The sequence below is a fragment of the Plecotus auritus genome (genome assembly GCF_963455305.1).
Source record: "Plecotus auritus genome assembly, chromosome: 1".
NCBI lineage: Eukaryota > Metazoa > Chordata > Mammalia > Chiroptera > Vespertilionidae > Plecotus > Plecotus auritus.
Genome location: NC_137770.1, coordinates 89360544 through 89432632, shown reverse-complemented (window position 1 = coordinate 89432632; position 72089 = coordinate 89360544). Strand labels below are relative to the sequence as shown.

The 72089-nt window shown below is 41.9% G+C and overlaps 1 pseudogene across 1 annotated transcript; it reads right to left on the bottom strand.

Moving 5' to 3' along the window:
• Window positions 1–17875: 17875 nt before the first annotated feature.
• On the bottom strand, window positions 17876–62465 carry LOC308239244 (protein Shroom3-like; annotated as a pseudogene). The gene is made up of 2 exons: window positions 62344–62465; window positions 17876–20545 (listed from the first exon to the last, which is right to left on the bottom strand). The product of its transcript is annotated as a protein Shroom3-like (transcript).
• Window positions 62466–72089: the final 9624 nt, after the last annotated feature.

The window sequence follows — 72089 nt, the reverse complement described above, 5'->3', positions numbered from 1 at the left end:
CCACACCTTCGCGGGAGGAGGGCCTGGAGAGGTTTGGAAACGGTGGGTTGAGGCGGAGGAAGGGGGCTGGCGCGAGGGGCAAATCCGGGGTTACTTACTTGTTTCCTGCGGCCTGGGCGGCGGCGAGCTCGGGGCTGGGGTCGGGCGCCGCCGGAAAGCCGGGCCTGGGGCTCGCGGCGCGGTGGCGGCGGGCGGGGGCGGCTCAGTGGTGGGCGCCTAGGACGGCCTTCCGAAATGAGGGATGTTCAGAGAGAAAACAATACCAATCTCGAAATAAACCAGGTAACACATGCCGTATCTGTGTGTCTCTTCCTTCCCCTTCCGTCCTGCTCCAGACCGTCGCTCACGCGCTGGGTGACTCGCCGTTTTCTCCTCGCCGCTCCTGCGTCTCCTCCGCTTCTAATCCGAATTGGAAGCGAGTAGGCGCTTGCGATCACCCTGGAAATGTTTTCATTTTGCTTGTTGACATTGGAGGGAAAATAAGGATGAGCGTCTATTTCTTTCCTTTTTTTAAAAAAGCCTTCCTATTTTCACTCCTTTCTTTCCGTTTCTGAAGTGCGTTTAATTTGGGCGAGCCTTAATCCTGAAATGACCGCATACTAAAGCAGCCCTTTCCCCCTCAGTGCTGCTGGAAGGCACCTAGGAGCTTCGGGAATGTGCATCCCACAATCCCAGCTTCTTGGGCATTGGGACTGGGAAGGTGCGGTTGAGGGCTGAAGTGAGAGAGGAGATTGTGATTCGGGGGCTTTAAAAGGATCCCGTGGCCAGGGGCAGGGCTAAGGCCCAGCATTTCCCAGGGATTGGAATTTGGTTCGGAGCACACTGATCAAAGGCTGTTTCATCCCACATGGGCACGAAACATACCACTTTTACGGAGGATCTAGGCGGAGAGAAGAGGGAGGTGGAGGAGAAGTATAAATGAAAAGCACCTTTTTTTCCTCCTCTGTAAGGTAAATAACCATAAAATGTAAACATTTCTTCATTTTGATGAACTCAAATCATCTGGCAGATGTGGTATTTAAGAAAATGAAGGAAGAATAAATAGTGTAAAATTTCAATTCTAATATAAAGAGTGCAATTAATGAATAATCAGGGAAATAGGGAGTTTCCACTCTTCGCACCCCACCCTCACCTTGAAATTCCGAGAGAATAAACTCTGAAGAGAAAAATAGACAATTACAAAATTGGTAGTGATTTTTAAATATGTTTCTATTAGGAATGCCATAAAGGAGCTTTGGACATTGGACTAACCTTCACTATTCTTCCACTGTATGTATGTATTTTTCCCCAACCCCAATTTCTACATATTTTCTTACTTTAGAACAAACTATATTTACACGTGAGGGGAAATTCAAGGGTTTCAGCTATCAACGTTGATAGTGACACGGCCCCCAACATTGACTTCTAAGCTCAGATTTCCTACAGGAGCCCGGTGAGCTAATGGGCCTTTTGGACCAGGCTGCAGAGATCTCTGGGCCTTCCTTCTCCTGCTCACTTTTCCTCCTCCCACTCTTCTCCCCTCCTCAGGCTTGTTATTCCTACTTTTCCTCAACTGGCTTTCCTTCCTCCTCCCCTCTCCCACCTCCCTCCTCACTCCCCCACCCCTTCTCCTCCATTTCTCTCTGTCTCTCCATTCCTCCACCTACTCCCCGTTTCTCTCCCCCTCCCACAGCCCCCCTTCCCTGCGCCACTTATAATGGCACACAAGGGCTCCCTCTGAGGTGGACGCCTGGTACGTTTTCGTAGTCGGTCTAGCGTGAAATGATTCGGTGTAACCGGATTCTTGGGAAAGGACAGGTTACGTAAACATTTACTGATGTGGAGTAACTATACTATTTGTACTCTGATATGCAGGAAGGAAAGTGTTGATTAACACAGAAGAAAAAAAAAGCGAAATTAGCTGATTGCATGCTCATAAGTGCAAGCTGTCATTGAACTGCTTTTAAAATAGACACAGCTGGGTGTTTGTGTTGAAAAATTTCTTGTGTTTTTGCTAATACTGAAATAAGCATGATTTTGTATACCAAACATTTTCAGATCATTAAAATTTGTAATCTGTGCTGGTTTTAAACACAAAGAAAAGAAACAGAATCATTTCGATGTAAAATTTGCTGATATTATATTAACTCAATCAGGTCTGTACAAATTGTGCATTGTGCTTCCTAAAATCTGTTTGATCAATTTAATACACAAAGTGCCAAACGTGGGTATTGTTTGTTAACATTGGGCATTTTATTCAAATCCAAGCTCAGCAGCAAAGTGGAGGAGCATTCCTTGAATACACCACCAGCCCTGACTGATGAATTTTTAATGTTTGAAGGTGTTTCTTAGGTCAAAGCTGAGTGTGCATTGTTTTTATAATCCTGCATGAAATTTTAGCAGGTGGAAATAAGTTTTTCTTCTGTTTACTTTCAAACAGCAAAAACTGGAATCTGCTAATGAGAGCTGTAATAATCTGATTTTATGTGCCAGGAGCTTATATTGACTAGAAAAAATGTTTTGCATGCATATTAAGAATGTGTTACATTATTTTAAGGATTGCATGAATGCAAGTCTTCCAAAATAGGATATTTGTGTAGGAATAAATAGATTATAGTTTACTATGATCATATTAAAGATCTGGGCTCCCTAATGAAAAAGGTCATTTGCAATTTTGGGTGAAGTGAGCTTGAATTCCTGTTAATAATTTTAATTGGACTTTGTAGTGAGATAGAGTGCCATATATAGGTGTGGGGGTAGGCTTGTTGAACAAAACATGCACTGTTTACCCAGCAGCCCACATTTGTCTCAGCAATGGATTCTTTTTAGAACTGCTACTAGATGAAATGGAGGGGGAGGGGGTTCTTGGACAGAGTATTTTGCAAGTTGAAAGTCCCTGGATGAAGCTTTGTATATCTTACTGAACAATTTGGGTGCAAACTGGATTTGAAGGACTGCCCATGTCCACTTCGGGCTTCTTTCCTAAACACATGAAGCCCTGACTTTGTATTTCCACCTCACTCAGTCTGGGTGATTGTTGTCAAAAGACAAAGGGCACCTAGTGGTCTCAGATCTGAAACAAATTCTATATCATTTTAATATTTTGTCATCAGCAGCTTAATTTTGAGCTCACACACATACATCTACAAATGCACATTGTTAACGAATCAAAGCGTAAGTCAGAGCAAATGTAATTTCCTGGTATATATAGTGGTGAACTTTTCCTTCTCTGGCTACCGCTTCCCCCACCCCACCAAAAAGGACAGACTCAGTGAGCAGTTCCAACGGAAGAATTGCTTGGGAAATGAGTTAGATTATTCCATTTCTAGTTGTAATGAATAACCAAGGCCCCACAGCCTATTGCATCCGAGTAGGGAGCAGCGCATTACTTTTTCAATTTGGCGGTGATACATTGTCTTCCTTAGGGCCTATTTTCAGCTTTCCGTGCTTCCCTTCTTTTTTCCTTGTTACCTGCTTGTTAAAGGAGGGCAAGTCATTCCTACCTGAAATCTACCCTGCACTCAGCTCCCTGGATAGGGTATCCCTGAAGGGGTGCCCAGTGTCCAGCTCTAGCTAAAGCTCTCTTCCTGCAGATGCTCAGGGAGTCCCTGACCCCGTGACGTTTGGGAGGGAGTGGAACCCATGCAGAGGCATCCAGGTATTTCAGAGATCCCGTAACAAGAAAGGTCGTCCCCATTTGAGCCAACTTCTCTGTAATCCCTTCCTAACAGCAGGTAATGGTGCTAACATTTAGTGATTATAAATTACTCTTTAGCGTGTTGTATCCTTGTTCTGTGGGTTTTGGTTACAGGTTATAAGATTAGGTTTGCGAGAACAGTAGTGAACTAAACTTCTCAGTAAGAGGTCTTCACACCAGGGAAGTGTTACTTTTCTGCAGCAGCCCTGCCTCATCACTCATTATGGAGCTGCAGGTTGTCAGGCGGCTGCTTTCTGCATGCGCGCTTTCTGCATGCGCGCGTGCACCCTCAATATCCCCGGGGGCGCGCATATATATATATATATATATATATATATATATATATATATATATATACTGTGCTCTCTCTCACACACACACACAGCACTAAAACTAAATTAAGAAGCCGATGATTAAGACAAGCGTCTACTAGGCCTGTCATTTCAGCATCCTTCCATCATAACATTGTGGCAATGGCAATTTTCCTTGAGAACCTCAAGAAAAAAAATCTAAGGGAGAGCCTCCTATTTGAGAGTCGAAATGTTTAACTTATATCAGCTAGGGAACCACTTTGGAAGCAAGTAAGTCCAAGGTTTCAAAAACAGAAAGGAAGAAGAAAGAAAGAAAGAAAAGAAAGAAAGAAAGAAAGAAAGAAAGAAAGAAAGAAAGAAAGAAAGAAAGAAAGAAGGAAGGAAAGAAGGGAGGAAGGAAGGGAGGAAGGAAGGGAGGAAGAAAAGAAAAGAAAGAAAGAAAGGAAAGAAAGAAAGAAAGAAAGAAAGAAAGAAAGAGAAAAAGAAAGAAAGAAAGAAAGAAAGAAAGAAAGAAAGAAAGAAAGAAAGAAAGAAAGAAAGAAAGAACTAGATAGAGACTAGGACTCTCCAGGCAGGTTTCCTTGACTCTGTCCAAAGCTCTCTGAAGGCAAGTACATAATCATGGAAAGGAGTGGTCCCGAGACCTGCAACAAAACACAGTGGGGAGAAGCTTCTCCCCAATATTTCTCCACAGAGAGACAGGTGCAGACAGATCCATGATGGAATATGACCACCCCAGGGCCAAAGGACTTTAGAAAAGTCTCTCAGTCAGACTACTCTGCACATTTTTTTGTAAATATAACATGCCCACTACCCTTTTACTTGTTTCCGGTTATTGGGTTATTTGCCAGTATACTCGGGACCTTCAAGGGTGGACAATTTGTGGAAAAAGTTGAGACCCTGATTACGTGAGGACAAGCCTGTTCCATCTCTTTACCCCATTCAATTTGGAGCAAGGGTTCCACACCTTTAGGACAGTCACACACTAAAAGGCCAATTCCTTTTTTCCCTCTGGTTGCCCAAGGAAAGGGCGCAGCTTCTTCACAATGGTCAGGAAACACTAAAGCGAAAGACAGAGATTTGGAGGGGTGATGGTAAAGGAGAATGAAGGTGGTTAGGGCGCAGGTCCTTAGTTTTAATCTTCCAGTGTATCTGAAAGGGAGAAAGTGAGACTTGGCAAAAGTCAGCACACAAAACAATGCTACCTTGGATTTTCCATCAGTGACACACCAAAAGAAGGGAAAAGTTACTTTTAAATATATGTCAGGTTGAAAGAAAAGCTTACAGGCTTAAGAATGCCGAGCTTCTAACTATCCCATCACTGTTCTCCACAATTAGTTGGAACTACAATTTGATTTCCCATGGGAGCCTGAATAATCTACGTTGGGAAGTGTTATTGCACTGTTCAGAGAAGGTGGGGCATTGAGTCTCCCCTATTTTTAAACACCCTTCCAAAAAGTCCCCAAACTCCTGTGTAGTGAAGGAAGATGAACCAGTGTGACTCGGTCGCCATTAGGCGGCCAGCTCTGAACCATCAACCTTTTCAATTCTTAAAAGTCCATCTGGAACACTGAACAGCCCATATAGCGGATCCATAAGCAAATTTTAGAAAATGCTCTCACTCTCGGATGGCCTGTGAAGGAATGAGAAGAAAGAAAGCTACATGGGGTGAGCAGACCAGCAGGCACGCAGAGAACCATTCATCCCAACGTCTCCCTTTGCCTGGGGAAAGTCATATGAGAGAAAGTAAACTATTTATTAACCAAACACATTTGCTTCCTTTCTAAAATCCTGGGGAAACAAACCAACTAGCCGGTTTTACTTCTGCCTATCTCACACCCACCTGCCTCCTAACTCTTGAAATGCCTTTCCTGGAGGTCTTTCCCTTTCCCCTCCAAATCGAAGCAGTAGAATATCCGTGGGAGCATCGTTTGCCAAAAGGTCGTGATCTTCTCTCTCCTCGGTTCACCCCTGGAGGCTGAAACCGCAACGGTTCCGGCAAGGAGTGTCCAGGGGTCCTCGCTCCTCCCCGCGCACACCCGTGCGCGCTAGCCCGCGCTCCTTTGTCGCCGGCGCCTGCCGAGCGCAATCAAGCTGGAGGACTTGCTCTTAGATTTCATTTCCGGATTTTTCAACGTTAAAGTTACCTTTTCAGCTGAGATGTCTCGTGTTTGCACATCACACCGGAAGCATGCACACAGATCAATAATTTGGGGCGAAGAGGTCATCTGCAACGGCGAACACGAGAAAAAAATTAGAGACCAGTTAAAGGTTTTAAGCTTATTATTTGTATAAAGCACACACCAGAGTTAATAGACTGGGGTGCGTACAGGTGAAGTCAATTCGAATATTCAATTACATATAAGGGGCTTTGAACCCAGTAGGGGAGAGCAGTTATACCCCCATTTCTCTCCTGCCCTTTGGGAAGGAATGGCAGGCAGGGAGCAGAGGAGAGGCCAGGATAAGCTCGATTGGGCATGGCGTCAGGAACCAGTTACCGTTATTATGTGAAAACAAAACAATCCGAATCCTCCATTTCAGAATCTACAACAAAAGTAGTGGTGGTGGTGGTGGGGGGGGTCACTCTTATTTAAAAAGCAATCCCAGATAGATTCTTGTTTACCAGTGTATCTCCCTTCTGGCTTTGTACTGAGGCGCGCAGGAGAGAAAGTAACCTTGGAGAAGAAAGCACGGTCGGCAAGTTGGGCTTCCGTGCCTGTGAACGATTAATCACTACAGTGAAGGGGTTTCCTTTTATTCTCACCCTTTTCTTTTCTCCTGGAGCGTGAACTTGTTAGATAAGATAGATGAGGCCACGAGGAAATGGAAACGCTGAAAAAGCCAGCTCCTTGGAGAGGGCCTGCGAGGCCGGCAGGCGGCTGCTGCGCGCCCTCTCGGAGCTGAGGGCGCCGAGCTCGCTGGGGGCTTCCCGGCTCCTGCCTCCGCGACCGCCAGCAGGCCGCCGCCGCCCCCGCCGCGCCGCTCAGACCGCTGCCCTGGCAGCCTGCCTTACCTTTAGCCGGAGCGTCAGCACCCCAGAAGACGAGAGAATGGTCCCTAATTGTAATGAGTATCTTCTCTCCGGCTGGGAACACACTAAGCGGGGCCGCAGGTTTTCCTGGAAGAAGTTCGAAACACAAAACAGAGGGCGTGAGACACTAGATTTTAAAGAAGTCTGGAATCGCACATGGGACATTATTTTCCTCATTAATTTGAAGAAATACTCTATCCTTATTTATATGTATATACGCGCTATTGATTACATACCGCGTTTTACTTGGGAAAAAAATGCTTAGCACACATTCCTCATTCTTTGTCCCCTCGAACGGAACATTTTCAGCTGATAGTGTGGTTGGTTGGGATCAATTAGTACTGGATTTTGCCCCAGGATTGCTCCCCAGGGCAGGCAAATGGAGCCAACTCATCCCCAGCGTACCCCCCCCTACCCCCACGTGCATATCCACGCCAGGGCTTTAGAAGTATTTCAAAATCCCCAGCCTTGGTTTCACTTGATTTTGTTGCTGTTGTTATTGATAAATATTGGGTCATACACAAGCCACTTGTCAGAGCCTTTGGCTTCATCTCGAAGCTGCAGCTCCCAGCGGGGCCTTTGAGCCCTGTCTTAGGAACTGGAGGGATTGATCCACTGGGAAAAGAATTGCACAATCTTGTGTCTTCAACTGTGGAGATGGTTCCTTAAAATCTTACGTCCTGTGTGTTTACTGTCATGTTTATTTCTTAATTTGCTCAGATATGTGAACACTAGGTAGATGTGTGTCTTTTTTCCCCCAGTATCTTTGTATCTTTTCATTGAAATTATCTTTTTTTTAGGGAGAAACTATTGATCCCAGTTTTCTATGTATATCTGAAACCAAGAAGAACAAGAGTAACAAATAATTGTTATTTTGGGGAGTGGGTGGTTGAGTAGGTAGGACGTTTGGGGGCTGTGTAATTGGAGTAATATATACAGTTTATCTCTTGGCTGCTCTGTGTATTCCCTTTCCCTTGATACATATTGCATAGGACCTGAACCCATGGTTGGCTTGTCTTGGCATGTTGGAAGCCCCAGACACCCAACAGTATCATTACAGGAAAGAGACAAAACCCCCAAGACTCCAGGCAGGGAGGGGGCTGTCTTTGGAGTGAATGGAGAATTTGTCTTGGCTTCGGGCTTTTCGGATGAGCTCGCCCAGTCCAGTGGCTCAGACTGCCTGGCAGCACCGAGTTCAGGTCCTCCCTGCAGAAGAACAGGGAGGGCTGAGGATAGGGGTGGGGAAAGAAACAGCTGATTTTCGACATGTCTAAGGGACTCTTTCTATTTATCAGTGTTACCGAAGTGTACGTTACTGGAGAAACAACAAAACAAGCATAGAGCTGCAATTTTCAAGAAAATAGGATACCCAAATATAAAAATAAAAAAGTAGCAGATAAGATGTATAATTCAATCAAATTACACAAAATTGCTTGAAAATCCAGAACAGTGGCGATCCATTATGCTTCTGTTTTATTAGTGACAAGTACAATTACTTTAAAATAAAGAACACTGGTGAATATATAATTGGCTGTAATCATGTTAGTGTTTGAATAAAAATGACGGGAACATTTAACACTTTGACAACAAAATGTTCAGAAATAACTTATTTATTCAAACAGTTTTTATTTTCCACCAAGTGAAGGAGAAACACAGTTTGCTTAGGAAAAATCAATGACTTTCCCCTGCAATAAATAAATATCCAAAGGGGGAAAAAAGCCCCATACCTCTATATTATTACTGTTATTATTTTTAACCAGCAAGAAGCTTAATCTTGTGTTTGGGAGTCAGCAGCCGCCTGACGGTGGTGGGACCAACGTCCGCCACCTAGAGGAAGAACTCAGCAGCTCACCCAACGCCCGCGGGGTTTCGGCGGTGATCTCAGGAATCAAAGTTAATATTCCCTTGCAAATTGCTCTCCAAGCGAACTCCCTCCTCCGCACCCCCTCACAGCCCCATACGCCCTACAACCTCGTCACAATATTTTCTTAGTAATTGCTCTACACAACTGACAGAAGCGCCGAGTCTCTGGCAACGCGGTGCTCTCCCAGCAAAGATCCAGAGCGAGTTAGGGAAGCAGGTCGGGAATCATTTGGGTCTGGGGAGAGAATCCACTTTCAGCCAAAATTCATCTAGCGAGGCTGAATTGGGGTCTTATGAAGCAATGGCTGATGCTGGAACCACCATATTCCAGTGCTTTTTAGGGCTTTCTTGCAGAAAACAAAGCCAGGGTTCCTCTGAGGCTAGTTGCTTACGGGGACTCCCCCCCCCCCCGCCCCGCCCCGACTTCCCCCCAGTCCACTCTTCCCTCCGTCTCCCCCGCCCCCTGCAACCACCCCTGAAACTCGAAGGTCTGCGATCTCAGCTCTCTCTAGTCAATTCTTCAAGCCCAGCGGGTCTCTTGATTTTCCCAAATGAACTGCTTGATGTACTGAGGTAAAGACATTAAGGGGAAGGTGAGATCTCAGGTCTCTACACTGAGTCCCCGAGTTTCGAAAAAACTAACAGTGTGCGGGGGAGGGAGGCTGGATTGGGGATCAGGCCCAAGGGACTACTGGTCTTTTAGCATTTTTGTCTGGTTTAACCCACAGGCTCCTCTGGCAGAAAGAGCCACCTTCTCTCCCAGATCCTGCCCAACCATTCTCCAGCAAACCTTGGAGACGGGAGATGCTCAGCGGGGGTGCAGGGGCCACGGGAAGAGAGGTACCAGCTACTCCGTGCGCTCAGGGTCTGGTTGATATCAGAGTCACAGAAAGACCTTCCACAGGGCGCGCCCGCCGTCCAGGCACGTCTCCACATCCCGCCTGTCCTTGCTTTAATGCACCTAGAGCACTGTTCAAGCCGGAAGTTTGCTAGAAAGCCGAGGAGGGAACAAGCAAGCTGAATGTTTTGGAAAAAAAAACAACAACTCTGATAAATAATTGGGCATCAAGTACCCAATTTTATTCCTGCTATTTTCCCTTCTTCTCTTCCTTGCCTCCCTCAGTTTCTCACTCCCTCCAGCCCTTTTCCCTTTTCTGCCTTCTTCTCTCACCCCATCCCTATCTTTATGCTTTCCCCTATCTCCGTCTCCTTCTAAGTGGAAAAGAAAGGAAGCAGGAGGAGGGCGGTGGAGGTGACCATTTTTACACTGAATTTCAGAACCTCCTTATTTGTCAGTTCTCAGTCCTGATGCAGGAGTTTAAAGAAGACGTCCCAAGATGACGCTTCCGTCCTCCCTCCCTGACGTGACCTCAGAACCACGGACTAAGAAGTTCTTTTCATGTTGTAGAAATTAATTTTTAAGATGGTCGAAATAAATGTATATACAAAAAAACCCCCCAAAACCTCTAAAACTGATGTCCAGCACATGCGTCCCTCCGCCCCCACTCAAGTGAGGGCCCGCCCCAAACTAACTCCACCCTACCCCCTAAGAACTTGAGTCCTCAGAAATGTTTCGTTTTGTTTTATGTAAAACTAGCGCTTCCACTCAACTCCCAAGTCTATCATTACTCGCCCGCATTATATTAACAGGCGATGTTAGCCTTCCCCTACGTGTTTAGGCTGCTAATGAGGGCCACTAAAACCAGCAAAAAAATGCTCATCTGCGGAGATTTTCCCAAGGCCGGCCGCGATGCAGGCTCCTTTTCCCATTCTTTTCAAGGCAGTCCATTCCCCCCAGGCCCCGTCCTTTTTTCCCTTAAGGCGGAGCTGGAAAAAAGGTCGGGCAACTTTGAGTGAGTGTGTGAGAGAGAGCTCACTCTATCTCCCGCCTGCCAACCCACCCAAGAAGTGGTGAATTTTTGGTTTTCCCTTGGGAGCAGGAATAGCTGGATGCTTCATCCGTGGCACTCGGTTGCCTCTCAGTGAAGTTGCCTTCCCATTTCCCTCAGCCACCCCTTTCCGTTCGCAGCTCAGCCTGTGGGCGCGTTCCAGGGTTGCTCTCACAGCCTCCTGGGCGTCCTTCTTAGCCGTGGCCTGCGGAAGGCAACCCTGCTGGCTTTCTTGTCTGTTGGCAGGAAAACTGTGTTGGAGATGCTTTCTGTATACGACTGAGTGTTGTGTCTGTTTGTCTAGTTTTAGTAACTTGGTGGGGGAGACTCTCCTGGACTTGCTGCCCACCCTTTGCCATGGAGGAGACTCCCTGGGAAGGAATCACCTGGGCTTAGATGACAGCCTTTTGTCATTTTCTCTTCGTCTTTAAAGTGTGGCCTGGGAAGGTCATGCTTCATATGTATCCAGTTTCCAAGAAGACCATCAGGGAGAAAGCAAAATAAAAGTAACTTACTGTGTAATAGGTACTACTACTCAGTGGGTTTGGGTATAAAAAGATAATTGCCTTCATTGCTTCCACCTGGAACACTTTTGCTTTTTAAAAGCCTAGAAAGTGTAAACATGAAACAATTTTCCAATTCTGGCTTTCTTCCTATGGATCCTTAGGCAAGTGACTTCACCTTTCTAGTTCTTTCTTCATCTTTAAATGATCTGCATTCATTAATATGTAAAATATCATTCACTCACCAAAACCCCAACAATAGAAAACAATTCCTCAGATGGTAAGAACCTTCTTTTTTTAATGGATAGGGGGGAAAAATCTCATTCAAACAGCAGCAGCGACATCTAGTGACAAAAATGCTCAATAATAGTGATGAAGGTGTGGGATCGCTTACCCAGGTTTTCAGAGTAGAGAGACATCTTGGTTTTTCTAATAAATTTTGAGTGTCTGTCTGGCAATGAGTACTCTTTTGATATCAAAGGGCATTTTATTGAATTTAGATTATGTGATATAGAGAAAGGAAATATATTTTACTAGCTCAAGTGCGCAGAGGGCAATTGAAATTTGTAAGAATATTCTTCTAATGTTTTACATTTCATGTAAAGAGACTCTTTCATTCTGTGGATTGTGCTTTTCCTAAGTAATTTTCCAAATTAAAACGAAATGTGTAACTGCACAAACACTTAACAAAATTGGAAAAGGTAGAATTTTCCAAGATTTCTTTTTGTCTACATCAACTATTTAGTTGATTTGAGATAGCTGTGTAGTCAATATTAGGGAACATAATAAAATATGTTTTAAGTCACCACATATGTGCTCTGTCTGTATCACTTTTGCTCAAAATATTTTGAAATTCAAAGAAATGGGATTCCTATTTCTGGATGAACTCCATCTCATTCATATATGGAATATCTGAACACAGGTGAAGTCTTAGCAATGGCAGAGAGACATATAGTGCAAGACTTTTCAGAATAACAATTTAGCATTTTCTTGGCATTTAGCACATTAGACAGAGGTAAGGAAGAATTCATCTCATTCTCTGTGACTATGAGCTGGCCACGTGCACGGGCATAGCTAGTTCACGCACTTACTGAGGTATAAGTGCGTATCATTTCCTATTAGCAAAGCAGCGGATGACTATTGGGATATAAGAGCCCATGTTTTGTAACTTTAAAGGAAGCTCATTTTGCCCATTCTGTTTTACTTTTGATCAATGCTTTCTCTGCTTTCTCTATGGTTTTGGCTACTGAGTGGGACACTAACTATTAGGCAGTTAGTACTCTAGATGAATAAGATAGCTGGCCTGGTTAACAGCTGGGAGAATTTGAGCAAGTCAAACCACTTCTCTTGGCCTTAGTTTCCTTATATATGAAATGAGGAGGTTGAACTCTCCACTTTCTCTTATCGCTCAAAAGATTCTATAAATCACCAATTCATTTGGGAAGACCCTGTTCTGGTGCCTCTGTTGTCATTTGTGACTCTTCAACGTCCCTTCTGAATTCTCCAGTTAGGCATCTCATCCTAAATAAGAATGGAAAGAATTAATAAATCCTTCTTTATGTCCCAACCACCTCCCCCTTTGTCTGCTTTAAAGAATGACAAAAATCTTAACTTTTCAGTCAACATTTGCTAACTCATTGGCATGCACTCAGTTCTCTCTTGCCGTTCATCCAGAAAAATCACAGTGTGGGAATGGGACTAAACTGAACACAAAGCTGAGGCAGCTGTATTTGAGGTTTTCTAACATGTTCCATCTCTTCGTGGTAATGATTGTGTATTATTATTATTATTATTATTATTATTATTAGGAACCAGAGCCAAAGTGTTCTGGCTGCAAACAGCTCACATTTCTTCTTCGCTTCTGTGGCCCTAGGAATACTTTCCTTTAGGAGATGGCAGTAAAGTGTCTTCTACTTCTGTCTGGCTTGGAACATCATTGCACACATTTAGCAAGGAGAAGACTGTTCCTAGGAGGCAAATACTACTCCATGATGTGAACATGCTCAGCATTTTATATAGGCCCCCGTAAGACTGAGGACTTATACAAGGAGAATCAGAACTATACTGACCTGGACTGATAGAAGAAGTGGGTTCATTGTAAAGAAAATTCTGAACCTGTCAAAGGTTTACTTTTTAGATGCTTTTCTTTTGTTCCCTAGATATCTTCCTGCTCTTCCTATTACTCAAACTGGTAATAAAAAACGCTGTATTTGTATAAAGTTAACAAGGCATGCTTTCTCCTGTGAATTCCTCTCTGACCCAATAGAGACAGGCATTATTTTATTTTAGAAGTGAGGAAACTGACCTGGAGAGGCTAAATGACTCACCTAAGCTCACACCACTAGGAAGATACAGGAAAGGAGCATGAATCCTGTACTTGGACAGGCTGCTTTTCGTCCTGGTTGTCGTCAGGGTTGGGCCCTCACACTGGGAGCTGAGGTTACTGACTGACCCTGCTGCTGTTCATTAGGCTTCGCACCAATATTCCATTTGAGAAATCGCAGCTTTTAGAGAATTCCAGGACCGCTTGCAACATGGTAGAGTCAGTGTTTGCTACTCTTCACTCAAATATGATTTTCTCCTCTTAATGCTAACAATTTTATATTCTTTCAGCGTTTTTGGTTGATAATATTTGCAAAAGGACTGTACTCCAAAACATATTTGTTCGTGATCTTGGGGTCCAAAATCTTGGAGTTGGAATAAATGTAAGTCTTCATCTGACTCAGCAGCTCTGACCAGTGATCTCTGTCTGAATCAATGGCTCCTGGGAGCTGTGCTGAGCCAGAGTCTGGATTATTCTGACTATTCTGGTGTTGTTTCCTGCCATCTCCCTTGCTTCTTGGCTTCATACATTAATGCATTTGGGAACTCAGTTCTTGTTGGCTACCCTGTGGACTGGTTTTCCAAATGGGCTGCGCTTCATTAGCACACTGTAGGTCTGGCTAAGGACCCTGCTCTCAGCTGGGAGCTAAATCTTCCTCTACTAGGCATTTTCTCTCAAGTGGCTCTCTGCTGCCCTCTACTGGTATCCAGTCACCAGACCTGGCTAGCCTTCTGCATCCTTGGCTACAAATGAAATATGAGAGCATTATTAAGCACACTATATATTGTTTTTATAGCACAGAAAAATAGAAATCAGATTCACTTATATCCACCTAGACCTTATGTTCTTATTTACTTCCTATGAGTTGGCTGATGGGCCATGAAGGAGTGTATCTGACTTTCACTATTTTCAAGTATTAGTGCTAGAATATTTGGAATAAATACTTCTATTTAATTATCAAGTTGAAATACACTTCAGCTGATGTGATTGATACTGGGCCACAAATTTCTAAACTTGCTGTACTTACTCAGGCTTAAGGAATATTATATGTTTTATCATTAATGTTATAAAGATATAGTGAATTATATGAGCACTTTTTCATTTATTCAACAGATATGTATCAGGCAGATGTAATATGCCAGGGACTGTTCTTGGTGCTGAGAATACAGCATTGGATAAAGGAGAGAAAACAAACAAGGAAAACCCCTCTATCTTTATTGAGTTTCCTTCCTAGTTGAGGAAAATGAACATTAAATAAACTAATAAGCAAAATGCTCTTTAAGGGAACATGGCATTACCATATCTATTTTCTACCACAAATACACCATAATGATTACATGTTTTAAATTAAAAAAATATATATTTTAAAAATATATTTTATTGATTTTTTACAGAGAGGAAGGGAGAGGGATAGAGAGTTAGAAACATCGATGAGACAGAAACATTGACCAGCTGCCTCCTGCACACCCCCTATTGGGGGTGTGCCTGCAACCAAGGTACATGCCCTTGACTGGAATCGAACCTGGGATCCTTCAGTCCGCAGGCTGATGCTCTATCCACTGAGCCAAACCAGTTAGGGCTAAAATATATTTTTATTGATTTCAGAAAGGAAGGGAGATGGAGAGAGAGATATAAACATCAATGATGAGAGAGAATCATTGATCAGCTGCCTCCTGCATGCCCCCTACTGGGAATCGAGCCTGCAACCCAGGCATGTGCCCTGACTGGGAATTGAACCATGACCTCCTGGTTCATAGGTCAGTGCTCACCTACTGAGCCACGCTGGCCGGGTGATTCCATGTTTTGAAGAATGTTAGTATTAAGATTAAGAGGGGAAAAAAAAAAAAGATTAAGAGGGGTATAACCAGAGATTAGATGGGGTGATGTATGATACAAATATTTACTGTGATTTATTTATAAATTTATTGTGAATATAGTACGGGCCTATAAAAGTTATTGATGCGGGTGAATGTATGAATCCCTCAGCTATAAAGATGTTTTATCTATTTTTTAAATCCTCACCCGAGGATATATTTTTATTGATTTTAGAGAGAGGAAGGGAGAGAGAAACATGGATCTATTGCCTCCCACACACGCCCGAATGGGGATTGAACCCACAACTTGGGTATGTGCTCTGACCGGGAATCGAACCCTCAAACTTTTGGTGCATGGGATGACATTCCAACTGAACCACCGGCAATGGCAACAATGTTTCACCTGGTGATTGCTGCCTGGTCACCCCTGTAATTGCTGTCATGGCAGCCCCGCTCCTGCTGCCCTTGTTGATGGGCTTTGTTACTGTATTTCCTTTTCTCTTTATTTTTATGTTCTCTGTCTGTGTCTCTTTTTTTTCCACAGATGATCTCTAATAGATATCACTAGCCAAATGGAACAAATTTTTCCTTTCCTATGGGACAGAACTACTAATCATAACTAAGCAGGTATAATTGCCTGCTCTTCTCTAACAGGTCTGTTTGAAATGACTGTTTGTCCCAGCTGAAGCATAATTGGTTTGGAGAAAAACAAAACAAAAACAAAATAATGAAGTAGTATTGGCATTAATTACAGATACAATTTTTAAAACAATGCTCTATTGGTTGAAGAGTTCTTTCAAGTGTGATTATCAGGGACCCAGAGGCACAGCAAGCTGGCTGTCCTTCCTCAGGAATAATGCAATAGCCCTCACCCAAATTCTGAGCCATCTGCCAGAGATGTTTAAACTACTTGTCAGGAAAGCTGTCTGTAACTCTCCCAGTAGAGTATGGAGCTTAGATGGTTTTATACCCTTATTTTTGAGTGAGCTCCCTGTCTGTCTTCAGACTCCCAGCCGGAGTTGGCCTTGTCACATATGCAATGTCTTTGGCCAGATGTGTCAATAGTTTATTTACATATCATTCATGGCAAACTGAAAAAGATCATGTAACATGTTTATACAGCTGCATGGGTACTTTTCCTTTCACAGACTTTATGCAACAACACATCTGTATATGTCCTGCCTGTCTTTTGCACCAGAAACTAATTCTTATTTGTCAAGATAAGTGGTTTGAGAGAAGAGCTCTAAACTTCAAGGACTTTCTTTCTTTCTTTTTAAATATATTTTTACTAGAGGCCCAATGCACGAAGATTCGTGCAAGAATGGGCCTTCCTTCCCCTGGCTGCCAGCACCACCTTCGCTCTAGCCGGAGCTGCCTTTCCGCCTTCTCATGCTGCCCAGAGGCCCAGAGCAGCTGGGGTGGTGCGGAACGCCTGCATCCCCGGCCACTGGATGCCTGTATATGCAAATTAACCTTCCATCTTTGTTGGGTTAATTTGCATACTCACTCCTGATTGGCTGGTGGGCATCTGAAGGTATGGTCAATTTGCATCTTTCTCTTTTATTAGTGTAGATTGATTTCAGAGAGGAAGGGAAAGAGAGAGAGTTAGAAACATCAATGATAAGAGAGAATCATTGCTCAGCTGCCTCCTGCACACCCCTGACTGGGGACCAAGCCCACAACCCAGGCATGTACCCTTGACTGGAATCAAACCTGGGATGCTTCAGTCTGAAGGCCGACGCTCTATCGATTGAGCCAAACCAGGTAGGGCTTCAAGGATTTTCTTAAGTTTTAGAATTTGGCAGTTGGTGTTTATTTATTTTTTTGTCTTTGGAATTCTGCATTTCATTAAGGTTTTCACAAAATACAAAGCTACAACAACATAATTGTCTACGTCCACCACAAAACAGAATCAAATAAGTGGTTAGCACACAAACATAATGATCCTTCTCATTTTTAAAAATATAAATAACAATGTTCAAGGCTTTACAATTTTCTGCTGTGTGTGTTTTTCTTTAAGGCTTTATGCTGCAAACCCTTCATTAATGAGTCCTTGTACCTGTCGTCAGGATGCATGGCCCACATGTAAGGCAGGTCACTATGGGTACATTCCTGAGGGTGACACACACTGGTCTCTGTTGCCTAAGCCTGTTGGAAACTAAATAATCAAACACCCTCCAATCAGTTCTCACAGTTTCATTAATTTTCTTTCTGTTACAAAGTAATAATAGAAAGGGCTAAGTTCCCAGCAGCATTGAAGCTCTCAGATCAATCATGAAGGGTGAGAAGGAAAATACAGGCTTTTTCCTGGATAGACTCTTTTCCTTTTATCCAGAACCGCCCCCCCCCCCAAAAAAAAAAACACAAAACCATAGAGTTTAAACAGTGGTTTGTACTGAAACATTTTTCAGATTAAATAGTGTTGAAAGAAAGGGTGATCTTTTGGTTGGGTGTTTGAGAAGAGGTTAGAGTGGAGAGGTTATCGGTGGGAAAACACCACTGGAAGTACATCCCCCCACAGGAGTCATTTCACTCGTGAGGTCTGGGGGCAGTGCCAGGGTGCCCGCCTTGGGGATGAAATCTGAGGGGAGACTCTCCAGCAGACACTTGACCTGCTCCTGGCCCAGTTTGATCTTGTCGTCCAGCTTTCACTGCTCAGTGAGGAGTGTTGACTTCATTTTCACAAAATGCTGTTAATCCTGGAGTTGTTCCTCTGAAAGGTAATTGGCCAGGATGTCCAGCACCACGCCTCCCTTTAGTCCCGGTTCTCCTTGAGCTCCCGGGCATCCTTGTGCTGCCCTGCCAGGACCTTCCTCTTCTCGTTGAGAGAGCTCCTTTCTTCTTTACTGGCATGTTCACCACGACCACTGAGGACATTCTCCATGCGGGCCAGGCGCCCCAAGAGAGAGAGAGCAGCAGGCTGACCACCTTGTGCAAGTCCTTGATGAACATCTTGTACTTGTCAAACTCATTGGGCTTGCAGAGCTCTCTGATCAAAGCCTCCACCTCCTCTCCCAAGGCATTATTGAGCTCGGTGTCCATTAGCAGGCTCCCCTTGGCTTCCTGCAGAGTCTCAAGCTTGTGGGTGAGGCTTCCAATGAGCTCGGCCTTCTTTTCATTGACACCCACCTGCTCCTCTTCCTCATTCATCTCTTCTGGCATATGTTTGATTTTGTTCAGAAGCTCAGCCTTGGGAGCCGGCGCGCTGTAGTAGGCAGGGCAGTTGACCAACATGCCCACTGCTTCCTTATCTTCACTCCTCTCGCCTTCATGTCCTGGGCAGCTGAAAGCTCTCTGCATGGCCTTTCTCTTGACGCTGTTTTCCTGCAGCAAGTTACCATCGCGAGGAAACAAACCCTCCATCAGGTCCATGGTGGTCTTCAGCCTGGAGTCGGGGTCCAAAATGTCTGCCAGAGATTTGTCTTGGTGGACAATTTCCTTGGCCAGCACCTCCGTTCTGATGTTTTCTGACAACTTCTGAGGACCGGGACTGGCATTGTCTTCTAAACCCCAAGTCCCACTGAGTGGGTCGTGGACGAGGCCTTGGGTCAGAGTGGGAGGCTGCTTTCCTGGGCCTGGCTGCCAGCCGAGGGGCCCAGCATGCTGGGGCCGGGTGCCCACGGTGTGTGTGTGGTGGTGGGGGGCGGCGGGCTGGGCCTGTGGGCCTCGGAATCTCTGATGGAAGTTTTGGGTCTGGAAGCTGGTATCTGATGGCCAACCAACTGGGCTGCCCCAGGCACGGGTCTTTCCTTGGCAACTGTCCTGTCAGCAGATTTGCTGGAGCTACTCACAGGGTGCTCCATGCCATCCTCGCTGTCCAGCTGTGCCTCACACAGAGCTGGGGGAGGAGGGGGAGGAAAGTCATCCCAGCTATTCACCAGGATTTCCTGGCTCGATGGAGGGGGTGAGGGTGGGGGTAGAGGGAGAGATTCGAATGTGGGGTGGGAAGTGGCATTGGGGTGCAAGTCCTTCACAAACACTTCGTCATTGTAGTCCTCCCAAGGCAGTGGGGAGGCCTGCAGGACGGACTCCAATAATTGGAGGGAGATCCTCCCTGGAGTGCTTGGGACCCCAAGAGGAAGTGCTGTTTGAACTTGGGAGATTCTGCTGTTTTTTATAATGCTTCAGGCTTGCTAACTTGGGCGAGCAAGATTCCTTCGGGAGGCTGTTCTCTCTGATGGTGTGGGCCCACTTCACACGAGGTGGGGGAGGCTGCTTCCTCTTCCCCTCTTCTGCCCCATGCTCCGGGCTGTGGGGCTCATGGCTCTAGGATGGGTAGGCTGGGCCAGGCTGTGGCCGTTGCTTCTGCGAGTCACTGCTGGGGTGGAGGGCAGAAGAGGCTGCTGGCCTGTCTGAGCGTCCCTCCCCGTGGGCTGATCACCAGCAGCCTATGGACAGTAGCTGGAGGGGGCAGGGGAAGGCAGAGCGGAGCTGAGTGGGGTCAGTGGTCCTGCCCTGGTGTCTGTGAGATGCCCTTGCAGCCCTGTGGGTAGTGGCCTGGGGCAGCGCATCCTGCTGGCCTGCCTCTGATGGTCCAGCTGTCCGGGACAGTCACCGGGAATGGAGGCACCAACTACTTTGCAGCCTGAATCACGCATCCAGGGCTGGGCTGGTGTTTGAGCACTAGCATCTCTTCTTCGCCTCTTTCTGGACAACCTAGTGACCTGGGTCCAGGGCCAGCCAAGTAACAAGGATCCTTCACAAGACCAGAGCCACTGTTTCCCCCCAAAAGCACATCCCGGAGTTTCTTGTGGGTGGTGGGAGATGACCGTGACCTCACGTGGACAGGGATCGCCAGGAAATCCGAGCGCTCCAGCAGGTCCTCAGCAGACATGGATTTCCCGGCCCTTCCGGCCGCGGCCCCCATGAGGAGGGCTCCCCAGGGATCCTGTCTCTCTTCTGGTTGCCTTTTGGCCCACCGCCGTTAGCTCCACCCAGCGGCTCCCTCTGGGCTTGGTCCCTGTGTCCTCTTTCTCCCAGGAGGCCGCCACCAACGAAGGAGCTGCTGCGATCTCGGGCCCCACGTGGGGGTTCCCCACTGCTGCCCGCCGCCGCCATCAGGAGGGCGGCCTCCCTGCGGGGCTGCAGGCTGGGCTCCCGCAGGGAACAGACTGGCGGCCGAGGTGAGACCGAAGCTGGCAGTTGGTGTTTAGATCATGACAGTTTAACATTATTGATTTGAAGTGATCAAATTAAAGAGGTGAAGGGGTCAGTATGTTTAATTGGATTGAATACATTGTCCATTGTAGGGTGTGAATCAATATTTTATAGGCCACGAAGAAAGAAAAATAAAACATGCTGGGAATTTATTTGTGACACAACAGAAATTGAGGTGCATCCACACTTCAGAGATGTTAAATGTGCATATCACACTCCCATGAAATGTAGTATTTACTTTTCTGCTTTAAGATGGATTCAGGTAAAATAGTAACACAGCTTCTTGGGAAAACACACCTAGTTATAAATGTATCTTGACTACCACCACAAAATATCTTAATAATACAACAATTACATATTTTATTTTATTTTAATTGATTTTTTAACATTTTATTTATTGTTTTAAAGTATTACAAATAGTAGTATATATGTCTCCCTTTTTTCCCCTACTGACCTTCCCCGGGGCTTCCCTACCCCCGCCCCCCCCACATGTCCTCACCACCCCCCTCTGCCCCAGTGTATTGCATCCATTGGTTATGCTTATAGGCATGCATACAAGTCCTTTGGTTGATCTCTTACCGCCCCCTCCAACCCTCTCCAGCCTTCCCGGTATAATTTGACAGTCTGTTTGGTGCTTCTCTGCCTTTGTATCTATTTTTGTTCATCATTTTATAATGTTCTTTATTACCCATAAATGAGTGAGATCATGTGGTATTTTTCTTTCACTGACTGTCATATTTCACTTAGCATAATGCTCTCCAGTTCCACCCATGCTGTTGCAAATGGTAAGAATTTCTTCTTTTTTACAGCAGCATAGTATTCCATTGTGTAGATACAGAACAGTTTTCTAATCCACTCATCTGCTGATGGGCACTTAGGCTGTTTCCAAATCTTAGCTATTGTAAATTGTGCTGCTATGAACATAGGGATGCATATATCCTTTTGATTGGTGTTTCTTTTTTTGGGGGATATATTCCTAGAAGTGGTATTTCTGGGTCAAATGGCAGTTCCGTTTTTAATTTTTTGAGGAAATGCCCTCAAAAAATTTCCACAGTGGCTGCACCAGTCTGCATTCCCACCAGCGGTGAAGGAGGGTTCCTTTTTCTCCACATTTTCTCTAGTACTTGTCGTTTGTTGATGATAGCCATTCTGACAGCTGTGAGATGGTACCTCATTGTTGTTTTGATTTGCATCTCTCTGATGATTAGTGACTTTGAGCATGTTTTCATATGTCTCTTGGCCTTCTGTATGTCCTCTTTTGAAAAGTGTCTATTTAGGTCCTTTGCCCATTTTTTGAATGGATTGCTTATCTTCCTTTTGTTAAGTTGTATGAATTCACTGTAAATGTTGGAGATTAAACCCTTATTGGAGATAGCACTGGCAAACATGTTCTCCCATGCAGTGGGCTTTCTTGTTTTGTTGATGGTTTCTTTTGCTGTGCAGAAGCTTTTTATTTTGATGTAGTCCCATTTGTTTATTTTCTCTTTAATTTCCATTGCCCTAAGAGCTGTATCGGTAAAGATATTGCTACGACAAATGTCTGCTATTTTGCTGTCTATAACTTCTAAGATTTTTATGATTTCCCATCTTATGTTTAAGTCCTTTATCCATTTTGAGTTTATTTTTGTGTATGGTGTAAGTTGGTGGTCTAGTTTCATTTTTTTTTTTGCATGTATCTGTCCAATTTTCCCAACACCATTTATTGAAGAGACTGTCTTGACTCGATTGTATGCTCTTGCCTCCTTTGTCAAATATCAATTGAGCATAATGACTTGGGTTGATTTCTGGGTTCTCTGTTCTGTTCCATTGGTCTATGTGTCTGTTCTTGTTCCAGTACCAGGCAGTTTTGAGAACAATGGCTTTGTAGTATAGCTTGATATCTGGTATTGTGATCCCTCCAACACTGTTCTTCTTTCTCAAGATTGCTGCAGCTATTCAGGGTGTCTTTTCATTCCAGATGAATTTTTGGAGAATTTGTTCTAGGTCTTTGAAGTATGCCGTTGGTATTTTAATGGGGATTGCATTGAATTTATAGATTGCTTTGGGTAGTATGGACATTTAAATGATGTTGATTCTACCAATCCATGAACATGGCATATTCTTCCATTTGTTTATGTCTTCCTCTATCTCTTTTTTTAGTGTCCTGAAATTTTCTGAGTACAGGTCCTTTGTCTCCTTGGTTAAGTTTATTCCTAGGTATCTTAATTTTTCTGTTGCTTTTTAAATTTCTTTTTCTGTGAGTTCATTATTGGTGTATAGAAAAGCCATAGACTTCTGGGTGTTAATTTTGTATCCTGCTACATTGCCAAATTCATTTATTAAGTCTAGTAGTTTTTTGATGTAGTCTTTGAGGTTTTCTATATACATTATCATGTCATCTGTGAATAACGACAGTTTTATTTCTTCTTTTCCAATTTGGATGCCTTTTATTTCTTCTTGTCTGATCGCAATGGCTAGTACTTCCAGTACTATGTCGAACAGGAGTGGTGAGAGTGAGCATCCCTGTCTTGTTCTGTTCTTAGGGGAAATGGTTTTAGTTTTTGCCCATTGAGTATGATGTTAGCTGTGGGTTTATCATATATGGATTTTATTATGTTGAGGTATGATCCTTCTATTCCCACCTTGCTGAGAGTTTTTATCAAGAAAGGGTGTTGGATTTTGTCAAATGCTTTTTCTGCATCAATGGATATGGTTTTTATCTCTCAGTTTGTTTATGTGGTGTATCACATTTATTGATTTGCAGATATTGTACCATCCGTGCATCCCCAGAATAAATCCCACTTGGTCATGGTGTATGATCTTTCTAATGTAATGCTGGATTCGATTTGCTAGAATTTTGTTGAGGATTTTGGCATCTATGTTCATGAGGGATATTGGCCTGTAATTCTCTTTCTTTGTTGTCTTTATCTGGTTTTGGGATTAAGATAGTGCTGGCTTTGTAGAAAGAGCTTGGAAGTGATCCTACCTCTTGAATTTTTTGGAATAGTCTGAGGAAGATAGGTTTTATTTCTTCTTTGAATGTTTGATAAAACTTCCCTGTGAAGCCGTCTGGTCCAGGGCTTTTGTTTGTTGGAAATTTTTGGATTATTGCTTTAATTTCCTCCATAGTTATTGGCCTATTCAGATTTTTTTATTCCTCCTGGTTGAATTTTGGAAGGTCGGATTTTTCTAGGAATATGTCCATTTCTTCTAGGTTGACCAGTTTGTTGGAGTAGAGTTGCTCATAGTATTTTTTTTACGATTCTTCATATTTCTCTGGGGTCTGTTGTTATTTCACCTCTTTCATTTCTGATTTTGTTTATTTTGGTCCTCTCTCTTTGCTTCTTGGTGAGCCTGGCTAGAGGCTCATCAATATTTTTTATCCTTTCAAAGAACCAGCTCTTGGTTTCATTGATCTTTTGTATTGTTGTTTTGGTCTCTATGTCATTTATTTCTGCTCTGATCTTTATTATTTCCTTCCTTCTGCTCACACTGGGCTTTTCTTGTTGCTCTCTTTCTAATTCTTCAAGTTGCAGAGTTTCCTTGTTTTTTGAGGTAGACCTGTAATGCTATGAACTTCCCTCTCATGATTGCTTTCACTGTGTCCCAAAGATTTTGGATTGTTGTGTTTTTATTGTCATTTGTTTCCAGGATGTTTTTTATTTCTTCTTTGATCTCTTTGGTAACCCACTCATTATTTAATAGTATGCTTTTTAGCCTCCAAGTGTTTTAATTTTTGTGATTGTTTTTATTGTAGTTGATTTCTAATTTTATACCATTGTAATCTGAGAAGATGCTTGATATTATTTCAATCCTCTTGAATTTGGAGAGACTTTACCTGTGTCCCAATATGTGGTCTATCTTTGAAAATGTCCCATGTTCACTTGAGAAGATGTATATTCTGTAGTTTTGGGGTGGAATGTTCTAACGATGTCGATTAAGTCCATCTGATCTAGTGAGTTGTTCAGGATTGATGTTTCTTTGCTAATTTTTTGTCTAGAGGATTTATCCAGTGATGTTAATAAGGCATTAAAGTCTCCTACTATGATTGTGTTGCTGTCAATCTCTCCCCTGATAGGTTCCAGAAGTTTTTTTTATGTATTTGGCTGCTCCTGCATTGGGTGCATAAATGTTTACCAGCATTATATCATCTTGTGTTGATCCCTTTAGAATTATGAAGTGGCCTTTCTTGTCTCTTGTTATGGTATTCACTTTGAGGTCTATTTTGTCAGATATAAGTATTGCTACCCCAGCTTTTTTTTTTCCATTTCTATTTGCCTGGTAGATTTTTTTTCATCCCTTCACTTTCAGTCTGTGCAAGTCCCTTGTTCTGAGGTGGGTCTCCTATAGACAGCATATATATGGGTCATGTTTTCTTATCCATTCAGTCACTCAATTTCCTTTTATTGGAGCACTTAATCCATTTACATTTAATGTTATTATTGATAGGTACTTGTTTGTAGCCATTTCTGTACTTTATGCCTGTGTTTCTTCCTCCCTTTCTATTTCTTCTTTTTACAGCATTCTCTTTAGCATTTCTTGCATTGCTGGCTTGGTAGTGATAAACTCCCTTAGGTATTTTTTTTTGTCTGTGAAACTCCTGATTTCCCCTTCAACTTTGATTGATAATCTCACTGGATAGAGTATTCTTGGACTCAGTCCTTTGCTTTGCATCCTTTGTACTTCCCTTCCATTCCCTCATAGCTTAATGTGTTTCTGTTGAGAAATCATTTGATAATCTGATGGGGGATCCTTTGTAGGTAACTCTGTCTCTCTCTTTCAGCCTTTAAGATTCTCTCTTTATCGTTAACATTTGCCATTATAATTATGACATGTCTTGGTGTGGGTCTTTTGGGATTCATCTTGCTTGGGACTCTCTGTATTTGTGTAACTTTTTTCTTCCCCATATCAGGGAAGTTTTCTGTCATTATTTCTTCATTAGAAATAGATTTTCTAATCCTTGCTGCTCTTCTTGTCCTTCTGGCAGCCCTATTATACGTATGTTGCTTCGTTTCATGTTGTCCCAAAGCTCCCTTAGGCTTTCCTCCTGCTTTTTAATTTTTTTCTCCAGTTGCTGTTCAGATTGGGCTTCTTTCTCTACCTTATCTTCCAACTCACTAATTCGGTCCTCTGCTTCTTCTAGTCTTCTGTTGAAACTTTCCATGATGTTTTTAATTGTGGCTATATCACTTTTGATTTCTTCCTGATTTTTGCATAGGTTGTTGATTTTTTCGTCCATCTGGTGTATGAACCGTATGACCATTACTCTGAATTCTTTTTCTGTCATGTTGCATGCCTTCATTTCACTTATTTCATTTATTGGCAATTCCTTTTTCTTTCCTCTGGGGATTGCTTCGTTGTCTCCCTATTCTAACTATCACCAGAAGGTTCAAATACCGAGTTGCAGGGGCCTGAGCCATGTGCAGTGGGAGCTTTGCACCAACTGAGTGTCACTGAAGAGCTCTGACACCAAGATGTGTAGCTGCTATGGGTTGGTGGGAGCCAGGCTCGTCCAAGATCAGAGTCACCAGTGCTCAGTGCAGCCTCATGCGCACACCTAAAATCAGGGACCCTGCCTGTACCATGCTGAAAAAGAGACCCTGCTGGCATGTGCTGAAAATCAGAGTACCCTAGTGCATGCCAGGAGTCAGAGTCCCCCTATGCCCACATCGAGAATCGAGTATCAGAGTCTCTGTTGCTTGATGCAGCCTTGCTCAGAGAATCAGGGCCCCTGTGTGCATGAGCTGAGAATTGGAATCACTGGATCTTAGTGTGCATGCACTGGGAGTCAGGGATCCCAGGCATGTGTGATGAGAAACAGAGTCAAGTCACTGGTGCTCAGTGCTGCCTCACACACAGAGAATCAGGGTCCCTGGTTTGTTTGGGGGACTGGATTGCACAGCCTCCCTGTGTCAGCAGGAGGTCCACTCCTGCGCTGCAGAAAACAGACTTCCATGTGCACTTGCCCAGAATCAAAGTCAGGTGGCACTGCCGCACTCTGTGGGCATGAGGTCTGGTTGCGTTGAGTGTGTGCTGTGGGAAACAGCCTCCCAGTGTCCATGTGCCCAGGCTCAAATTTAGGCAGCAGAGCCACCCTGTGTGGGCCTGAGGCCTGGTCACACAAGTGTGCTCTGCTGGAAACAGATTCCCTGCGTCCGCATGCCCAGGCTCAAATTTAGGCAGCGGAGCTGCCCTGTGTGGACAGGAGGCCTGCTTGCATGGGGTGGGTTCAGCAGTTCCTATGGTGCTGCAATGAGCCTGCAGGCAGGGGGATGGGCTCTGTAACTCACAGAAATCTGTGGCCAGGATGTCTGGAGTCTTGGTGTCTGTGGGTCTGCAGCTGTGGTCGAAAGTCTTTGTCCCTAGTGGCTGTAGGGTCCTGGTTTGCATCTGGGATCAGATTGGGTGGTGGTGAGGCTAGGATCCTAGTCTCAAGCAGTTCTGTTTTTAAAGATGGCATGGTCTCTGTGCCCATGCTCACTGCTCCCAGAGTGTGTCTGTGGTGGCTATGGGGTTTCACCATCTAAGACTGTCCAGTTTGGCAGCCCCTTGGAAGACCTGCAGGATCTAACTATCCCTAGTTCACATACACACACACCACACATGTCCACAAACTCCTCTATTGCTCCCTCATCTCTCACACACTCTCCGTCCCTACCTTCTTGCCGGTTGCCATTTTTCCAGTCTTCCAATTACATATTTTAATGTGCTCTCAGAGTTTTTAAGAATAATTGCTGGAAAATATTTAATTCTTAATAGGAATACTGAGAAATCTAAGGGTTTTTAAGTAATATGTTTGTATTAAAAGAAAAAATGGTCCATATTTTGGAAAAAACTCCATAATATGAAACTGACTCTGGGTTGTTGGATAGGAAGCTTAAACCTTTGGAGCAGGGATGGGGAACCATTTTTCTCCTATGGGCCATTTAGATATTTATAACATCATTCAGGGGCCATACAAAATTATCAACTTAAAAATTAGCCTGCTAAATTTGTCAAACATTTAATTAACTCACACCTAATGCCTTGGCAGGGCCGGACTAAATGATTTTGTGGGCCTTATGTGACCCATGGACCAGACGTTCCCTACCCCTGCTTTGGAGGTTTTTACTGAGTGGAACTTTCTAGTCTTGCTTTTATGGTGTAGTATTATGGTGTGGTCTTCTATTAGGCAGGCAGCCACTGTCTTACCACAACATGTGGGGCAGGGCAGCAGGTAAGAGTCAGAAGTGTATATTTTATTAATAAATTATAAAATATCTTAAATTTTTACTTACTTCTGATTCAGGCTAAGTGCAGATTTGCTGTAAAAATTTTTCCAGTATATTATAAAGAAGAAAATAAATTACCTATTGAACAAAAACCCAGAGGTAACATTTTGCATAATTTAAAAAAAATCAGGCCTTTTTCTATGCATGAATATACAAATATTATTAGTATATTTAAAATAATTTGGATCATTTTGTGATTATGTGTACACCTTTTCTCATTCAGTATTTTACCATGAGCATTTCTCCATAACTATTTTGTTTTTTGAAAATTACTATTACAAGTATATATATATATATATATATATATATATATATATATATATATAATTTATGAATTAACAATGAAAAATATTGTCCATTAACCATTGCTTCACATTTACATTGTTTCTAATTTTTTATCATTAAAATGACTTGATATGTGCATCTTTGCACATAGATATACACTGAGTGGCCAGATTATTAGGATCTCTGAATGCATAATAATCTGGCCACTCAGTGTATATCCTATATAATAAAAGGCTAATATGCAAATTGTCCCTTCCACCAGAAGTTCGACCAGCAGGCAGGCCGGCCAACCACCCATGTTCCCTCCCCCTGGCCAGGGTGGCCGGACCCCACCCATGCACGAATTCATGCACTGGGCTCTAATATATATATATATATATATATATATATATATATATATATATATACACACACACACACACACACACACACTGAGTGGCCAGTTTATTATGTGTTCAGAGATCATAATAATCTGGCCACTCAGTGTATTTCTCCACCTCTAATTACTTATTTTTAATAGATTATTTTTAGGGAAGGATTATTTGGGTCCTCTCATATGATTTTTTAAGTTGCCACATATTGTTGAATTCTATTTCATTAAGATTACACTAATATATGTTTACACTGGAAAGCTATAAAGTACTTGTCTTATTGAACCCTTACTAAACATTAATTTTTTTTTACCAGTGTAAGAGAAAAATAATATCTAAAACTTGCTTCAATGTATATTTCTTTATCTACCTAACATATTGAATATATTTTTCAAGTGTTAGTCACATTTTAAATTTCTTTTTCTGTAATCCATTTGTTGTGTGTTTTGTCCATTTTTTAATTAAATATTATGCCTTTCTTATTAATTTCTAAGGGCACTCTATGTAATAACATTAACCATTTATCATCTGTTCAAATGTCATTGACAGTTTTTTATTGGTCTTTTCAATTTATTTATAATCTTTGGTTATGGAGACGTACAAATGTTATATATGTTCAGATGTTCAAAACATAATGAGGTCAAAACCTCAAACTTTAAGAAATGGTGGCTATAAAACTCAAGCTCTAGAGTTACATTGCCTGACTTTGAATCTGAGTCCATTACTTTCTGACTGTGTAACCACCTTGTGTAAATTGTTAAAACTCGTGTGCTTTAGTTTTACTAAGTTTAAAATGGGGACAATAATATTTTTATAAGGATAAAATGATTTAAACTTGCAAGGAAGATACTTAGAAGAGTAATAGCAAATAGTAAGCCCCCAAAATCATGATGAGCCTGCAACCAGTGCTTGTGCCCCGACCAGGAATCAAACCATGATCTCCTAGTTCATAAGGTGACACTCAACCACTGAGCCATGCTAGCTGGGCAAGAAAAAAAAGAAAAACTTTAAATACCTAGAGATAAATGAAATACTAACATGATGTATTAACTAAACTTTAAATTTAGCTAAGGTTTTGTATACATAGTCTTATAAGTTAAATCAATGATTAATTTGGATTTTTGTTTTTTAAAATCATGTATCTAATAATTTTATTCATTCAACAAATATTTATAGGACTACTACTATGTGCTAGGAGCTGTAGTTGAACAAAGCAGATGAAAATCTTTGCTCTTGTGGAACTTATATTCCATTTGGTGAAAAACAATAAACAAAATAAATTAGTGACATGAAAAATATCATGGAGGAGAATTAAGGGGACAAGGAGTGCAAAGTAGAGTAGTTACAATTTCCAATAGGTTAGCCAGTAGAGACTACTGATTTTATGTTTTATACTGCTGTCAAAATATTACTACAAATTTAGAGGCTTAAAATAACACAAGTTTTTTTTTTTTTTTTTAGAATCAGTACCTTTTATTTTATTTTTTATTTTTTTAAAATAAATCTTTATTCAGATTATTACAATTATTTCTCCTTTTTCCCCCCATAGCTCCCCTCCACCCATTTCCCACCCCACCTTCTGCCCTTACCTCCCCCCCACTGTCCTCATCCATAGGTGTATGATTTTTGTCCAGTCTCTTCATGAACCCCCCATACCCCTTTCCCCTGAGAATTATCAGTCCACTCCCTTTCTATGCCCCTGATTCTATTATATTCACCAGATTATTCTGTCCCTCAGGTTTTTAATTCACTTGATTTTTAGGTTCACTTGTTGATAGATATGTATTTGTTGTTCATAATTTTTATCTTTACTTTTTTCTTCTTCCTCTTCTTTAAGAATACCTTTCAGCATTTCATATAATACTGGTTTGGTGGTGATGAACTCCTTTAGCTTTTTCTTGTCTGTGAAACTCTTTATCTGCCCTTCAATTCTGAATGATAGCTTTGCTGGGTAGAGTAATCTTGGTTGTAGGTTCTTGCTATTCATCACTTTGAAAATTTCTTGCCACTCCCGTCTGGCCTGCATAGTTTCTGTTGAAAAGTCAGCTGACAGTCGTATGGGTGCTCCCTTGTAGGTAACTAACTGTTTTTCTCTTGCTGCTTTTAATATTCTCTCTTTGTCTTTTGCTCTTGGCATTTTAATTATGATGTGTCTTGGTGTGGTCCTCTTTGGATTCCTTTTGTTTGGGGTTCTGTGGGCTTCCTGGACTTGTAAGTCTATTTCTTTCACCAGGTGGGGGAAGTTTTCTGTCATTATTTCTTCAAATAGGTTTTCAGTATCTTGCTCTCTCTCTTCTTCTGACACCCCCATAATTCTGATGTTGGTATGCTTGAAGTTGTCCCAGAGTCTTCTTACATTATCCTCAACTTTTTGGATTTTTTTTTTTTTTTGCTTTTTGCTTTTTCGGTTGAGTGTTTTTTGCTTCTTTGTAATTCAATTCTTTGACTTGATTTTTGTGTTCCTCTTGTCTGTTTTTGGGTCTCTGTATAATATTATTTATTTCAGTCAGTGTATGTTTAATTTCTAGTTGGTCCTTTTTCATATCTTCGAGGGTCTCGTTATATTTATCGGCCTTTTCTAGGATATTCTTGAAAAGCCTTATAACCGTGGTTTTGAATTCTATATCCTGTCGTTTGTTTTCCTCCATTTCTTTCGTTTGTGATCTGATTCTTTGACGCCGCATTTTGACTGCTTCCCTGAGTTGGTAAGGTAGATTTGTGTGCTAGGTTTCCAATATGGCCCAGTGGGTCTGCCTCCCCAGTTAACCTGAGGTGGACACTCTTGGTGCACCCCTTTGTGGACTGTGTGTACAGCCTTGTTGTAATTAAGTCTTTATTGTTGTTGGTATCACTGGGAAGAATTGACCTCCAGGCCAGTTGGCTGTAAGGATCAGCTGTGTCTATGCTGGGAGAAGTTCGGTGCTGGAGACAGCCTTATAGGATTAGACTTGCCAAATTGCAATAGCCTCTGTGCTCAGCTTGGATGGGGTGGAGTCTCAGTCTTGGCTTCCTGTCAGCCTTGCCCTTGCGTGCACGTGCGTGCCTTCAGACCTCTGCCTTCCCGGCTCCCGAGTCTCCGCCCGAGAGTCCAGACTCCCCCCACAAGAGCGTGGGTCCCCAGGGGCTCGCCTGGAACTGGGGTTCACTGCAGTCAGAACTGGGGCTCAGTGCAGTCAGGAGCCTCTGACTCCCTTCCACTAGGGAAAGCCTGTGGCAACCTCCGCAGCCTTTGTGCGCACTGGCGCGCGCGTGCTTTCAGTCCTCCGCCTTCCCCGGCTCCCTAGTCTCTGCCCAAGAGTCCAGACTCCCCCCGTAAGAGCATGGGTCCCCAGGAGCTCGCCCGGAACTGGGGTTCAGTGCAGTCAGAACTGGGGTTCAGTGCGGTCGGGGGCTTCCTTCCCCCTTCCGCCAGAGAAAGTCATCCAGGCTCTCAGCCGCCCTTCCTCTCTGCGCGCACAAAGACCCTTTGCCGTACCTCCAATTCTCTGTGAGCTTTTATCTTTCCTTCTAGTTGTAGAATTTTCACTCAGCCAGCTTTCCTGTGGTTCTGGATGGTGTCCGTTCTGTCTTTTAGTTGTAGTTTTGAAATTGTTGTGCGAGGCAGCAGTTTAGGTGTTTACCTATGCCGCCATCTTGGTTTCTCCAGAATCAGTACCGCCATCCAGGGTCCAGGGTTCTGATTCTCTGTGTATTCTAGCTTTGCAGTGGATGGCAGGAAAATAACACAAGTTTATTATTTTACTTTTCCTGTGGGTCATGTCAAGAGTCCAGGCACAGGCTACCTGGGATCTCTGTTCACAACTTCACAAGGCTGCAATAAAGGTGTTCTGGTCCTCATGGTTCTCATCTGGAGCTTAGGATCATCTTCTAAGGTCATTCAAGTTGTTGCTGGAATTCAGTTCCTTGTGGTTGTCAGAGTGAGGTCCCTGTTTCTTGCTAGCTTATGGCTGAGGTCACTGTCAGCTCCTAGAGGTCACCTGCATTTCATTGGCATGTGCCCCCACCTCCCTATAGGCATTTGTGTCTTTGAGGCAAACTAGAGTATTTCTCTGGCACTTCACCTTATTTAAAAAGCTTCTCTGTTTAGGACAACCTCCACACCCCATCCCTCCAATCATAATCTGAATAATCATCCTTTTGATTAACTGACAGTCAACTACTTAGTAATTAAACACAAGTGATATTTAAGTATATTCATAAGTCCACCCACATTCAAGGGAGTGTGTACACCATGGGTCAGAAATCTTGGGGTCTTTTTAGAATTTTGCCAATAACAAAGAAAGTAGTGTTTGAACCGACATCAAGGAATTAAGAGAAGGAGCCATGTTGGTATCTTGGGGAAGAGAATTCCAGGCAAAGGAACAGCCCTTGCAAGATTATGAAATTAAAGTATTTGGCATGTTTAAACAACAGCAAGAATTGGGAGGGGATTGTATAGCTAAACAGAAACATTAAGGATATTAGAAGACAAAATCAGAGATATAATGGAAAGCAGGGCGTTATGAAGGCTTGTAGGTTATTGTAAAGAGTTTGACTTAAATATGAGTGAGATTGGTGCATGGATGGGGCCATTGTTGATGATTTTGAGTGGATGAATAATATAATCTAACACTGTTATCCTACTGATAATAAACTATTGAAGATCAGAGTGGAAGGCCAATAGACTATTTAGAAGGCTATTGCAAAAATTCAGGTGAAAGATTATGGGGATCTTGGATTAGATCATTAACAGTGGAGGTGGTGAGAACAGGTTGTGTTTTATAGGTATTTAGAAGGTAGAGCCTATAGGTTTGCCTGATGGGCTAAACATAAGATTTTATGCGAAAAGAAAGAAAGGAGTCAACACTGATTAGAAAACCTTTGGTCTGAACAATGGGAAATCAGACTTTCAGTTTACTGAGAAGTGAGAGACTTCAGGTGGACCAGGTTTAAACAAAACATCAGAACACTGGTTTTTATTAGGTTAAGTTTAAGATATCTAGCTGAAATCCAAGTGGAAATGTTAAGTGGACAATTGGATATGTGAGTCTGGATTTCAGAAGATAAATCTGGGTTAAAGTTATAAATTTGTGAGTTATCAGTCTAAATAAAAGATATTTAAAGCTAATAAGGCTAGAAGAGGTAACAAAGAGTAAGTATGTAGAGAAGAGGACCAAGGACTAAGTCCAGTGGATTCCCATGTTAAGAAGATGGGGATTCTTTTTTTCTCTACAACCTCTCCAATACTTGTTATTGCCTATCTTATTGATAATAGCCATTCTAACAGGTGTGAGGTGGCATTTCATTGTAGTTTTGAATTGCATTTCCCTAATAGCTAGTGAAGTTGAACATCTTAATTCACTGCTGGTGGAAATGTAGACTGGTACAGCTACTACGGAACACAGTATGCTGATTCCTCAAAAAATTAAAAACAGAGTTACCATATGACCCAGCAACCCCTTTTCTCGGTATCTACCCCCAAAATTCAACAACATTTATTTGGAAAAAATATATGCACCCCTATGTTCATTGCAGCATTATTCATGATGGCCAAGACATGGAGATAACCAAAATGTCCTTCGATAGAGGTCTAGATAAAGAAGATGTGGTGCTTATATACTGTGGAATACTACTTAGCCATAAGAAATGATGAAGTACTGCCATTTGCAACACCATGGATGGACGTTGAGAATATTATGCTAAGTGAAATAAGTCAGTCAGAAAAAGCTAAGAACCATATGATTTCATTCATATGTTGGATATAAAACTGAAACTCATAGACACAGACAAAGTATGGTGGTTACCAGAAGGAAGGGAGATGGGGGGTTAATTAAGTTTAAGGGGGCCAAATACAAGGTGTTGGAAGATGATTTGGCTTTGGGAATTGGGCACACAATGCAATATACAGATCATGTATCATAGAAATGTACACTTAAATCCTACATGATCATATTAACCAATGTCACCCCAATAAATTTAATAAAATTTTTATATTAAAAAGAAATTAGAGAGAAGAGGAGGAATAAACAAGGAGCAACTGAGAGAAGAGGAAAATCAAGAGTAAGTGGTGACCTGGAAGCCAAGGAGAGGAGTGTTGGTAATCAATTATGTAAAAAGCTGCTGATGAGCCAACTAGGACCAAGACAGAATATTGATTAGATTTAGCCAAATGGAGGTCATTGGTGAACAGTTTCATTAGAATGGTGGAGATGGAAGTCTCTTGGATGATAATTAAAATTAATAGAAAAAGGAGAATTTGAGAAAGAGAGTATAGACAATTAAGCAATTTTGCTAAAAAGAAGTGGTAGAACAGGCATTAGCTAGAGGGAAGTGAAGCCAAGAGAGGTTTTTTAAAAAAATTTATCCTATCTAATAAAGAGGGAATATGCTAATTAACCATCACTCTGTCACAAAGATGGCTGCACCCACAGCTGAGGCCAAGTTCCCATAAGGAGCCTTAACGAGCAATCAGCAGGGACCTAAGGCTATGCCCTCCCTCGCCCCCATGGGGCTTGACAGCAGATCTCAGGCCATGTCCCCCACCCAGCAGGGCTTGACAGAGGACCTCAGGCTGTGCCCCACACCCAGCAGAGCTTGACAGGGGACTTCAGGCCGCTTCCCCCACCCCAACACCAGGCCAGGGGACCTCAGGCCGCAGCCCCCGCCCGAGCACTGGGCCAGGGGACCTGAGGTTGCACCCCCCTGCCTGGCGGGGCTTGACAAGGTCCTCAAGGTGCACCCCCAGTGCTAGTTCAGGGGAACTCTGGCTGCACGCCCTGCCCAGCAGGGCTTGACAGACAGGGGACCTGAGGCTGCACCCCCCCTGCCGGTGGGGCTTGACAGGGGACCTCAGGCTGTACCCCACCCAGCAGGGCTTGTCAGAGTATCTCAAGCCATATCCCACACCTGGCAGGACTTGACAGGGGACCTCAAGGCACGCCCCCCACCCCGGTCTGGGCTGGGGGACTTCCGGCTATGTCCTCCATCCTGGCGCCAGGCCAGGGGACCTGAGACTACATCCCCTGCCCAGCAGGGCTTGACAAGGGTGGGAATGGCCGGGTCTGGGTCTAGCCCAATGGGGTGGGGGCTGGCCGGATCTGGATCTCACGTGATTTTGAGGAGCATGTGGGTGGGCAGGGACTTGACTCTGGGTCCCGTGGTGTGCCCCAGACTCTGACAGGAGGAAGTTTTCATATACATTTTACTAATTTTCTTTCATCTCTGAGACTTCTTTTATAGAGAAAGGCAAATAGCAATATTAAATTATTTCCTCTAATTAATGCCCTTTTAATGTGCATGAATTTCATGCACCGGGTCACTAGTATATATATCTTTTTGTTGATTTCAAAGAGGAAGGGAAGGGGAAAGAGAGACAGAAATATCAATGATGAGGGAGAATCATTGATTGGCTGCCTCCTGCACACCCCACACTGAGGAATGAGCCCGCAACCTGAGCATGTGCCCAAAAGATAAATGTATGTAGAAAAGCTTATTAAATTTTACAGTAACAGAGAGTTACATTTGTGTTTTCTCAAATTGTTCAAAAGATTATTTTTATACATAAGAATATAGTAGGCAGCCTTCTAAATGTAGCTTATAAAATATTGAAGCTTATTAAAAATTTAGTTTATTAAAATGTTTCTTAAACTTCTTACCCAACCTATTAAAACGAACTCACTCCTAACTGCCCTATTGGGCAAATGTGGAATACTGCTGTAAGTTTTATATGAATCTTCTATCATTTCTCCCATATATTTGTGGCGAGCTCTTTCTTGGAACAGGGAAGTGGGAGAGGCTTTAAAAATTACTTAGTTTGGAAAATGGCTAATTACAGGTTTCAGTATTTTACAAAATAACTCATAAGTGTGACCTGATAGGATAGGTGTGCTTTAGTAGCTGAAAAGGGCTAGAAACTAGTCCTTAGTTAGAGAAAAGACCATTGAAATCCTAGACTCCATTCTACTTCTTAATAACTGTGATGTAGGGCTTCTCATTCTAATCTTTCGTTTTCTTTCTATTTAAAATGGAGTTCAAAACGCCTGCCAGGGCTAACTATGAAATTTATTCTTAGGAGCAAGTGAGATGTGAGGGAGATTTATAAATAGCAAATATAATATTCTGATTTCATGTCTGGATTTGGTTTATGTTGAGACTCCAAAAGTCACACAAACCCTCCAAAAGATAAGACTATTCATTGTCACCAACTACTGAAGTCTTCATATATTCTATGAGTGTGTTGAATTGTTTGAATAGTATACTGTTTCTTAAGTATTTAAAATAAATATCACCAGAAAAATCTTTGCAATTAAAACATGTATATACTTAATATGGTATCAAAAACTTTTTATGCATTTTGATAACAAATGAACCATACTCTTTTATATATGTGTTTGGTATAAATCCACACATTAACTTGGAAGGTATAGTTTTAATGTGGCTACTGTACATTTTTTTCACAGCTTATTTGTAATGTCATTAGTTATTGTTAGGTCTATTAGTCAGAAGTTTCAAATCTATAAAGTGGTTATCATTTTTAGTAATTATTTTTTAAAATGCTGACATACAATTTAGCATATTGAAATTCAGATTTATACACAGATTTCTCCTTCTGTTCTTTTGAAAATCAATGTGGATAATCTCAAAATAACAGTGCCTCTCTGCTCTCCCAGCATTTTAGATGTGTCATCATATTAATTTTTTTGCCCTTTACTACTTCCATTAATTAATTTTGCCCTTTAACTTTTGCCGATCAATGTGGACTAAATTGTAATTGCAACATTTCTATGAAATAATACCAAATTAAGGCTGATAGTGGCATGCTGTGAGAAAGTGAGGAATATTAACATTTTTGAATTTGATTTAAAACCAGATAGACTTAGAACCAACTTTTGATTTATGTTTAAGTTCTAGCTGTGAAGAATTTTGAATATTACTTTGTGGTTAAAATTTCCTTGCAGTATCTGCTAAATAATGGTGGTTTTGAAATATGTAGCTTTATATTATCTATAATCCATTCTACTGTCATAGAAGGTTAAAAAATGCAATGAGGTTATGGAGAAATTAAATATCTTATGAATGGCTATATTAATTCCCATAAATGGACTGAAATATTGACTTTAATATATATTACACAACATTATTGATGGTTTATTCATTAAGTGAACATATGACCATTATCTACTCTGCACTGGATAGTGTGCCAAGTGATGAGGGTAAGTGATAAATAAAATTTAGTTTCTGCCTGACCAGTGTGGCTCAGTGGTTGACCGTCAACCTATGAACCAGGAGGTCACAGTTTGATTCCTGGTCAGGGCACATGCTCAGGTTGTGGGCTTGATCCACAGTGGGGGATGTGCAGGAGGCAGCCAATCAATGATTATCTCTCATCATTGATGTTTCTATCTCTCCCTCTCCCTTCCTCTCTGAAATTAATGAAAATATATTTTTAAACATTTTAGTTCCCACTCCAAGAGAACCCATCTCTGGTGGAGGAGATGAATACATGGGTGTATGTGTACAATAAAATTAGTGCCACCTTGGAGGTATGCATTGGGTACTATGGTAGCACAGAGAAAAGTCACATGGGTCTTCAGGTGTAGGAAAGGCTTTCTGGAAGAGATGTCACCTAAACTCTCTCATCAAAAACTTAAAATAAATTATAAATGGGATACATGAACATGTAACAATAATAAAACAATTTAGAAAATTTTGTGGTCCGAGTAACAGCATTTCCGTTCAACAGCCCTTTTGCTTCCTAGAGGCAAGCTCTTAAATATTTTTGCTTGCAGTTTTTTTGGTGGTTTATACACAATACTAAATTATATGATTATACATGTGGGAACCCCTTTCACGTCCCGCGTGGTTCAGGGTTCCGGTTCAGGGTTCGGGTTCTGGAGAAGGCCGCACACAAATGAAAAGAGACTTGGAAAAGTATTAATTTGGAAATATTGGGGGCAAGGCGGGAGCCCAACTCTAGTGGAAGGACTACCCTTTGCTCTGGCCTTGCAATCCCTTTAATTGAGACTCTGGGATACGCCCGTAACCTTTAGGCAGGAAATTCCAATAACAGAAATTTACATAGGAGAAACAGAGGTGGAGGCTGCTTCAGCTAACAATGTTTCAACTAAACAGTGAGTGATCAAAACAATTAAGGTTGTTGACCAGCCTTCCCAGTTTCCTGGCCACATCTTTCTATTAGTGGTAGAATGATTGGTTTCCAGCATATACATTCTATGTGTGTTTTAGAGTTACTTATCATTTTATTACATCTATAGGTTACTTTTGTGATAATTACTAATACCCTGCTGCATTATTAAGAAACTAGAGGCCCAGTGCATGAAATTCGTGCACGGGGGTGTGTGTCCCTCAGCCCAGCCTGCACCCTCTCCAATCTGGGACTCCTCGAGGGCAGTCGGATATCCCTCTCACAATCCAGGACTGCTGGCTCCCAACTGCTTGCCTGCCTTCCTTCCTGATTGCCCCTAACTGCTTCTGCTTGCCAGCCTGATCACCCCCTAACCACTCCCCTGCCAGCCTGATTGATGCCTAACTGCTCCCCTGCCAGCCTGTTTTCCCCTAACTGCCCTCACCTGCAGGCCTGGTCACCCTTAACTGCCCTTCCCTGCAGACCCAGTCACCCCCAACTTCCCTCCTCTGCCGGCCAGGTCACCCCTAACTGCCCTCCCCTGCAGGCTTGATTGCCCCCAACTGCCCTCCCTTGCAGGCCTGGTTCCTCCAACTGCCCTCCCCTGCTGGCCTGATCACCCACAACTGCCCTCCCTTGCAGGCCTGGTCCCTCCCAACTGCCCTCTCCTGCTGGCCATCTTGTGGTGGCCATCTTGTGTCCACATGGGGGAAGTATCTTTGACCACATTGGGGCAGCCACCTTGTGTGTTGGAGTGATGGTCAGTTTGCATATTACTCTTTTATTAGATAGGATAGAGGCCTGGTGCATGGGTGGGGGCCAGCTGGTTTGCCCTGAAGGGTGTCCCGGATCAGGGTGGGGGTTCCCTTGGGGCGTGGGGCGGCCTGGGCGAGGGGCCTGTGGTGGTTTGCAGGCTGGCCACGCCCCCTGGCGACCCAAGCAGAGGCCCTGGTATCTGGGGTATATTTATCTTCTACATTTGAAACTTTGTAGCCTGGAGCGGAGCCAAGCCTTCTGCTTGCTCTGTGGCAGCAGCCATTTTTGGGGGATTTATGTATCTTCTATAATTGAAACTTTGTAGCCTTAAGCAGAGGCCTGGGCTGGCCAGGGTGTGTGGAAAGCTTGGCTACCTCCATCACCGGGGGCAACCCTAGCCTCCTGCTCTTTCCAGCTTCGTGACCTCCACCATTTCTGTTTGGATTTATGTATCTTCTATAATTGAAACTTTGTAGCCTTAAGCAGAGGCCTGGGCTGGCCAGGGTGTGCGGAAAGCTTGGCTTCCTCCATCGCCGGGGGCAACCCTAGCCTCCTGCTCTTTCCAGCTCTGTGGCTGCCGCCATTTCTGTTTGGGTTTATGTATCTTCTATCATTGAAACTTTGTAGCCTTGAGTGGAGGCATAGGCCTGCAAGGGCAGGCAGAAAGCTTGGCTTCCTCCATCACTGGGGAAACCCAAGCCTCCCTCCTGCTCTCTGTGGCCGTAGCCATCTTGGTTGGCTTAATTTGCATATTCGCTCCTGATTGGCTTGTGGGTGTGGCTTGTGGATGTGGCTTTCGGACGTGGCTTGTGGTGTAGCGGAGTGATGGTTAATTTGCATATTAGTCTTTTATTAGATAGGATGGTATTGTCACCTCTACTATTTCCTTCACCTTTTTACTTTCATCACTCTCCACCCTTTTATGTTTATTTTGTTAAGACTGCTATCACTTGTGCTTTCACATGAAATAGCAACCAAATATTTCATCCTTCTTCATAATTTGACTCCGAAAGTTTATATCATTCTTTATTGTCCTTCTGAATAGCCCATCTGAATGATCTTCACTACTTCTTTGGCTTCAGTTCCCATCATTTGTTAATGAATCCCAAATATTTATCTTTAGCACAAATTATTTATGAAACTTCAGATGTAAATGTTCAACTGCTTACTAAAAACTTCTACCTAAATGTCCCAAACTCATCAATTCTTCATCCTTTCCCCTCAAATTTCCCTGTTCACCATCCACTATGATGCTGAAGTAAAAACCTGGGTTTAAAGTAAAAAAATCTGACCTAAAACCACAAATCACATTGGTTATATGCTCATTAAAATAAGATCCTGTCTCTAGATGGTAATTGAGAAGCTTGAGGCCTTCATAACTGAGCTTATGCACTATGATACTGAAACATCTATGTTGTACAAAGCAGCAATGCATAAACACAGTGGAGAACATTTTATAAAGTATCTGACTTGGGGGATATGAAAATTACAATCGTTTGGCACGTCTTGGAATTGAGACCTTCCCTATCTTTTGTTTGTTTTTCCAGCTCAAGTCTACTGAAGTTTGGGACTCTTAATCCAGATTTTAATCTGAAGGACATCAAGGAGTCCTGTGGCCTTTATTTGTCTACATATGTCTTAACGCTTTGGCATCTTTAACAGCAGTAAAGACCATTACTTTTTCTAGTTGACACACTACGCTTTCTTCTTTCTGTAGCCTTGTCAAGAACAGGCATTATTCTGAAACTGGAACAATGTCCATCCTGTCCATCACTATCAGAGTCAATAAGTAGAGACAAGGTTGAATCTTTGAAGTGCTCTTATTCAGATGCCGGCAATCCCAGAGAGCGGCAGGTATAGGACCCTGAAAAACCACATTAACATCTCATCTCAAGCCAGCTGTTATAAAGGGTTAGAAGGTGGGAAAGAACCTAAAACTATGTGAGTTCCTCAGATTTGTTTTCTGTAATTGTCCTAGTAAAGATTGGTCCCCGACATTGTCTGCCTCCAGGCATGTCCTGTCCTTGATCTGCTCTCAAGACATATCTTCTTTCTGAATGATAGAGCCACCTGAACTTCAAGGTCCATTATCTTTAGGACTCTGCTTTTCTTCTTACAATACATCCTCCACAGCTCCCCAGGGTCTGTAAGAAAAAATCTCTTATCTATAGTTAGTACAGTGAGTAGTTATTAATCAACTGTGATTCTATTCTTTTTAAAAAATATATTTTTATTGATTTCAGAAAGAGAAAGTAAGAGGGAGAGAGAGATAGAAACATCAATGAGAGAGAAACATTAATGAGAGAGAAATATCAGTCAGCTGCCTACTGCCTGCCCCCTGCTGGGATCCAGCCAGAAACCAGTGCATGTGCCCTGACCAGGAATAGAAATGGCAACCTCTTGGTGCATGGGTCGATGCTCAGTCACTGAGCCACACTGGCTGGGCTGTGATTCTATTCTTATTGTGTACTCTCCCCCTATCAATTCTACACTAACCATGTGTCCAGCACTCAAAATCTTGATATCCTATCTAATAAAAGGGTAATATGCAAATTGACTGTCACTCCAACGCACAAGATGGCTGCCCCCATGTGGTCAAAGATGACTGCCCCCATGTGGACACAAGATGGCCACCACAAGATGGCCAGCAGAGGAGGGCAGTTGGGAGGGACCAGGCCTGCAAGGGAGGGCAGTTGGGGGTGACCAGGCCTGCAGGGGAGGGCAGTTAGGGGTGACCAGGCCTGCAGGGGAGGGCAGTTAGGGGCAAACAGGCTAGCAGGGGAGCAGTTAGGCATCAATCAGGCTGTCAGAGGAGTGGTTAGGGGGTGATTAGACTGGCAGGCAGAAGCAGTTAGGGGAAATCAGGAAGGCAGGCAGGCGAGCAGTTGGGAGCCAGCAGTCCTGGATTGTGAGAAAGATGTCCGACTGCCCGTTTAGGCCCGATCCAGGTATGATCGGGCTTAAACGGGCAGTCGGACATCCCTCGAGGGGTCCCAGATTGGAGAGGGTGCAGGCTGGGCTGAGGTACTGCCCCCCCCCCCCCCGGTGCATGAATTTCATGCACCGGGCCTCTAGTTTTAAATAAAATTTAATCAAATGCTTGTGCTTAATTTCATTTACTATCTCCTAATGCCACTTTTTTCATATTGTTTTTATTTGTGTTTTAGTATAATTTTTGGTATTTTATGGTGCTCTGATCTTTAATCTCTAGGAATAATCTTATAAAATATTTCTGTGGCTTAAATTTGGGAACCATTCTATCTTTCTGTTTAAGATTTACCGTATGTCAGAGACACAAGGAGCACTGCTCAGCACTGCTGCTCTGCATCCATATATTCTTCTAAATTCTTCCCAACTACTCCAGGGCTGGTTCCTTCTCAAACCCTGCTCACTGTACTAACTGTTGGGAACTTAGTCCAAGTTCCTCCTTTATCCTCTGCTGACTAGTTACAAGTGTCAGATCTGAGCCCCCAAGCCTGGGGCTGGATCTCCTAGGATGCCAGGTCTTTGACCGAGAAGCCATGAGAAGTTGTGGATGTATAAGAATGAGTCTTTACTGCAGAAGCCAGTGGCACAACAATCCTATACAGGCAAAACAGTCCTTTACAGCAATGCCAATATAGGCAAGCAGCTGGACATGGCTGGTGATTACATATCTTTCTCACATAGTAGCATTGATCTCTATACCCACAGTTAGTATCTGAGCAGCCGCATGCTGCCCCAGACTCACCACCTTACATCATAGCAGTACCCGAGCTCTCAGCTCAGCAGCTTCCCCTGTGTCTCTTGCCCATAACACTGGCTGGTTAACATGGTAGCTATATCTGAGCTCTCTATGAGCCTTACGTCATGGCAGTCTCCGCTTCATCTGAGCTCTCTACCAGCCGTGGGCAAACTACGGCCCGCGGGCCGAATCCGGCCCGTTCGGCTGTTCTATCCGGCCCACGGAGCCGAAAGAGCGGAGGGTTCTCCTGCTTCCCCCTCCGCTCCTTTACTTTGAATTTGTATTAGTTCACACAAACACTCCATCCATGCTTTTGTTCCGGCCCTCCGGTCCAGTTTAAGAACCCATTGTGGCCCTCGAGTCAAAAAGTTTGCCCACCCGTGCTCTAGCCTCTCCTGCACACATAGGAGCTACATTCTCTGTTTAGCGCCTCTGCTTCTCTCTTCTTCTCACTAGCTCTGCCCAGCTGCCCTGTCTCCCTAAGCTCTCTAGCCTCTCTGTGGAGTAACCTGTATATTACTCCAGAGACAAAGAAGGCTAGTTGCCAACAGTGACATTAATCATTTGGGTTATAGAAGGGCACAGTGTACCGTGTGGTGATAGAAGGGCACAGCGTTCCGTGTGGTTATAGAAGGGCACAGTGTACCGTGTGGTGATAGAAGGGCACAGCGTACCGTGTGGTTATAGAAGGGCACAGCGTACCGTGTGGTGATAGAAGGGCACAGCGTACCGTGTGGTGATAGAAGGGCACAGCGTTCCGTGTGGTTATAGAAGGGCACAGTGTACCGTGTGGTGATAGAAGGGCACAGCGTTCCGTGTGTCCTTGCACCCGCACATGGTATCTTGGCCTGATTATGATTCTCAGGCTCAGAGTCCGTGAACATCCTGTTTAGGCTCATGCCAGAACATCCTTGAACATCCCAGTGTACAAATAACAAGGCCTCTGTGCTGTCATTGGAGTGGTTTTCACACCGTATATGCTAACATATTTAAACTCTAAAAATAAAGGCTTGCAGGAAAATTATACTTGTTTAGCTTGTTTAATCCAGTGGTTGCCAAGGAAATAAAACATCCATAACATTTGTCATGCTATTTACTCTTTAGTTTGGAATACTCAGAACTCTAAAACTGATAGTTTAGTTAACTTCATGAGTGCTTTTTCTACTGCATGGACTGAGAGAGGAAATCTTTCATATACATACTTCCCGCTTAAGACTACATAAGAGTCTTTTTCCTCTTTCTTAAACAACTTCCCTACTTGTTCTCTGTTGCTTCGGTCAATTTCCAAAATTTATTGATAATCAGTCTTTAGGTGAGCTTGCTTTTTGCAGGTGATTTTCTCCTTTCACTGATCCCATTCTTACATTGCCAAACCTGTTGTCCTGTTTCCTTAGGCTCTGTGCCTTCTTCCTTTCCTGTTTTATTTTGCAGCCTTTGTCTTGCCAATTTGTTTTCGACTTTATAGAATATTTTTATCCTCCCATTGTGACACACTGAATTTCTTAGATATAAGAAAATTTATTGATTAAAGGATAGCTGTATACCTTTGATGTTTCGTTTAACAAATTATTTTGCATAGGTTTCCATTAGGCTTAAATCTTCTCTGCACCTCAGATGGGTTCCAAGTATATTGGACCTTCCAGGAATCACACCAATTGCATAAAATGAAGCATATCTGTGACATGCTTATAAGCATGTGCTAATGTAATATCACCAAGGGAAAAATTGTGTTTTGGCAGAGAAATTTTTAATTAGCTGCTTTAGTAAAAACAGCTACAACTCTATCTTCTACCCAGCACAGAAAATGCACTTCAGTCTTTAGGTCAGTTCATATCAGACAATTAACTGGCAGGAAAGTCAGTGCTCTTTGCTGCATGGATACAATATTAGGGAAGTGTTAGAATAACTTAAACTTCCCTAATGAGCTTCAGGGATTTAATGAGAAGATTTTCTCTTCTTGTGTGATTAATATTGGTCTTTGATAGAAAGAGGACTTTTTCTTTTTCTGAAGGAAATGTAGAACAAAAGAGTTTAAGATAAATGATTAAGAGGAATTAAGAACATGTTAATCCCTTATAGGCCAAAGGGGATTAATTATTGATGATTAGTGACTGCCACCAGTATGAGTAGTCTCTCCAAATAATCATTATAGCCTACAATGTAGTAAAAAAAAACCCAAACACAACACCCAACTATTTTTAAACTATCAGTATGTTAACCATTTATTTTCTGAATTCAATCAACTGAGCAATCTGTGAAGACTGGGTATATAATTATGAGACATTGTGAACCTATACTATGTATTTAGAGACAGTGTTATTATTTATAATTGATCTTAAATATTTTTCTCCATAAAAATAGTCACTGTAAATTACCATGTCAAAATGGACAAACTGGTTCAGTGTGTGTGTGCGCACACACGTGTACATTTGTGAGCGTAGTAGGTACACAGCTCTGTGCATGTGGGTACATTTGGGAAAGTCAGTAGGTTAAAAGAAGTAGAATGGGGAAGAAAGAATATGAATAGGATATAGTACAAAAGAGTCAGTGATACTATGTAAAATATTATTAGAATATGTGGTCATACATAATTAGTGGCTTTTTTGCACAAACACAAATACCTTGAGTTATAGTTTTCACCATCACATACAAAAGATGTCAAGGAGAAGTAGTGAGAATTTAGTGAAAAGTAGTGAGAAATAAAAGTGACTAGAAGTGAATAGAAGAAGTTGTGAGAAGTAGTAAGGATGTTAAGAAGTTGTAGGGATGCAGTGAGGGCATCTTTTCCTGTTTCAGACTAAAACTTTTCTGCTTAAGGGCATGTGTAAATGGCCCTAAGACATGTGTCCATGTTCCTGTATTTCAGACCCCACTGGGGACGGGTTGAGGTTCTTATATTATAGCTAGAAGTGGAGTGAGTGCAGTCATATTGCTTGTGATGGCTGCAGAATGGATCGGCTGACCATGGTAGACCCATAAATTGTGAGGGATTGGATCTTGTGTACACTGTTTCTGGTCTTGCTTTAAGTAAATACTGTACCACTTGAGTCTGGTGTGTATATTATCTGTTCTTGGCAACCTTGAATATTGCACTAGTCTCTTCGCTGGGTGTCACTTATCTGCTGTTTAAGCTTGAGAAGATTATATTCTATCCTCTGGTACAGTCTGACCACTCACTGAACAATGAAACAAAGCTTCTCCTTCCCAAGCCTCACTGAAGATTGTGCTATGGTTTGGAGGTGGGAAGAGAATTACAAGCCATTAATCATCAATCAATACCGATTATTGTTGCTTATCTCAGCAGTCAGCTCAAAGGCCAATTTGTACCTTTGGTCCAAGCTTGTTAGATGGATCACAAAGCTATTTATCTCTTAGGTCTCATGGTCTTCCTCTCAGTTCTTCCACAGGTAATGGGTGAATTTCTTCACTGCTCTGGACTCTTAGATCTTTCTTACTTCATGTTTAGAGGAATCTCCTCTTCACATGTTCTCTTAAGCTCTACTTTATCTCTATTTTTCACATTTTACCTTTATTAAAACTGGAATCTGAATCATTACCAATATATATATTATTTACCTTTTCTTGAACCAGAAGACATAGTCTTCAAAACATTCCATGAGAGAAGGAATTTTATACCATCTATCCAGTATGGCAAAGAAAGGGGAGTGACAAGAGTTAAGTGTCCATATTAAGATTCTTTGAACATTCATATTCTGCCAATTTGTATTTAAGCATTTGTATTATTTTGAATAATTAGAGTAATACAAATGGATCTGTAGAAGTAGCAAAAAAATGTACTTTTCAAATTGCAGTCAAGAAGGTATGAAAATTCTCCTCATTTTAAGGGCTCCTTAATCACTGGCTTTTCTGTGGTTGAATTTATATCAACAAAGAGAATTGGAGATTAAGGCAATTAATCACAAAGTTCAGCTTAAAAATAGCAATTAAAAAATAAGTGAAATTCCCTACAGAATTCTAGGGTTTGGTATCTACACAGATAAGATTTATTAGGTAGATGCTTACTTCTCTTCTTTACTGTTATGAAAAGATTATTATCTAATTGTCACTGTGTATAAAGTAAAATGAAGGTAGATTATACAAATATTCTGATTAAAAGCTTAAAATTGTGAGTCTTCTAAGAAATATGTCAGCATTCAAGAATATCTTATTGCAGTTTGTTTTTTCTACTGTAAATAAAGGCTCAACCGACATCTTCTAATCTTCTAATAGCTCACAACTGCATCTTTTCTTGTTAGAACATGTCATCCAGCACTTTTTGATGAGATGTTCTCAGATAATAGCTGGGGCAGACTGACCACAGTAAAGCAATTTCTTTAATCAGGGTAACATAATGATTTCATCACAAACTTAAATAGGGCTATGGAGATCACCTTTATTTTTTTTTTTGGGGGGGGGAGGTTCTATTAATAGCACCATATCTTTAGTGGAATTGAGGACATGACCTTCTGTAGGACTCAATACAACTTTATAAAAGCCTATAACAATGCCTTTAGAATTAAATCCATTTCTGTTGTACAAAGAAGCAAGTTTTCTAGTCAGCTGGCCATAACTTAAGGATAGGGACTCTGCAAATACTAGGCAGTGGGATGTAGTGAACAGAAATCTGAATTTTCTGTTTGGCTAAAGCCATCGCCTTTGGCTTCTCTCTGCCCATGAATCATTTTGTGAGCATCAGTTTCTTCAAATATGAAAAAAGGGGGCTGTCCAACATTTTCTGAGGCTCTTCCAGTTTTAAAGAAGTAGTAGGTTTTATGGAAATATCGCGGTATCTTAACACTTGTGATTTGGGGAGCAGAATCAAATATGATTAAATCACAAACTCAATAGATTCTTTATTTACTTAAGTCAAAGAGAAATAGTTGTCTCAAAACAATCTGAACTAAGTGAAAACAAAATACTCATACTAGTTGAAAACATGTAGTAAACATTATTATTTTTATCTTTGATAAAGTTCCAAAATAAGTGGTTTGAATATATTAAGTATAATAAATGTAGTTTAAAAAAACTTTTTAGCTAGTTGAGCTATTTATATTTTGTGAATATAACCAGTGTAACGATTATTTTAAAAATCTATAGTGTGTGAAATCTTTGGTAAGAAAACAGATGCAGGTTTGAATTTTGCTCTCAACAAATCTATCTAATAGAATTCTCAGGGGGTGGGTGCAGGCTAAATGGGTTCAATGGGTTAAAAAGGGGATACCTGTAATACTATCAACAATAAAGATAAAAAATAAGGAAATTAAAAAATAGTTGAAACAGAAAAGCATAGATGGTATGCTTTTAATTGACATTTCTTACACATATAGAGTGAATTGACAATTTTCATGTATATGAAGTTACTAATAATAGTTTACATTTTGTGAGTCTATGTGCTGTTTTAAATACTTACCTATATTACCCTTTAATCCTTGTAACAATCCTATTATCTCTACTATTATCATCATCCCCATCTTACAGGTGAGGACACTGAAGACCAGAGAAGTTCATTTATTTGTCTATAGGCACCCAGTCATTAAATGGTAGAGCCAAGACTTAAAACCCAGCATTCTGGCTTTATGTTCTTAACCAGCTGTAATACTGGCATTTTATCATGATGATTTCTGAAAGCACTCTAAATGATGTGAAATGTACTAATGTGTCCTAACTTATTTACACATTTACTCAAGAGAAAAATAACTTTTCCATGTGTTAAAAATGTATAATGTTCTCTTTCAATATCTGCAATTTCTATTTTTTATCCTTTATAAAACTAAGATACTGAAATATCAACTTTTCCTTTTGCTTCAATCTGAGACTACAGTTCAGTTCTATGATTTGCTAGCTTGTGGTATATGATTTGCTAGAATATATATCAATGCTATCTATCTTTTGCTTTTGATATGTAGGGGATCTATTTATAATGAATTGCTATGAGCTTAGTACTATTTTCTTTATGAAGTTATAAGTAGTCTGTATGTGTCTCTTTTCATTGTTTCAGGAGGTATTATTTAGTGCTGTTAGCATTATCTCAGTCGAGAATGTGTTCCACTTAGAAATCATTGAATCATATGTTTTACTCAAGCAGCTGCCATTCAATCACATGTTAATATTACTTCCCTTCTTATTCAGAGGTCTCAAATATCTATCTCTTTCACAATCTTTGAAAACCTTAAATGGGACTGACAATTATAATGATGTGTCTTGAGATACAAAGCGTAATAAATTGTAAATAAGTCATGAATAGTAATGAAATAAAAGAAAAAAGGCTTAGAAAAAAACAGTAAAAAATGTACAAGTTTATTCTTTCAGTCATTTAGAACAGATTCATTTTAAATGCATTTGCAATAGAATTTATTTTAAGACCCTTTAAGACAATTTCTATTGCAAGTGAGAACATTTGAAGTTCCTTTTGAATAATGCAGAACTCACTTCTTGCCTGTGAAAATAGATAAACTTACTGGATTCTTCTTATGGGAAAGATAAGCCTAAAGCAAAAAAAGAGTTAAGAGTGTACATCAGTGGACACATCTTAGCAGGAAAACAGTTTCCTAGTGCTGGACACACAGGCATCTGTCCTTGATTTAACAAACAACTGATCCTCAAAGGGTCACATTGATACAATATGAGATGAGAAATTATACAGATTCCAGTGACTTCTTATGGAAATTGATGCTTTAAAAATGAAAATGTTTTGATTTGATCAATCTGAAACTTAAATTGTATTGTTTTAGTCCTATCTAAACTTACTCAGATTAGATATGAAATTGTTTTATGAAAATTTGACAATTTTTGGTTAAAATTTTACTTGACAGAGTTGTAAATAGCTTTTCTGAACTCTAGAAATCATATTGCTCAATGTTTTTATAAGCAGTAAAAAGCATTTAAGAATATATATCAGTTAAGATGCTTTATAAAACAAATGATCGAAAAATAAACAATCCAGTTTAAAAATAAGAGAAGTTATTACCTTCAAGGGATGGTAATCAAGGAGGATCAATTCAGCAGCTCACCTTTGTCATCAAAGATCCAAGTTCTTTCAGCCTTTCTACCCTGCTGCCAGCCACGTCAGCTTCACACAGCCTGGTGGCTCCCTTTATGATTGAGATGTGACCACATAAGTTTATTTGTGATTGTCGTGTGTGTGTGTGTGTGTGTGTGTGTGTGTGTGTGTGTGTGTGTGTGAGAGAGAGAGAGAGAGAGAGAGAGAGAGAGAGAGAGACTTTCTATGTGAATACTTGGATTAAACTGGTATTATTTGGGAAGGAGGAGAGGAGTAAGGAAGAAAGAATGAGAATGCTGGGTGATCATCAGCATCCAACACATAGAAGCAATGCAAAAAATATAGAACCCTATAACTATATTTTAATTATAATTTTTGTGGATGGCATGTTTTAGTAAAGTTGACTCCAATGGACTAGCATTACTTTGTACATATTCGAAGCCATATTGAAAGAAAATCAAGTGTTCCCTCTTTATTACTTCTTTCTTGGAATTCAGTTATGACCACTTAACACACACGCCCTTACTTCTTATTTATATAACTTGCAAAATGAAAATTTTAAATGTAAAGTAATTTTATAAATTTGTGAGCTTTTATATTATTCACTTCTTATGGCAGAGATAGCTACTTACTCTCACAAGTTTTAGTTGGGCCACGGTTATCTATAATAATAAAAGTGTAATATGCTAATTAGACTGAACAGCTGAATGACCTTCCAGATGTCCTTCTGGTCCTTCTGGACGTCCTTTTGGACGAAGCCAGGGCTGCGAGGGCTGAGGCAAGCTGCTAAGGCTGCGAGGACCTAGCCCCTTGCATGAATTCATGCATTGGGCCTCTAGTTTAGAATAAAGACTGCTTGGCAGCTCCTTTGCAATTAGCTGTAGCTATATGATCAAGGTCCTCCCCTGGGATGTGAAAGGAAGTGCTATGTGCAACTTCCAGTTTATGCTTTTAAAGGGAAAGTGTAACACTTTATGGGTGGTAGAAACAACAAGAAAGAAAAAGCCTGACTTTAAACAGAAGATCTGATGTATCATCCTATTGCAGAATTTACCAGGAGAACGAAAAACACACACAGGTACTCAGAAGATGGTTGCAAACTGCTGTTTTTGAGGGTTTTGCAGTCCCTCTGTGGATTGGGATGGGGGAAGTGAGATTACATCCAAAGGCCTGGCCTGGGTGGTGCCAGTGACATCCCCTCTGGCTAAGCTGTTAAATTCTTGGTTTATGGCCCTTGTAAACTTGGAGTATTTTCGAAAATAGATTATTGCCTAAGGAAGGGGCAGCGATTTAATTATAGGCTAACAAGAATGTGCATTAGGATACTGGTTACTGGCACAGATTCAGATTGCTAGTCCCCCTGCCCCCCCCCCCCCCCTGCCCAGGTTGCCCTCTATATTCCTTTCATTCCCCCCACTTGATCCTCAAGCTGATTTTCAGCCATGGGGATTCAACAGAAGACTCAAAGTTAGGGAGTAGGGTGTTAAGCAGGTGGAGTCTTTTTCATGTTCATCACCCAAGGGATTGTAATGGCAGTCCAGAGATCTGGTTGGGAGTAACATCTGGGGCTTCAGGGATTACTGATTCTATCTCTATAAGCTGTTCTAAAACCTGTTGGCTTTCTTAGAGGAAAGGAGAGGGAGTCTACACAGGTTTCTTCATTTCCGGCTTCAGAGCAGTTGGAGTAGTGAGAAGCATGTCTCAGGGTCCCATCTATTTCTCCTCCAGTTGGCCCATCATCCTTGCTTTGCTCATGTCTGTCTAACTGCCTAACACATCCCCTCAAGGATCTTGGCTCTGAATTCTTTCAGGAAAGGGGGCATCAGTGGGCTTCTCTAACTGCTTCAATGCTGAGGAGGGGTGAAGTTTTCTTTCAGAGCCAAGAGATCCTTGCTTTCTGTAAGAAGGATGATGAGGCCTGGGCACAGAAGGAGGTGGGCTTGTGACCTGGTGGAGACAAGCTGTATTATAAAGTTTAGTATTACTGAACAATTAGAACAGCAAGAATTACAACAAATGGTCTGGTGTAGTAGTTGGCAAACTCATTAGACAACAGAGCCAAATATCAATAGTACAACGATTGAAATTTCTTTTGAGAGCCAAAAACCGACTTCTGCGCATGCGCCACGAAGTTTCAACCACACTGTACGTGTGCGCCCACACGTGGTATTTTGTGGAAGAGCCACACTCAAGGGGCCAAAGAGCCGCATGTGGCTCGCAAGCCGCATTTTGTCGACCATTGGTCTGGCTGAAGGGAAAAGAAAACATTTCAGTTCTAATAATTTCCTATTGAAATAGAATTTTTCTCCTTAAAATCACCCTTATTTTTATTAAAGATCCAAATTAAGACTAATTTATCTTTTGCATTCAATTTGGCCTGATTGTTTGCATAAACACAACAAGAATGGTAACTGACCACCTTTGCTGGAATTTCATGAGTGAGTCTCAATGTGCCCCTTAGGGCAGAGAAGCCAAGCCATCCAGCTGCCATCAGGCCTGCCTGAAATATCTGCTGGGTTAGGTGAATTCCTCACCAAAATCTGTACCTGCAGTGGCTCCACCTGGGCCTGCGCCCTAGGCTTCAAGGCCCATCTCAGCAGCCCTCCTACTCCTTGCGGCCTAGAGTGTGTGGGGGTTTGGCAGGGATGCAGAGGCACTCTTGCTGCTTCCCTTCCACTCTGATCAACCACCAGCAATGGCAGGGTATGGGCCTGCTGCTCCAGTGCCATCCATTCTCAGGGCTACCAAGCAAGATAGCAGGCTTTCTCCATGGCACTCTTATTGGCTTCAAATCTTCAGAGTCCAGACATGACTCTTTAAAACATTATACTCCAGTCAAAGTTTTTGGTCAATAAAGCCACCATTGGAAACTGGTCTTATTGAATTTATTCAAAGAAATGCATTGACATGATTCATTCATTAAGAATTGCCAAATTTTGGAGGGATAATATAGGGAGAAAAATACACTAACTTGCTTTAAGATCTAATTTTTCCTGCCAGTTCTTTCTATGGACTCTTCAGAAGATGTAATATTTTTCCAAATGAATTATAACAAAACAGTAACTGTCTCCAAATAACAAGAAGAAATTTAAAATGACACGATTATGGATTTCATTATAATGTAGATGACATGGAATGTTGTCCTGTCTGTAAAACCCAACATTCTATAATATTATAACCAATAACCATTAGTTATAACTGTATTTGACAAAGGTTCCTATGTACCTTCAGTATAAAATTTTCCTTCATGAGAGAGAAAACAAACATTCGAGGCATTTTAGAACCTATTGGGAGGATCTAAAGCCAATTCTAGATAAAGAGAAAGTTTCTTAAAATTAAAAATAGATGGTCTTTCCTTTTTTTAAAATTAAATGCCTGATTAATATAACATAATTATTTTACTAGAAAAGAACTAACCAAAATAAGGCTTATTTTCTAACTTCATTTGTCCTTGGCATGGACAGCAAATGACACTAATTGGATTTCTGCTATCAGTCTCCCTTAGTACATTGACATAAGCTATTTACCCTCTGTTTAGGGAGGCAAAATGCAAATCATTTACTCTTAAGTGTCCTTGGTTTAGGGAAGATAGGATTTTCTAGATGGTTGCAAACTGCTGTTTTACTATCTGTTTCCCTGTTCTGCTTGTCCTGGCTTATTGGCTTGTGTCATTTAATCAATTTCCTTTTAATATTTCTTTCTACAAATTTTCTGTAACTTTCACAGACATTCTTACAACTTTCAGAAATAACCAGCTTTAGAAACCACCTTCTTTCTCCTTCAAAATGCATTTCCACACCTTATGCCTTCTCTATTGCACCAAAGCCATACTTTTCCTTCCAATTAGTTAGAATTCTTAACCTAAATTTTTAGGTGACATGTAAGCAATTAACATTCCTCAGATTATCAAAACATTTATATTTTAAGGGAGATTTCAAATAAAATATAAAACTTATTCATTAACAGATTCAACTTCTTCCTAAGATTCTCCAGAGGAGACAAACTCAGATTAATTAATGTTTCAGTATCCTGTTATTTCAAAATATTTAGATGTCTACCATTTAACCCAGCAATTCTCTAAAACCTTTAAGTTATCAAAGACTTCTTTTTAGAGTTTAAAAAAAAATTATTTAAAAGTTGTTACAAGAGTATTATATATTTTTGTGTGTGTTGTTCTTTTTATTTAATTATTGTATTATTTTTTATTTTATTGTTTAAAGTATTACAAATAGTAGTACATATGTCTCTTTTTTTTCCCCCACTGACCTCCCCCAGGCCTCCCCTACCCCCCGCCACTTGCCCTTGTCCCCCTGCCCCCAGTGTCTTGAGTCTGTTGGTTGTGCTTATATGCATGCATACAACTCCTTCAGTTGATCTCTTACCCCCCGCCCCAACCCTCCCCTACCTTCGCGCTGTAGTTTGAAGTTATCAAATACTTTGGAAAATTATGTATAGGCCTAGGAAACTGGAGAAAAGGGGGCGGGGAAAAAGGGAGCAGGCCCCACAACCTGTTCCCAGATCTCTAGCTGCTTGGATTCAAAACTGCCATATTTTTCCTAGAGATAACATGCTAAGGTTTGGGCAATACTGCTGTGGCTTCTGTTTCTGGCCCTCTGGGCCAGCCCTTCCCTGGGAGACTTGTTCTACAGTTGTGAACATTATGTTAGCTTGCTGTTTTTGCCTTTCTTATCTTTATGTAGACCTTCTGAGCCTTCTTAACAGCTACTCTGCATTTCTATACCTCTAGTTCTCCAACTTTGCAGTTTTCTTGAGATGTCAGGCCAACTATTGGTGACAAAATATAATTTTTAATATTTCTTGGCCCAACAGGTCCTCAGGGTCTGGGCCAGAGTACTTTCTCATTTGATATTTTAGTCTTGGTATAATTCAGAAGGTCCTACTTCTTTGCCTTGCTGAATATTGAAGGCTTTATTTAGGTTCTGAGACTGGGGAACTGCTCCCCTAATCCCTTTAATTATTAGTTCCCTGAGAGATCTCTCATGTGTCCCCTATGGGCCTGGTTGTTAAGGTTGCACTGGGGCTCCTGGGTTTGGAAATTTTACATCTGCTGGAAGCATGCCAGGGCCAGACAGGTGCTCCCTTTCCCACATAGCCATAGCCAACCTTCAAATAATTCCCCCTTCTTTTCCTAAGAATAGTATTCCTAAGATAGACATTAACTCGGGTCTACGCATATACTTGTGGGCCCAAAAATGGGTCTAGCTGGTCAGCTAAGCCACATGGGTCTTCCAGCAGAGGCTTTAACTCTTTTTTTACTGCTCCAATTCCTTTCACAACCTAGAAAAGCTGGTTTCTGGTGGCTCAGAGGCCTAAGAGACAGTTGGATGAGGGGGAGGTTGGGATTGTAAATTGCCATCTTGGCTGTTCCCTCAGATTGTCTCCAGGTCACATAGGGAGGGGAAGGCAGGACAAGGATCTCATTTCTCTGTCTTCCCTTGTTCTCTTTTAGGCTTCTCTACTTTTACAGAGAGAAGGACGACTGGCCCCTTCTTCCAACAGAGAGCATAGTCAATCTCCTTTTGAGTGACTGGACTTTTATTATTAACACTAGAGTCCCAGTGCACAAATTCATGAATGGGTGGGGTCCAGCCTGCCCAGCTCTAATTGGGGCGGATCAGGGCTGGGCCTGTTGGGAGGAGGAGATGGTGGGAGATTGGCTGGCAGGCACACCCCGATCGGGGCCAATCAGGGCTGGGCAGGGTGGGGGAAGTGGCCATGGGTGATTGGATGGCGGGACTGCCCCCAATTAGGGTTGGGGGGCTGACTTGAGGTGGGGCTGGCCATGGGGAGGGGCTGTGGGTGGTGGGTCCCCTGACCCCAACCCCAAATGGGGTGGGGGGTGCCAATTGGGGGCTAGTGGCCTGGGGGAAGGGCCATGAGTTGTTGGCTAGTTGGTCCCATCCCCTATTGGGGTGGGGGTTGTGATTAGGGGTGGGGCAGCCAGGGGGAGAGGCTTCAGGAGGTTGGCCACCCAGCCAAGTCCCCTATTGGGGTTGGGGGGTGTGATCAGGGATGCGCCAACCAGGGGGAAGGGCTGCAGGCCAATTGTGGTAGGGCAGGCTGATCAGGGGCAGGGCTGGTGGGGGGGACAGGGAAAGGGCGTTTGGCCGGTGGTCAGCTCTTGACTGGGGTGGAAGAGTCTGATCAGGGTCAGGCCGGCAGAGGGGAGGGTCCACGAGGTTGGCTGGCTGGCCCCACCCCCTGATCGGCTGGTTTGCTGGCCACAGTGGGCATCATAATGACCGGTTGTTATGGTCATTATGGCCGTTATGGTTGCTGGCTTTTTATATATAGAGAGATATTTATAATTATTACTGAAAAGCTTTATCACAAATTCTCCATTTTAGTTACATCTATTTATTATGTCTTAACAACTTTGAGATTTTAAAGCCAATTATTACCTAAAGCATTTTCTTGACCAATTTTGTAACAGGGATAACTCAATGTGAAAGTACCATTTTATTTTATTTTCCTTTGTAAAAACAGGAGTGCCCTGATTCACAGATAGAGGTACTTCTACAGATCTGTTCCTCCCAGTGTTATGGGGGAAAAACAGAACATTGGGGACTAATTATAGTTGTGGGAAATATTAATTATGTTGTTAATCATGACTGCCCTTTCTGTTCAAAGAAAGGACATACTAATCTTCCTAGGTGCTGTATGCCCCTGGGACCTAGGAGTCACCCTTGGAATGTGGTCCATCTTCATTCAAGAACTGCCTATTATCATGGAAGCATTAACCTTGTTGCCCAACCCAGCCTGCATAACTTACTTCCTTGTGTAATTTCAAGTATATTGTATTGGTCTAATTTAGTTAAAAAATATTTCTTTTTAGGGAGAGAGAGTAGATCTTTGTGTTACCTCAGGGCCCTTGAGATGTCACAAAGTTATCACTTAAATACCAAATTTAAAGATTATCAAAGCTTAAAATGGTTTTAACATTAAAGATTTGGTCTTGACCACAGAATTAACCCTTTTCAATCTGAATAACAAATTGTTATATTTTAATAATGCCACAGAAGTACAGAATATACTTTGAATGTTGTAGAGAAAACACTGGGAGGACATGCCTACTGCCCACCCATTCCCTTGCTGCCTTGCCCCCATGGGCGAAGAAGCAGCAAAGCTGTGACTGCCCCTTAGCCAGCCTCAGTTCCGCCTCAGCCAGTCTGCGTGGGTTTGTGATGTCACAGGCAGGTGTGAACCACCCTGTCTCATTTAATGGTGTGCTTCGGTGTGGGGCTCTGCAAATTTCTCCGCCCTGCCCCTTCCAGAGGACCTGTGTGGGTGTAGCAAGTGACACCTCTCATTCTGCTGCTTTAAAATCTAAAAGGCCATTTTAACAGCTGCTTTTTCCCCTTCCCCCTCCCACTTTGCCTCAGGTGGGGAAGATGATGGTTTGTTAATTATAGGCAGCCTTGAAATTAGCTATTGGTCTGGCCTTTGTTTAAACTTCCCTGGGTTAACATATGTGCAACCTTCACAAATTTTACACTTTCAAATTAGTCTTAGAATCTTAAAATTTTAACGCAGCACAGCAAAATGACCTTTGGTTCTGAGTGGTGCAAAGCCCACACAGAGGGTTCCTTATATTCACAAACCAGGGAAGAGCAAATTAACGTCCCTAAAAGATAGAAAGCCGAAATTACATTATAGACATATAGATAGAAATCTCACTAGCCAAGAGTTTCCAGCAGCCAACACCCTCAGAGGGAAAGCAGGAAGAGTCCCCAAGAATAAGGATTCTTGGCAGCTGCTGGAATGTCCTCCAATCTCTGTCATGTGTTCAGCCTCACCACACACAACTGGGCTTCCCCAAAGTGGGACTTGTCCCATCTTTAAACAAATTAAACAAATAACAAAGAGACATAAAACATCAAAAAACACTCTCATACAGGCACACGCAACACACAAAGTTTACATCACAGAGCAATGTCTTCTGTCCCTGGTTTGGGAGCTGCCCCTCCCAGAATCTCAGCATTCTCCCCAATGGACTATTGTGGGAGAATGTATCACCCAAGCCTGGTATTTCTGTTTTCCATCCTCAGCCATAAGCTGGGGCCCCTGATTTCACAGAGAGGCATCTGCATTGCAGGCAGCGGTCTGGGCCCTTAAATTTTTTAGCATACATTCTAAGAGAGCGGGTTAGAGGAACTACTTCCCATGTTTGCAGTTAAACCATGTAATCCCTCACAGTTAACAGAGATACAGGACAACCACCAGGTAACTTTTGCTTCATGCAGACTCTCACACTCACATTCACACACCAGTCAGTCCGAGTTTTGACTTCCACCCCTGGAAAGTCCCTGAACTGAGGCAAATATTTTGCCTAAGCAGTGATCAGCCACCTCTTCTGCCCCTAAAGACAGGCCTGAACTCGGACTGGGTTCTCAGGGAAACTTACTGATCAGATGTCTGGTCCTGGAAAGGCTTCCCTGTCTTCCTTGGAGTCCTTATGAGCCAGGGGGGAGGGGTGTTGGGGGTGGTGGTGGTGGTGGCTCGATCTGTCTGAGCCCAGCGAAGACTGGGACCCAGTCAACTGCTGGTGGTGCCTTTCCCTTCTTCATGGTGGCTTGGTCGAGCGGGCCCACCCACCTGCTCTCGTGCAGCGGTGCCTCAAAGGGGCAATTCAGCTGCGTGTTTCTTGGTCAGGGAACCAAATTATGTTGCAGAATTTACCAGGCAACCAAAAAACACACAACAGGTACTCAGAAGATTTAGGAAAAACCCTTTATTTGCAGAGGTACTAGTATGGTGACTCAGGGGAGTCCCTTTCCAAAGCCTGAGTACTGAATGTGGAGGGTCTCTCCCGTTTATCCCCTTGGTTTCTTTGTCTCCCCAAATATGGACCAGGCTTCTGGACTTTTTGCAGGCTTTGCAGTCCCTCTGTGGGTTGGGATGGGGAAGGTGAGATTATACCCAAAGGCCTGGCCTGGGTGGTGCCAGTGACCTCCCCTCTGGCTAAGCTATTAAATTCTTAGTTTATGGCTCTTGTAAACTGGGAGTATTTTGGAAAACAGATTATTGCCTAAGGAAGGGGCAGTGACTTAATTATAGGCTAACAAGAATGTGCATTAGGATACTGGTTACTGGCACAGATTCAGATTGCTAGGCCCCCTCCCCCCAGGTTGCCCCTCAAGCCTTGTTTAAGTCATGTTTACCTTGTATAAGCCATTTTTTAATTTAGCCTGAACCTACATCATAATACAGCAGATAGCCAATATCAATAAACTAGAAATTAGGTGTGATTCCTTGAGATTAGAAATGGGATTAGAATCCTTCTGGGTATAATATAAAATATATTGCTTGTTTTTGAATATTTTTAAGAGGGAGTAGCATGATGTGGAGCTCCCAATATTTTTATTTTGAAATTGTCAGTTTCTTATTCACACAGTAGATTTAACTGTTTTGAATGAATTTACTCATTTTAAGCAATTATCATCCAATCACCTTACTTAAAATAATCAAACCATTTGTGTATATATACACAACATACATCTTCACTGTTTACTGTCTCAAGGCATTTTAACAAGCTATTGTGCTGGCAGAATTAATTAAATCTGAATACTGGTGTAATAAAAACAATAAAAGCTATAAGACTGCATTAAAATAGAATACTAAAATAATAGAATCTAAGGTTTCTAAAGTTGTATTTGACTAATCAAATGTTCCTTAATGAACTGAATGAATAAGAATACATTGTTCATTATAATATTAAAGGAATGTAATGAAATGAAAATTGAGGCAATAGAGAATTCAGTATGCACAATTATTTTAAATTTAAAATCTTTTCCATAATGAACACAGCCAAAAACATAAAAGACAAATGATAGAGAAATTAGAAGCAATTATCAAAGGAATTCTCAGCAGAAACGTTTGATTTAAATTAAAGCCTATGATTAAAAATCTCCTGCCTCTTTGTCCTTCTCCACTTTTCCCACAATCCACCACTGCTGTAGCACCTTGTAACTTCATTTTTTTTCCTCAAAGACAAGTCATGCTATGTTTGATTATCACAAGAATGAACATAACTCCAGGTCTTTCTGGTTTCTGTTTCTATATGAGCTTATGCTAAACTTTAAAGGAAAAAAAGATGGAAATGCCTATGAATAGAGACTATGAAAAGTAAAATTATCTTTTACTTCTATAACTCATTCATTTTGTAAATGTAAAAGAGGACCTTTTCATTTGTTTTTTAAATTGAGGTTTGAAATGTAGCACAGTATATTTGGGGGGCTGGGGCTGAATTACAATTATTTAGATGACTTAAGCATTGAAAAGATTATACTGTATCATCTCCAGCTGTGATTCATTTATTCCTTCAATGAAAAACTCTTTTTGAGCATGTGATCAGGTATTGTTCTAGGTGCTGGAAATACAACAGTAAACAAAATGAATTGTTCCTATTATGTTTACATTCTGGTGATTAAAATCAATACTATACCATAAAAGAAGTATGGGGCAATTCAACAGAGTTCTTTTTTTTTTTTCTTTTTATGAATCCTATTTTGCTTCATTGGGAAATATAAAATTCTTTTTACTAGTAAATCCTCACCTGAGGATATTTTTCCATTGATTTTTAGAGAGAGTGGAAGAAAGAGGGAGAGACAGAGAGAAACATCTATGTGAGAGAAATACATCTATTGATTGTCTCCTGCGTGTGCCCTGACCAGAATGAAACCCGGGGAGGAGCCTGCAACTGAGGTATGTGCCCTTGACCAGAATCAAATCCAGGACCCATTGGTCCACAGGCTGACACTCTATCCACTGAACCAAACTGGCTAGGGCATAAAATTCTTTTTAAAATTGTGTTCTTTTTGTTACTAAAATGTGTTATTTTGTACATGTACTTAAACCTTATATGGGTTATGACACACTGATAACACTTATTTGCTGAATATATCTTTTGTTGTTTTTTTTCAGAAATAGCTGGTAATTAGTTATTTTAAAATTATAACTGAGCCGAAACCGGTTTGGCTCAGTGGATAGAGCGTCGGCCTGCGGACTGAAGGGTCCCGGGTTCGATTCCGGTCAAGGGCATGTACCTTGGTTGCGGGCACATCCCCAGTGGGGAGTGTGCAGGAGGCAGCTGATCGATGCTTCTCTCTCATCGATGTTTCTAGCTCTCTATCCCTCTCCCTTCCTCTCTGTAAAATATCAATAAAATATATTTTAAAAAAAATTATAACTGAAACACCCTCATCTCATACATTTGTTTTCCCCCTTTGAATAAATTATCCTATCTAATAAAAGGGTAATATGCAAATTAACTGTCACTCCGTGACAAATATGGTGGCGCCCATAGCCACAAAGATGGCAGCATGGGCCGGAGCCACAGAGCCTGTGGAACAGGCAGGAGTCTTGGCTTCCTTTGTCTCCCAGGTGACAAAGGAAGCCAAGCCTCCTGCACGCCCAGGCCAGCCGCTGAGGGAGCCATGCAGGGAGTGGAGTGGGGAGACATGTGGGGAGTGAGCGAGGTTCCCTGTCTGGGGGTTCCAAATCTGCTATTGGTTCCTTTCACTGCTGATTCCCCTCCTCGCAGGTATCCTCCATGCAAAAGCTGTTCCGTGCAAATATGTCATGTTCTTATGGGTGAATCCTAAACCAAATGAGTGTCACATCTGGGCAACCTAACTCCAGTTAGAAAAAGGACCTGGGAGGAGGGATTTAGGAATCATGAAGCCATCATGACCTGCTCTGTCTCCTGAACTGTTGTCAAACACAGGCAGTCTGAGACCCTCCCAAACACCACCTGAGCTAAACCTGAGAACCAAGATATTTCCAAGGCCCAAAGTTGACGGGGGTAACGGGGCAGGGGAGCAAAGCAAGCTGAACAGCCAACTCAACCAAAGACACAGGAGCCTAGGGTAACGCAGAGAAATGTCCTGGCCACCGATGCTCTCCCGCAGACATGGTGCCCACACCCAGCTTGGGGAGGGGGTGTGTACGTGCCGAATTTAAGGCCACCAGCAGGAGGGAAAGTCGAAGCATGCCTAAGGATTTTTTGTACATGTCCAATAGACGAGAAGCAGAGTCAGAATCAAAAAGTGAAGTCTTACCTCAGTGCTGGGGTGTTTAAAAGTATCTAAAATAGCAGTTTCATCGCCGAGTCCACTGCCATGTTTGCCGTGGACTGGAGGCATGCAGAGGACTTCCAGGGCAGCCCTATAACCTCGGGGGTGACAGTGGCTCAGGAGAGGGAGAGACTGCAGCACTTCTGGTGTCTAAAGAGTTAGTGCCACAAACCTTGGCCTATCTGGAAGCTCGGTGCTGCTGGAAGTTGCTGGCCCTGCCTTCTCCAGCACAGTGGAGAAAGGCTGAGAGAGGAGAGGCGGATACGGTGGCTCCAGTGGTCCAAATCCTGTCATTGTCTCTGTTACCTAGCCTCTGCACCCTCCAGGACAGCCTCAGTACCAGTGCAGAGGAGGCTTTGGAGAGGGTAGTGGTGAGGAGAATGCTTCTGACTCTGGATACCCAGTGAAACCACTGTCAAGAATCTTTCTAGGGCTGGCAGGAAAACGCAGCAATGAGGGAAGAATAACGTCTCAAAACGAAGAGGTTTTTTTTTCTTTTTCTTTTTTTTTTTTCTCATCAGCAAAATGTGAATATTACCTAAACCACAGACTTTGCGAGAATTAATTGAAATAAAATTCCAGAAATTGTATAACAGCCAGGCTGAAGTGGGTAGTTTGGTTGAGCGTGAGCGTGCTCCTGTGCACAGAAAGGTTGCAGGTTCCATTCCAGGTCAGGAAACATACCTGGCACATACCTGGGTTTCAAGTTGGGTCCCTGGTCAGGGCTCCTAAGGAAGGCAATTGAAGGGGTGTTTCTTACATTGATGTTTCTCTCTCTCTATCCCTTTCCCTTCCACTCTCTCTAAAAATCAATGGAAAAATGAATTAATGTCATATCTACAAATGTGGATAATCTAAAAAGAAAAAAAAAAAAAAGAATTGGGCGGGCCCTAACCTGTTTGGCTCAGTGGATAGAGCATCGGCCTGCAGACTGAAGGGTCCCAGGTTTGATTCCGGTCAAGGGCATGTACCTTGGTTTCGGGCACATCCTCAGTTGGGGGTGTGCAGAAGGCAGCTGATTGATATTTCTCTCTCATCGATGTTTTTTAACCCTCTATTTCTCTCCCTTCCTCTCCATGAATAAAATCAATAAGATATATTTAGAAAAAAAAAACACAGGGTAAAAGAGGTTGAATATGTACTGTATAATTTAAAGTGTGTAAAATAATATAACTTTTTTTAAGTAATATTAAAAACTATATCCAATGAGCCAGTTAGGGCATAATATAACTTTTCCAATAATATAATATAACTATATCCAATGAGCCAGTTAGGGCATAATATAACTTTTTAGGGGCATATATGTTATCTATACTAATAAAAGGGTAATATGCTAATTAGACCAGACATCTTTCGGACATCCATCCGGAGGTCCTTCTGGACAAAGCCACGGTGGTGGGGGCCGAGGCAGAGGCTGTTAGGGGCAATCAGGCCTGCAGGGGAGGCACTTAGGGGTGACCAGGTTGGCAGGGGAGCAGTTAGGCTTCGATCAGGCTGGCAGGGGAGTGGTTAGGGGGTGATCAGGCTGGCAGGCAGGCAAGTGGTTGGGAACCAGCAGTCCCAGATTGTGAGAGGGATGTTTGAGAGGTCCCAGATTGGAGAGGGGTCAGTTCAGGTTGGGCTGAGGGACACCCCCCTGCCCCCGTGCATGAATTTCATGCACCGGGCCTCTAGTAACCTTATAAGGTTCAAAATAACCAATTCATGAAAAACTAGAGAAATTTGAATTTTTAAAAAAATTTTAAAATTTTTTAACTTTTTTATTATCTAAAGTTTTACATATGTCTCCTTTTCCTCCAATTGATCCCCTCCCCAATCCCTTCCCACCCCGGGCAAGCCCCCACCACCCCAGTGTCTGTGTCCATTGTTTATGCTAATATACATGCATATAAGTCCTTTGGTTGCTTTCTAACCTCCCTTACCATTTGTCTCTAGATCGATCTATTCTTGTTCATCAAATTATGTTGATCATTATATCCCACATATGAGTGAGATCATGTGATATATATCTTTCTCTGACTGGCTTATTTCACTTAGCATAATGCTCCCCAGTTCCATCCATGCTGCTGCAGATGGTAAAAGTTCCTTCTTTTTAATAGAGGCATAGTATTCCATTATGTTGGATGTACCACAGTTTTTTAATCCACTCATCTGCTGATGGGCACTTAGGCTGTTTCCAAATCCCAGCTATTGTAAATTGTGCTGCTATGAACATAGGGGTGCATATATCTTTTCTAATTGGTGTTTCTAGTTTCTTGGGATATATTCCTAGAAGTGGTATTTCTGGGTCAAATGGGAGTTCCATTTTTAACTTTTTGAGGAAACTCCATACTGTTCTCCACAGTGGCTGCACCAGTCTGCATTCCCACCAGCAGTGCAGGAGGGTTCCTTTTTCTCTGCATCCTCACCAGCACTTGTCATTTGTTGATAATAGCAATTCTGACAGGTGTGAGATAGTATCTCACTGTTGTTTTGATTTTCATCTCTCGGATGATTAGTGACTTTGAGCATGTTTTCATATGTCTCTGGGTCTTCTGTATGTCCTCTTTTGAAAAGTGTCTATTTAGATCCTTTGACTCATTTATCTTCCTTTTGTTAAGTTGTATGAGTGCTCTGTAAATTTTGGAGATTAAACCCTTATCGGAAATATCATTGGCAAATATGTTCTCCCATGCAGTGGTCTTTCTTGATGTTTCCTTGATGGTTTCTTTTGCTGTGCAGGAGCTTTTTATTTTGATGTAGTCCCATTTGTTTATTTTCTCCTTAGTCTCCATTGCCCTAGGGGCTGTATCTGTAAAGATATTGCTATGACATATGTCTGCTATTTTGCTGCCTATGGAGTCTTGTAGGATTTTTATGGTTTCCCATCTTACATTCAAGTCCTTTAGCATTTTGAGTTTGTTTTTGTGTATGGTGTAAGTTGGCGGTCTAGTTTCATTTTTTTGCAAATTTATCTGTCCAAATTTCCCAGCACCATTTATTAAAGAGACTGTTTTTTTATTATTATTATTATTTTTTTAAATAAATGTTTATTCAGATTATTACAATTATTTCTCCTTTTTCCCCCCATAGCTCCCCTCCACCCATTTCCCACCCCACCTTCTGCCCTTACCTCCCCCCCACTGTCCTCATCCATAGGTGTATGATTTTTGTCCATTCTCTTCATGAACCCCCCATACCCCTTTCCCCCTGAGAATTATCAGTCCACTCCCTTTCTATGCCCCTGATTCTATTATATTCACCAGATTATTCTGTTCCTCAGGTTTTTAATTCACTTGATTTTTAGGTTCACTTGTTGATAGATATGTATTTGTTGTTCATAATTTTTCTCTTTACTTTTTTCTTCTTCCTCTTCTTTAAGAATACCTTTCAGCATTTCATATAATACTGGTTTGGTGGTGATGAACTCCTTCAGCTTTTTCTTATCTGTGAAGCTCTTTATCTGCCCTTCAATTCTGAATGATAGCTTTGCTGGGTAGAGTAATCTTGGTTGTAGGTTCTTGCTATTCATCACATTGAAAATTTCTTGCCACTCCCGTCTGGCCTGCATAGTTTCTGTTGAGAAGTCAGCTGACAGTCGTATGGGTGCTCCCTTGTAGGTAATTAACTGTTTTTCTCTTGCTGCTTTTAATATTCTCTCTTTGTCTTTTGCTCTTGGCATTTTAATTATGATGTGTCTTGGTGTGGTCCTCTTTGGATTCCTTTTGTTTGGGGTTCTGTGTGCTTCCTGGACTTGTAAGTCTATTTCTTTCACCAGGTGGGGGAAGTTTTCGGTCATTATTTCTTCAAATAGGTTTTCAGTATCTTGCTCTCTGTCTTCTTCTGGCACCCCCATAATTCTGATGTTGGTACGCTTGAAGTTGTCCCAGAGTCTTCTTACATTATCTTCAACTTTTTGGATTTTTTTTTTTGCTTTTTGCTTTTTCGGTTGAGTGTTTTTTGCTTCTTTGTATTTCAATTCTTTGACTTGATTCTTGTGTTCCTCTATTCTGTTTCTGGGTCTCTGTATAATATTTTTTATTTCAGTCAGTGTATGTTTAATTTCTAGTTGGTCCTTTTTCATATCTTTGAGGGTCTCGTTATATTTATCGGCCTTTTCTAGGATATTCTTAAAAAGTCTTATAACCGTGGCTTTGAATTCTATATCCAGTCATTTGTTTTCCTCCATTTCTTTCGTTTGTGATCTGATTCTTTGACCCCGCATTTTCACTGCTTCCCTGAGTTGGTAAGGTAGATATTTGTGCTAGGTTTCCAATATGGCCCAGTGGGTCTGCTTCCCCAGTTAACCTGAGGTGGACACTCTTGGTGCACCCCTTTGTGGACTGTGTGTACAGCCTTGTTGTAATTAAGTCTTTATTGTTGTTGGTATCACTGGGAAGAATTGACCTCCGGGCCAGTTGGCTGTAAGGATCAGCTGTGTCTATGCTGGGAGAAGTTCGGTGCTGGAGACAGCCTTATAGGATTAGGCTTGCCAAATTGCAATAGGCTCTGTGCTCAGCTTGGATGGGGTGGAGTCTCAGTCTTGGCTTCCTGTCAGCCTTGCCCTTGCGCGCATGTGCGCTTTCAGTCCTCCGCCTTCCCCAGCTCGAGTCTCCACCTGAGAGTCCAGACTCCCCCCACAAGAGGGTGGGTCCCCAGGAGCTCCCCTGGAACTGGGGTTCACTGCAGTCAGAACTGGGGCTCAGTGCCGTCAGGAGCCTCTGACTCCCTTCCACTAGGGAAAGCCTGTGGCAACCTCCGCAGCCTTTGTGCGCACTGGCACGCGCGCACGTGCGCACTTTCAGTCCTCCGCCTTCCCCGGCTCCCGAGTCTCCACCCGAGAGTCCAGACTCCCCCCACAAGAGCATGGGTCCCCAGGGGCTCGCCTGGAACTGGGGTTCACTGCAGTGAGAACTGGGGCTCAGTGCAGTCAGAATCCTCTGACTCCCTTCCACTAGGGAAAGCCTGTGGCAACCTCCGCAGCCTTTGTGCGCACTGGCCCGCGCGCGCCTTCAGACTTCTGCCTTTCCCAGCTTGAGTCTCCGCCCGAGAGTCCAGACTCCCCCTGTAAGAGCGTGGGTCCCCAGGGGTTCGCCCGGAACTGGGATTCAGTGCAGTCAGAACTGGGGTTCAGTGCGGTCAGAGGCTTCCTTCCCCCTTCCGCCAGAGAAAGTCAGCCAGGCTCTCAGCCGCCCTTCCTCTCTGCGCGCACAAAGCCCCTTTGCTGTACCTCCAATTCTCTGTGAGCTTTTCTTTTTCCTTCTAGTTGTAGAATTTTCACTCAGCCAGCTTTCCTGTGGTTCTGGATGGTGTCCGTTCTTTCTTTTGGTTGTAGTTTTGAAATTGTTGTGCGAGGCAGCAGTTTAGATGTTTACCTATGCCGCCATCTTGGTTTCTCTCACCAAAGAGACTGTTTTGACTCCATTCTGTGCTCTTGCCTCATTTGACAAATATTAATTGAACATAATGGCTAGGATCGATTTCTGGGTTCTCTGTTCTGTTCTATTGGTCTATATGTCTGTTCTTGTGCCAGTACCAGGAAGTTTTGAGGACAGTGGCTTTGTAATATAGCTTGATATCTGGTATTGTGATCCCTCCAACATTGTTCTTCTTTCTCAGCATTGCTGCAGCTATTCGGGGTCTTTTTTTATTCCAGATGAATTTTTAATTTTATTCCTAGGTATCTTAATTTTTTTGGTGCAATGGTAAATGGGATTGTGTTTTTTGTTTCTCTTTTGGTGGGTTCATTATTGCTGTATAAAAATGCCATAGATTTCTGGGTGTTAATTTTGTATCCTGCTACATTGCCAAATTCATTTATTAGGTCTAGTAGTTTTTTGATGGAGTCATTGGGTTTTCTATGTATAGTATCATGTCATCTGCAAATAAGGACAGTTTTACTTCTTCTTTTCCATTTTGGATGCCTTTTATTTCTTCTTCTTGTCTGATCACTTGGGTAGCATTTCCAGTACTATGTCGAACAGGAGCTGTGAAAGTGGGCATCCTTGTCTTGTTCCTGTTCTTAGGGGAAATGTTTTTAATTTTTGCCCATTGAATATGATGTTGGCTGTAGGTTTGTCATATAAGGCCTTTATCATGTCGAGCTATGCTCCCTGTATTCCAACTTTGCTGAGAGTTTTTACCAAAAATGGATGTTGGATTTTGTTGAATGCTTTTTCTGCATCTATTGATATGATAATGTGATTTTTGTCTTTCAATTTGCGTATGTGATGCATAACGTTTATTGATTTATGAATATTGTACCAGCCCTGCATCCCTGGAATAAATCCCACGTGGTCATGGTGTATGATCTTTTTAATATATTGCTGGATGTGATCTGCTCATATTTTGCTGAGGATTTTAGCATGTCTTCATCAGGAATATTGGCCTGTAATTCTCTTTCTTTGTGGTGTCTTTATCTGGTTTTGGAATTAGGATAATGCTGGCCTCATAAAAAGAGTTTGGAAGTGCTCCTTCCTCTTCAGTTTTCTGAAGTAGTTTGAGTAGTGTAGGTGTTCTTCTTTTAATGTTTGAAAAACTCCCCTTGTGAAGCCCTCCAGACATGGCTTTTGTTTGGTGGGAGTTTTTTGATTACTGTTTTTATTTCATCGGTTGTTATTGGCCTATTCAGGTTTTTTGATTATTCTTGATTCAGTTTTGGGAGATTGTATTTTTCTAGGAATTTTTCTATTTCATCCACATTGTCCTGCTTGTTAGCATATAGTTGTTCATAGTATTTTCTTAAAATCCTTTGTATTTCTGTGATATCTGTGGTTACTTCTCCACTTTTGTTTCTGATTTTATTTATCTGGGTCCTCTCTCTTTGTTTCTTGATGAGTCTGGCTAATGGTTTATCAATTTTGTTTATCTTTCAAAGAACCAACTCTTGGTTTCATTGATTTTTTGTATTTTCTTTTTTTTAGTCTCTATGTTATTTATTTCTGCTCTAATCTTTATTATTTCCTTCCTTCTACTTACTCTGGGCTTTTCTTGTTGTTCTCTTTCTAATTCTTTAAGTTGTAGGGCTAAATAGTTTAGTGCTGATTTTTCTTGTGTTTTTTTTTTTGTTTTTGTTTGTTTGTTTGTTTGTTTGTTTGTTTGTTTTAGGTATGCCCATAGTGCTATGAACTTCACTCTCAGGACTGCTTTTGCTGTGTCCCAGAGATTTTGGGTTGCTGTGTGTTCATTTTCATTTGTTTCCAGGAAGGTTTTGATTTCTTTCTTGATCTAATTATAACCCATTCATTGTTTAATAACATGCTATTTAGCCTCCATGTATTTGAATGTTTTTTGGGTGTTTTTACTGTAGTTGATTTCTAATTTCATTCCACTGTGACCTGAGAAGATGCTTAATATGATTTTAATCTTCTTGATCTTGTAGATATTTGTTTTGTGTCCTAACATGTAGTCTATCTTTGTGAATGATCCGTGTACACTTGAGAAGAATGTATATTCTACTGCATTTTGGGTGAAATGTTTCATAAATGTCTATTAAATCCATCTGATCCAGTTTATCCTTTAGAGTCTCTGTTTCCTTGTTAAGTTTTTGTCTGGAAGATCTGTCCAGGGAAGTCAGAGGGGTGTTTAAGTCCCCTGCTATGACTGTTGTTGTCAATCTTTCCATTAAAGTCCTCTAGAAGTGTATATATATATATATATATATATATATATATATATATATGTATTTAGGTGCACCTATATTGGGTGCATAAATGTTTACCAGGGTTATATCCTCTTGTTGGATCGATCCCTTGAGTATTATGTAGTGACCTTTGTTGTCTGTTGTGATGGCCTTCATTTTAAAGTCTATTTTGTCAGATATGAGTATTGCTACTCCAGCTCTATTTTCTTTTCCATGGAAAATTTTTCCATCCCTTCACTTTCATCCTGTGTGTGTCTTTTGTTTTGTGGTGGGTCTCTTGTAGACAGCATATACTTGGGTCATGTTTTTGTATCCATTCAGCTACCCTACACCTTTTGATTGGAGCATTTAATCCATATACATTTAGGGTTATTATTGAGGTACTTATTTCTTATTTATAGCCATTTTAATTCTGTATGGCTAGTTTTTTCTCTCTGTTTCTTCTTCTCAGCAATATCTTACAGCAATCCCTTTAGCATTTCTTATAATGCTGGCTTGATGGTGATGAACATCTTTAGTGTGTTTTTTTTTTTTTTTTTTTTGTCTGTGAAGCTCTTTATTTGACCATCTATTTTGAATGCTAGCCTTTCTGGATAAAGTAATTTTGGTCTCAGATCCTTGCTTTGCATTACAGGCAGTCCTCGGGTTACGTTGAACTTGACGTACATCATTTTGTGGTTACATTGCCATCTCCCATCTATACTAATAAAAGGGTAATATGCTAATTAGACTGGGAGACCTTCTGGATGTCCTTCTGGACAAAGCCATGGTGGCAGGGCCAAGGAAGAGGCGGTTAGGGGTGATCAGGCCAGGAGGGGAGGGCAGTTGGGGGCGACCAAGCTGGCAGAGGGGGGCAGTTTAGGGTGATCAGTCCAGCAGGAGGGGCAGTTGGGGGTGAGCAGGCCGGCTGGGGGGGGGCAGTTGGGGGCAAGCAGGCTGGCCAGGGTGGGCAGTTGGTGGTGAGCAGGCAGGCAGGCAGAGTGGTTAGGGGTGATCAGGCAGGCAGGCAGGTGAGAAGTTAGGAGCCAGTGGTCCTGGATTGCGAGAGAGCTATCTGATGGCGAGAGAGATATCTGATGGCCCTGTGGATCGGGCCTAAACTGGCTGTTGGACATCCCCCAAGGGGTCACAGATTGAAGAGGGTGTAGGCCAGGCTGAGAGACATCCCCCCCCCCCACCTCGTGCATGAATTTTGTGTACCAGGCCACTAGTTTATTTATTAAAAAAAAATAAAAGTTCTGTCATTTCGATGTATGTACATATGTGCTTTATGTTTTTTATTATTTATTTACCACAAGTAAAGGTCAGGAATTGTTATCTTTCTTTTAAATTTTTTTTACAGTTTCACTTCATTAATGCTGTGTATGTGCTCCATGTGAGTGACATAGGTGTTTACGTAGGTGGGTTCTGCCTTACAGCGGAAATTGTGTTACATCGCGCCATAGGAACAGATCTCCAATGTAACCCAAGGACCTATTGTATCTTGAGTACTTCATGCCATTCCCTTCTGGCCTGTAGACTTTCTGATGAGAAATCAGGCATCTGCCTTATGAAAACTCCTTTGTAGGTAATAGTTTTTTTTCCCCCTCTCTTGCTGCCTTTAAGATTCTCTCTTTGTCTTTAATATTTGGCATTTTAATTATGATTTGTCTGGGCATGGGTCTGTTTTGGGCTCTTCTTGTTTGGGGTTCTCTGTGCCTCCAGAACTTGTATAACTTTTTTGTTTACCAGGTTTGGGAAGTTTTCTGCCATTATTTCTTCAAACACCTTCTCTATCCCTTTCTCCTTTTCTGCCTCTTCTGGCACACCTGCTATTTTAATATTGTTACATTTCACATTGTCCCACAGCTCCCTTAAGCTTTCCTTCTGTTGTTGTTTTTTTTTTAATATATTTTATTGATTTTTTTTACAGAGAGGAAGGGAGAGGGATAGAGAATTAGAAACATCAATGAGAAGGAAACATCAATCAGCTGCCTCCTGCACACTCCCTACTGGGGATGTGCCTGCAACCAAGGTACATGCCCTTGACCGGAATCGAACCTGGGACCCTTTAGTCCGCAGGCCGACGCTCTATCCACTGAGCCAAACCTGTCAGGGCATGTCCTTCTGTTTTTTAATTGTTTTTTTCTTTTTGGTTCTCTAGTTGAGTGATATTTTCAACTCTGTCTTCTAATTCACTGATTCAATCCTCAGCTTCCCCTAATCTGCTGTGTCTTCCTTCCAATGTGTTCTTTGTTTGTGTTATGTCAGTCTTTATCTCAGACTGTTCTTTTTTCATAGTTACTATATCTTTTTTC